Source organism: Rousettus aegyptiacus, unplaced genomic scaffold (genome assembly GCF_014176215.1).
Source record: "Rousettus aegyptiacus isolate mRouAeg1 unplaced genomic scaffold, mRouAeg1.p scaffold_m13_p_2, whole genome shotgun sequence".
In the NCBI taxonomy this organism is placed as follows: domain Eukaryota; kingdom Metazoa; phylum Chordata; class Mammalia; order Chiroptera; family Pteropodidae; genus Rousettus; species Rousettus aegyptiacus.
This window is the reverse complement of record NW_023416295.1, coordinates 169506243-169567190: the sequence shown is the minus strand read 5'-3', so window position 1 is coordinate 169567190 and position 60948 is coordinate 169506243. Positions and strand designations below refer to the sequence as shown.

Sequence of the window (60948 nt, the reverse complement as noted above, 5' to 3'; positions counted from 1 at the left end):
GACTCTCAAAATCATAGAATCCTACGGACTCAGACCCTTCGCCTCTGGTAGCTACACTATTTGTTCTGTTTTTGCCTTTGTTAGTCTGGATGCAGAACACAGAACTTCATCTATTGATCTCAAGATCATCGGCCCCCAGCTTGGCTCCTGATGATACGTCCCTCCTGGAATTCACGCTCTGTGTCATCCGCTCCTGTAGTGAACAGGGCAGACCTGTGCAACCAATCGGAAACTGCAAAAATGAGTGCGTAATTTCTGAGGGTGGGTCGTATAAGACACTGCGGCTTCCTCCTTGTTCTCGCTCTGGGGGAAGCAGCCACCATGCTGTGAGGACATTCAAGCAGTCTCGTGGAGAGGTCCATGCGAAGGGAACTGAGGCCTCCTACCAACGGCCAGCAGCAACTTGCCAGACACGTGAATGAACCACTGTGGAAACAGACCCTCCAGCCCCGGTCCAGCCTTCGGGTGAGTGCAGCCCCCAGCCCAACACCTTGACTCTACGTTAAGAGAGACTTCAAGCCAGAATCACTCATTCCTAAATTCCTAACCACTCGTTGTGAAATAATAATTTTTTTTTCTGATTTAAACCACTGAGTTTTGAGATAATATGTTACACAGCAACAGAGGACCAGCATGATAGGCATGTAGAGTTTTCTGAAGGGATGGGGGAGGGTAGGTGGCAGGGGAGGCTGACGTGGGGGAGGGGCTTACATCGCACACTCCACAGAAAAACTACTTACAAATCTATTTTAGAAATGTGTGTGTCCTCCAAAGTCCATTTACACCCAGGCCTCCTCTGGGGGCTCCTCTCCCTCTCACCTTCCTCTTGACCTGTAGTCCCCTCTCCTGCCTTGCACCCACTTTTCCTCAACCCCAGCCCCATATCCTCTCCTCCTTAAGAGGCCCAGGAATTATTCATTCCCTACCCCCTGCCTTCAATCTTGCATACCCTGACCTGTCAGAGTGCCCAGCAAAACAAAATCCGCCTCGATAAAAGCAGCTCAGTTTCCACATCTTCATATTCTGTATGGGATGGTTCCATGGTGGGCAAAGGGCAGAGGGTTTATTAGGGGGAAATTTTATTTTTTTATTTCTTTTCCTCCTGGATTCTGCATTTTTCATCACTGGTTCCTGTCCCCAGTGATCATAGCCCTCACTTCCGGCATTGGAGAGGCACAGCAGAAAACCTCACTTTTGGTCCAAAACAGGAAGGTGACGACCCACACACGCTCCTGCGTGTGCTCGAGTGTGTTTCTCTAAAAGCACTGCTTAACCTAATTTTCTTAGCGTCAATGAGAAAGGCCACGGAGACCAAGTGAAACCTAAGTTCAAAGGGTAGATCTTGTTATTTACCATAAACAGTGCATGAAAGTTTTTAGCGTTTATGTGTTTATCTCTCTGGCTGCTCTGTTCCCTAAGTGCTACGGAAAGAAGGAGCGCCTGGAAAAGGTCTTCGCGGTGATGTGGACAGGGCGGTGGAGTCATCTGCTTGTGAGCCACGTGCGGTCAACTCAGCTAAAAAGTGCACTTATTGGTCGGCTGTCGGAGGCAGCTTCCAGGCCCCACTGCGAGATCTCAGAGCAGGTGGGGGTCTGCGATTCAGAACAGGGGTCCGGGCAGCTGGAAATACCTGCCTGTCCTCTGGCACCGAGGCTTCTGGGATGGTTCTGCTTCAACCGTTACTCCTGTCCACACACCAACACTCTACCCACGACTCGACGAGCTTAGCTGGGGGCGGGGGAAGCACCTCGATTCACATTCCTCTAATACTGTACATGGCAGTGGGGAGAGAGGAGATTGGGGTGTTGGTGGGAAGGGGGGAAGATGCCGGGTGCCCAGAACAATCCCCCTGATGTCCACTTTGGTGACTTATTAATGAGAATAATGTATGAAAAGGGCCCTGCATAGTGCCTGGCCCCAAGTGAGCGTCCGACACATGGCAGCTATTGTGATAGAGGTGCTAGATAGAGTGAGGAATAAGTTAGAGGAGGACACGTGAGAATGAATAATAACACGATGTGATGTGTGCTATCCTTAAGACCCACATTCTGGGAGACAGTGGAGGGAGAAGTAACTTGGCCAGCTGAGCTTAGGGGTAGTCAGGGGAGGCTTCACCGAGGAGGCGGCCTTTGAGCAGTACCTGATGATGGACTGGAAGTAGACAAGTGGAAAAGGAATAGGAGAGGAGGAGAGGCTTTCGGGCTGAAGGAACAGCAGGATCAAAAGCACACAGGCGTGGAGATTAAGGGGTGAAAGATTCATGGCATGTTCTGGAAAGGGCAGGTATTGGTGTCACTGGAACCCAGAGCATGTGCGAGGTGAGGTGAGATAATGCTGGAGGGTGGGTAAGGGCCCACCCGCAAAGGGGCTTGTTTGGGGAAGATGAGGAGTTTGGAATTTGTTCCCCAGCAGAGAGGGTGTCCTGTTGGCCTCTGTGTCTGCACCTTAGACAGATGTCGTCAGTCGATCATGACACTAGCTTCAGAGGGGCACCAAGGCAGCTGCTGCTGCTCATGCGGCGTCATAAGGAATAAAACATCCCGCATAGCTGCATGGGCTCTTGGGAGCTACCGGAGGGTTTTACTAGGTGGGTGATGAGGGGAGCTGTTGCAGGTGTCCAGGTGAAAGATGGAAAGGCCTAACCTGGGACAGTGACTATGGGGATGGACATGTTGCGGCCTACGTTTGTCTCAACCTTACCTGTCCACGTAGAGATTCCAAGCTATCTCCTCATCACCTCCACACCACACCCCCACCCCTGGGCCTGGTCAGGGTGCTCAGGGCCCTATGCATGCGTGCGTGCGTGTGCGCGCGCGCGCGCGCGCGTGTGTGTGTGTGTGTGTGTGTGTGTGAGCTCTCTCTAGACTCTATTTTATTGAGGAGGTTGCCATCTTTCTGGGCCTGACTATCCAACAGATTTGCCACATGTAGCTCTTTGAATCAAAATTAATGAAATAAAATTTAAAAGTTCAGTTCCTCAGTCCAACTAGCTACAATTTCAAGAACTCCATAGGCTCCTGCAGTTAGCGGCTACTGTATTGGACAGGGCAGATATGCAATGTTTCCACCATTGCAGAAAGTTCTATTGGACAGCACTGGTCTGAAGAAAGCCCAGTTGGGTGTCCAGAGGTGTGGTCCACCATGACCCACCGTTAGCCCAGGCCAACTCCATCTTCTGTCTGGTACTGTCAATGAAGTTAAGCGCTTGATACTCTTGCAAATTTATGTCTGCCTGGTATGGGCAAACTCTCCAAAGGGAGAATCTTAGAATGTCTTAGAGCTCAAAAGCAGCTCAGAGCTAATCAGTCTAGACCTAGGGGACCCAAGGCAGAAGGGAGGGCCCATGTGGTGAGCCCAGCATTGTGCTGGGGTCAGGGCTGCTTTTGCCATTTACATTTCACGAAAGAGGAAACAGGCTCAGAGAAGGGAGTGATTTGCCCTTTGGAAGATGACTGGGAAAGTCATGCAAACAGAACCAGAAGAGAATATTTTGCCCCCCCCCCCCGCCGATGCCTGGTATTTCTTGAGATCATTGCTCAGTTTCTTGGGCCGGAGCAGGGACCTTCTCCAGTGCCCCACCTCTGAAGGGGGTCTGCGTGGAGGAGAGCAACAGTAACGGAGGGTGAACCAAAGAGCTTTCTGCAGTTTCGCGCTAGACCCGCCAGAGGGCGCATGGGCTTTCGTGTCTGCGCCTGAGGTGGGCGGGGCGGTGAGGCAATGCTCTTCCATCAAGGACTTTTGGCTGGGACCCTACTTCATGTCCAGACCTGCGCGGGAGACATGTGTTCCATAGGACCTCTGCCCTTTAGACAGGCTCAGTTTAGAGGACAGAGACGGCATAATGACTTGTTTAGGTCTACAGCGAGGAGCCTTGAAGGGTGGGTAGGGATGTGCCAGGGAGCCTGGAGCTCGAAGGGGGAAGGCCCGCCTGAGGTTGTCTGCCCTCCCAACCTCACCCGGGATCCGTTTTCCGGTTCTCAGTTAACAGGAGGGAGGGATTTCCGAACAGAAGTTCTTTTTGCTCTAGGAATACCCAACTGCGTGGAGTGCCCTGCACACAGACACAAAGCCTTTGCACGCGCTGTTCCGGCAGCCTGGGACATCCTTCTTCACCTTCAGCTGATCTACTCCTACTCATCCGTCAAGATTCAACGAGGGCAGTGGCTTCTTCCCGGAAGTTTCCCCCATTCTTGGCCTGGATAAGATGGTCCCGGCCGGGAGTCCCTGCAACCCTGGCCTAACTACCTGAGGACAGGCGGCGGCTCCTGCGGCTTCATCAAAGTGCCCAAGGCTGCTCCAGGCAGGGCTTCAGCATGTGGGTTTGCTGGTCCCGGAATTCGAGAGAAGGCACCCGTTTCTTCTTATACTGGTGACACAAACCGAGTCCCCTGCTCCCCCACCCCGGTGCTCAGGTGCCCCAGTGCAAGGGTACAGGCCCCAGATGCCAGAACTCCCCCCACCCCGGTGTTTACTCCTTTGCAGGTGGCGCATGTATAGGGGGCGTTGGCCAGGGAGGCGCTAGGGTGAGGCTTTAGGAAGCCGTCTCTGGGCTGCAACAGAGCCGAGAATACTCCTGGGCATACTCCTCCAGGGGTGGGGAAAGGCAGTGAGCGGCAGCCAAGAGCCTTTGCACAGAGTAGAGAGATCCGGAGTCTAACACTGCCTCTGCTTGCTGTGTGACCTTGGGGGAGTCACTCCTTTCACCCAGACTCAGTTGTCTTGCCTGTAAAAATGGGTATGAAGTAGTCGCACTTCTCGGACCGCCAGCAGTTGAGCACGGGACGCGGGCGGCGGGGGATGGGGTCAGGAGGGGGTGTCCAGCCACAGAGGTGGAGCTCAGGGGGCGCGGGCGTCTTCGGGCGGGCGCTGGGGGGCGCTGTGCACCCTGGGCGGCCCGCCCCGCGGCAAGTTTGCCTCCAGCTGTTGAATGCGCTCTAGACAGCAGCGGCGGGACCGGGAACCCGCGGGGTGAGCCGGCCTGGGGGCCGGGGCGGGGCTGAGGGGGGGCGTCGTACGGACGCCTGAGGCTCCGCGGTCTGCGGGGCAGCCACCGCCTCTCCGGGCGCTGCAGCTGCAGCCGCGGAGCCAGGCGCGGCCCCCGCCGCGCGGGTGTGTGGCTGCGAGTGTGCGTGTGTCCGTGGAAGGATCCAGCCGACAGAGGGGGCGGAGGGGTCTCGCAGTGAAAAGGCCTGCGAAGGGAGCTGGCGCCGGGGCAGCGAGGGCCGACGGACAGACGGCCGGCCTCGGCCCTGACGCCCGCCGCGCTCGGCCCCCTCCGGGCGGCGGGCCCCGCCAAGGCAGAGGCGCGGCGGCGGGAGGCGGGGGTGGCGGTGTCTGCGCGCACACGCTCGCTCACAGACACAGACACACACACACACACACACACACACACACACACACGGGCCACGCCACAGACACACGACACGCGCCGAGCCCGCCGGGCACCGCGCACACCCGCACCCGCGCTCACACTCACACTCACGCGCAGGCCCCGCAGCAGGCGCTGCGGGAGGCGGCGCTCGGCCCGGATCCCGGCAGGGGCTGGAGGTAAGTGAATTCCTTCGGATCTGAGCGCCCGCGGCCGGGGGGAGACGGCGAGATGTGGGGGGGACGGGAGGAGTGGGGGCTGAAACCGGAGGACACCCCCTCCGCCAGTGGGGGTGGGGCTTGGAGGGGGGACCCAGCAGGGGGAGAATGAGACCGGGAAAGCCACCCCCACTGCCTCCTGGGTCTGGGGATCCCTGTGAAACCCCTGGGGACCACCCTGTGGTGGTGGGGGGGGAGGGAGGGGTGGCGCTGTGGTGGGCGGAGGTGGGAGGACGCGGAGGACGGTCCGCGAGGCGAGCATTTTTTGAGGGTGGTGCAGAGGCTCTATGGTGGACGGCTGTGCCAACCAGGGCCACACCGCACCTCTCTGCCCCCATCTTTGCGAGCTGGGGGCCCTCGCCCCCCTTTAACACGGAGTGCTGCTGGGGTCAAGGAATTTTTCTTTGCTGGTAAGGGGGATTTGATTGGTGCTGGGTGACAGCTCCAGGAGGAGGGCGGGCGGGGTGGGGCTCACCCCCCTTCCCCGCAGGAGGGCGATGGGTTTTGTAAGAGGACCGGAATTCAGGAGTGGGGCAGACCGCAGGGGTGGGGGACGCTAGCAAAGGCTTCGCCCTTTCTCCTTGGAGCTGGTGTGGGGCAAGCAGGGAGGCGGCTGAGAGAAGCGGCAGAAATCGGCAGAGACTGCAGCTCTGGCAGGGCCAGGGCTATGGCCGGGCTGTGTGTGTGTGTGTGTGTGTGTGTGTGTGTGTGTGCGTGCGTGTGTGTGTGGGCTCCAGTAACTGGAAGTGTAGGGGGCAGGGGGGTGGGCGTGTTGGCTGGCGGGGAGCTGTGTGCACGTGGGGAGGGATGTGTGTGCACACAGGGCTCTGCACACACACACACACACACACACACACACATGCACACACACACACTGTCTGTGGTCTAGCAGAGTCTCCTCAGAGCTGGAATATGTGTGTATGGGTGCTCGGGGAGCTTGTCCAGCACAGAGACAGCCAGGGTGCCGCGTGTCAGGCATGCCCAAGGAGGGAGACGGGATGGGGAGGGTGGCATTGACCCTTCTCACCTAGGGAGGACAGGGTACTCCAGGGCACTTTCTGCAGCTCTAGGGTCCCCTGCTGTGTCCCATCCTCCCTGGCCTCCTCCCACCCCAGCGACTGCCTCTGGAGGGCACTGCTTGGTGCCCTGGCTGAAAGACACAGGTGTTGGGCTGGAGTGTGTGTGTGTCTGGAGGCTGCGGCTGCCGCTGTCAGCAGGCCGGGCTGTGGGAGAGAAGGCGGAGGAGGAGAAGGTGCCGGCAACACCTGGAGGAATGTCATGGAGGCTGCAGGCCCCAGACTGCCTGCTCGAGTGGCCAAGGGACATTTTCATCCGGGAGCTGCATCATGGGAGCTGGAGTACTTGCATGTGTAGACGTGTGTGTGCCTGGCTCACACGCCTGTTCCTGTGGTCTGTAGGCACCTGTGGGACATGCGTCTAGGCCACCGTGAGGACATGTGGGCCTGCACATGCGTGTGAATGTGTGTCCTATGAGGGAATGCACGCACGCTCACACGCACGTAGGTGTTGTCTGCAAATTCCTGTGTGTCCTGGAGCTGGGTACGTGGGTGGGACCTCTGGGCTCTGGCCCCCCTGGGGAGGAAGACAGAGAAGTAATTGAAGGGGGCATCAGGGAAAAGTGTGTGTGTGTGTGTGTGTGTGTGACATCAGCGAGAACCTCTGGTTGTGACATCAGCTCCAGGTTGCCGGTGACGTCACTGGGACAGCAGCGTGCGGGGTCACCCCCACCAGCCAGGATGTGTGATGTCAGTGGGAGTGTGGGAGGCGTCGCTGCGCGAGTGGCTGAGTGGTCCTGTCCCCTGTGTTGTGCAGGGTAGAGGTGGGGAGGGATGGAGCTTTACGGCGAGTGGTCGCTCCCAGGAGGCCCCATTTCCTGAGCGCTGTGGGGCCCCTTTCTTTACGGCCTGCCCCCCTAATAGTGCATCTCCTCTGCCCCTCATGCGAGTCCCCTCTCAGCTCCCCCTGTCCACGCCCCCACTAGGGCCTGTTCTGGGCCCTGTCCCAGCCAGGTTGCACACACCCTTGGGCACATGTGTACTCGTGACTGAGTGTGTGTAAGTTCCTGTGACAGCAGAAAGTGGCCGCGGCCAGGGAGCCAGAGACTTCTGGTTTTGATCCCAGGTCGTCACTCTTGGTGTTTTGTGATTCGGGCATTCCCCGTCACCTCTCTGAGCCTCAGTTTCTCACCTGTTACTTGGGGGGGTGGTTAGAGGGGTGAGGGGGGATTACAGGAGACAGTGGGCCTCTGGGCCGGGTTCCTGGCACACATGGGGGCTCGGTTCATGTGAGCTCCATGCCCTGGCCTCCCATCCCCCAGCCCAGGGCAGCTGCCCTCCCCTCTCCCACAACCCCGCTGTTTTAGTTTAAGTCTGACTTTGTAAAGAACTTTCTTTTCTTTCCTTGGGTCCTCATAGCAGTCCTGGGAGGCTGGCAGGCTGGCTGCTATTATGTGGACATTTGACAGATGAGCAAACTGAGGTCTGGGAGGGTAAAGTAAGCTGTTGTCAGTTCATTCCTTAGTGAGAATTCCATCTCTCTCCAACCCTTGCTCCGGGGGTGCAGGGAGACACATTTGATTGGCAGGTCACTTCCCTAGGACACTCTCATTTTACGAAGGGACAGAGTGCTGTGTGAGGTGGGAGTGGGAGTTGCTAGGGCGAGGGTCCCAAGGGGGAGAGGTCATTGGCTACAAGAGAGGCTGCCCTTGACTCTGAGTCCAGTACTCACTTGTTTTTTCACTTCCCAAGATCCAGAGATAGTCAGGAATGGATAGTGACAGAAATGGGTACATCCAGCTGCCAAGCCTTCTTCGGTGGGGTCGGCGCCTGCTCCCCCATGGGGGCTCCCTTGTCCCATGAGGTCTATAGAGCTAGTTCCAGTGGCACCTCTTCTTCGTCCCACATGTGACTTGGGGGTCATCCTCTCTGACTGTCACAAGGCTACTTGCTTTGCAGGTTTGCCGAGTGAGTGAGTATGAGAATGCCCATCACGGTTACCCTCGCCCATTCCAGCCACAGTGCCCCTGGGCCCAGGTCCTCCTTCCTGCCACTGTTCTTCCCTTCCCCTCAATCGGCTGTGCCAGTTTGCTGTACAGAGCAGGCGGCCAGGAAGCAGGATTGCCTCGAAGCCCAAAGCCCAAGTCTTTTTAATAAGGGGCAGCGTTAATAGTCCAGAAGGTTAACTCAGTCCTCTGCCTCCTGCTGTCCCAGCCCGATCCCCTATTAAATTAACCTTCTTCTGGCTCAATTAGCACCTGGGGCAGAGGCATTGTCATTATTACTGGAGATGTGTCTTGGGGGATAAGAATAATAGACCCCCCCCTCCTACTCCTCCTCAGCTTTGCAGACAGTCCCCAGGGAGACCCCAGAGAGCCACGTGGCACTGGAAGGGCTCTGGCTATATGGTGCTGCTGACAGCAATAATTATAGAGATGATAATAATAATAACGATATTAGCTAATATTCATTGAGTCTGAGAGCCAGACCCAGTGTGCAGCCTTGTATAAGCGGCAGTCCCTGAGCCCCGCCAAGCCATCCACAGTGGAGCTGCTCTTATTTCCCAGACAAGGAACAGGGAGGTTGCAGACCAGCTCAGAGCCACACAGCGGCAGGACAAGGACTGGAAGCTCCACAGAGGACGCTCACATCAGCTCCACTGGTTGTTGAACTTCTTTGCCCTGGGATCTTCCCATCTTGGGTGTGTCCCTTGCTGAGGGACCTCTCTGGGCTGTGCTTTGATTAGCTTTCGATGAGGGCAGCGACTCTGCCAGAGGGAAGCAGTGGCTGTGGCGGGACCCGCAGGGATAGAGAGGAAGAAAGGCTCGAGGGTCTCGGGCCCTCTCCCCATTCCTCCTGAGCCCCTTCCGCCCAAGGACTTGTGACATTCCAGCAGCCTGCTCTTTTATTCTCTCCCATGGCACCTGCACAGTGGGGGTGCGCAGCGGGCTCTCTGTGGGGCTCCCCTGGGGGGTACAGGGGACGCTGCTCCCAGATCACCATCTTCCCCAGGCCCTGAGTCTATCGTGGCCTCAGCTGTAGCCCCCCGGACCACTTTGCCGCATTCTCCCCATCTCACTTATGGAAAGGGCAGGGGCTCAGGGTCCAAATTCTACCTGTTTTCCTCCTTGATGTATCTGTCTTCGGGGTAAGTTCGCTTTCACTTCCACAAGGCCCCATTTCCTCAGTGTAAAGTGGGGATCAGATCGTGGTACCAAACTCCTAACTCCTCCTCTAGGTCGGTTATGTAAGAGAATGTCAAGTGTGTAGCATTGCGTCTGGCACATAGTAGGTGTCAATTTGATGAATTCCCTCCCCCTTCCCATCTGTCTCCTTGATTCATTTCTGGTTCCCCGGAGTGGGTCTTGTGGTGTGAGTGTGTGTTCTCCTCCCCTCCCTGGTCATCCTTCACTCTCACCACCAGAAATGCGCAGAACCTGTTTCCTGGAGCCAGGCGGGGGCCCGAGGGTGTGAGGAGGGCCTGGGAGCTCTCTGCCCCCCGGCTACTGTGTGCAGAGCACTGGGGAGGGGACGGGGCACAGCTTGGTGTGCGTGTGCGTGTCTGTGTGTGTGACTCTTCGTGCATCACCTCCTCTCTCGCGGGGGAGTGGGGAGCAATCCCAAGGGCTGCCTGACCAGTCTGCGTTGGGCCCAGCTCCAAGACTCAGGACTCAGGCCTGACTCAGTTTCCGTCCTCGGCCTGTCTCTATCATCTCTCTCCCCCCACAATTCTCCCTAGACCTCGGGGAGATAGAGGTTGTGGAGCTGGCATGTCTTCCCTCTCCTCTTTACCCTTCTCATTACCTGGGAGGGCACGTGGGCGGGTCAGAGCCCTGCTCATTTATCCATTTCCTGTCTGTCTCTCAACCCCATACTCAAATAGTACTTGTGGAACAACTTCCTTTTATCCGCATGCTACTGAGGATAGACCAATGCATTTTGCCCTTGGTGCACATACACACTCACATACACATCCCGACAAGCACGTCTCACCCAGAGGTAACCGGAGATGAGCTCCTGTCCTGGAGGAGACACAGACACATGGGACATTTGTCAAGTGCTCAGCATGGGGCCTGCACACAGTAGGGCTTGCCTGATAGTGGTTCTCCTTAGTTGGTAACCCCACAAGGGGGGTCCGGGGCTGGTGCTGCAGGCTGGTGAGTGGGCACAGAGGTGAGAACCGCTTCTGCTCAGGGCATTGCAGGACTCCCATGATTGCACACCTGCTATGTGCCAGCCACAGGGTGAAACACTCTATTATCTTGTTTAATTTTGGCTGGAGGATTGCGAAAGAGGTCCAGCCTGCCTGTGGGTGGGGGCAGGCCAGGTGGAGAGAACACAGGATCCAGGTTGGAGGTCAGAAAGCCTGGAGTGGATTTTGGGAAGATGAGTCTGGAACGTAGTTTGGAGATCGGCGCACGAGACCGTAAACTCTGGACTAAAAAATGGAGCATTATCCTTTTTCTCACGGAGTCCCTGAGTCTCTGGGTGGTGGTTAAATTCAGGTTCTTGGGCCCTGCCTGCTGAGATTTTGATTCAGTAGGGTCGATGTGGGCCCAGGAACCTGCATTTTAATGCATTTCCAGATTAATTCACCCATGTTTCGGGGTGGCAGGCAGTAAGGCTGCTACTTGTTCCCAGGGATCTTCTGGACTCCTCCCACACACCTCGGGAGACAGCGAAGCCATCCTCATTTTCCAGAGAAGTCTGGGCTCAGCGAAGTGAGGCTCCTTGTAAGTGAGGTACCTTGCCTCGGGTGACAGGGCAGCAAGATCCAGGCTGATACTCATACTGATGAATAATTTTTCTGGTTCACTGGCAGCCGTTCTAAGCCTGTTCAAAGGGTCCCGCATTCAATCCTCAGAACGACTCTGCATCATTCCTGTTGCACAGAGGAGGAAACAGAGGCAGAGTCTGTGGCCACTGGTTCAAGGCTGCACAGCTGGTAAAGGCATGAAATGTGGCAGAGACAGCGAGCCGGGGGAGGGCCTGCGCCGGCATCTTGGACGGAGCCATGCCCTCTCCTCTCTCCTGATGCGAGGGCGCGGGTAGAGCCGAGCCTGCGGCTGTGCGCGTGAGCAGAGTCCAGAGGCGGGGGTGGAGGTGGGAGTAGAGAAGTCGGAGAAGGGCGGAGAGCCTGGAAGGCGTCCGGGAGGAGGCGAAGCAGCAGAGTCGCTGAAGGTGTAGGCCGGAGCCATTTATCCGTTTATCCAGTGGGCGCTCTGGCCCGAGACAGATGCAGGTCTAGCGGACCGCGGGGTGTGTCGGTCCCCGGTGCGCTTCCCGGGGGGCTGGGCTGGTGCGCTGTAGCCAGGCGGCAGGAGCGGCGGGCGGGCGCGGTGGGCGGGAGCTGCGGGGGCGGTGGGGACCCAGCCCCGGCCACCCGCCCTCTGCCTGCGCTGCGGCCCGCGGCCCCGCGGGGTCCTGGGCCCAGCTGTCCGGAGCTTTGCGATGCTCCCGCCGCGCGCGGCCGGCGGGCGCGTTTCCGCCTTACTTCCCTGTGCTTAGAATTTGCAGCCGCATCCCCTGATTCTCAAGCCAATTTCACAGTCTCTGGGCCGGCGCGGGGCGGGGGCTGGCGGCGGGTCCCCAGCTGCACCTGGGGGAAAGGGGCAGAAAGGATGACAGGGGCGAGGGCCCGCGGAGTGGTCGGCAAGGGCGTGCGTGCAGGGTGGGTGTGGACGCGACGGAGGCACACGGCTGGGAAATGCCCCGAGGAGCCGTGAGGGTGTGCCGGCGTGGTCACGTGTATGGTGGGGGGGGCTGGCACTGGTTCCCCATGTGTGGGGACATGCTTAGGGCATGTGTGTTGTGGCGCGTGAGGCCGTCCGGGCCCCTGTAGCCGTGGGCGGGGTGGTCTGGGCGTGTACAGCGCAACCCGCGCGTGCGTGTCAGGCGGTCCACGGTGCATGGGAGCCAGTGCGTTTCCGTGGGTGTGTTGACCTGTGTCTGTGCAGTGTCCCCAGGCACGTTGGCACCTGCGTGTTGGGGGGGGGGCCCTTACGTCTGGGTTCTGTGGGCCTCTGTGTACAGCCCATCTGGGGCTGTGTGCATAAGTGTGTCTGAGGGAGTGTGAAATTCTGGTGTGTCCTTGCTGTCCTGGTGTCCTCTGGGTGCAGGTGTAGTGTGCAACCTGGGGTGCTGTCCTGTCCCTGCTGGCTGCTGGGCTTAGGGTCCAGTGTGAGCCGGGCAGCTCTGGGCGAGCCTCCCTCCCGCGGCCTGGGCGCCCTTCGGAGGAGCAAGCCCGCTGCTGCCTCGTCCTCTGCCTCTGGGCGCCGAGAGTGGAGCTGGGGCGGCCCGGGGCCCGCGGTGCGTTTCCAGCCTGTGGCTGCTGCTGGCTGCCAGCTCTGGTGGGGCTGCATATGTTTGTGAATGGCAATGTCGAGGGGGCTGAGGTGTGAGCCCCTGCCTGCTGGGGAGGGCCAGGAATACCATCTGGGCTGGTGGGGGGGGGGGCGGTGCAGGGCCAGACAGGGAGAGGGGCCTCCGCAGGAAGGGGATGAGCGTATGCGCCTGCATGTGCGTGCTCAGATGGAGGGAGGGTTCGGCCAGGCCCGTCTGCCTGGGAGTGTGTGCGTCTTTGCAGGTGGAGGTCGGGCAGGTGTACTGGCGGGAAGTGGGGCACAGGCTGTGGGCACGCCGGGGGAGGGGTTTCGGGGTGCTTGTTTCTGCAGCGGAGGGGGTCGGGCCCAGCCGTAGAGGGAGTGGACTGTGTTGGTGTTGGGGTGACCGGCAGAAGGGCGGCATGGTCGGTCACGAGGAAGGAGAGAGCCGTGTGGGGGGCACTGGACGTTAGGTCAGTGTGAGGGTGTGTGTGGCCACCCCACCTGGGTGTGGTGTGTGTGTCCAGGACTGTGAGTGAGGCGTGGGGCTGGACTGTGACTTGGGAGGAACATCCAGGCTGCGGGGCCCAGCAGGGCGTGAGGACATGGGCGGGGTTGGGGGGCAGTGAGGGCCCTTGTGCTCTCAGAACCAGAACCTCTCCCCTTCTGTTGCTCGCTCCTCCTGCCCAGGGGCCACGGAGGGGTTTTGCAAGGCCCCTGGTGCCTCTTCTCCCCGCTGAATCCTGCGCAGTAGGGTCGGGGAGCCCCTAGCCCTCCATCCGGGTCTCGAGGTCGTTTCCCTCCATCTCTCTCGGCCCATCACGCTTCCTGCCCCCCCCATCTCCCTGCCTCTACCTCGCTCCATCTCTGCCTCCATCGGCCTCCATTCCCTCCCTCCATCTCCTCCCTCTCTCGCACACTGATATTCATTTGTGGTATATTCGGTTGCCATGGGAAACCTAAGAAAGAAGTGAGTGTACCCTTCAAGACTTCAGCATTTTCCCCTCCTCCCTCCCTCCCTCCTGCTGTCCCCCTCCCTCTCCTTCTCTCCTCTCCTCTCCCTCCCTCCCCTTTCTCCCCTTCGCCTCCTTGCAGAAGGAGAGGACTTGGGTGAGGAGCTGCTGCTGTCTGAGCTGGGCCAGGACCTGAGACCCCATTGCCACCGCTGCTGCCACCTCTGCTGCCGTGGGGACCTCCCTGAAACCAGGCCAGGGACAGAGCCTTGCTGGCTGGAGGGGTCCCTTTGCCCACAGACATCTGGTAAGGACAGGGTCCTTTTTACTGTGTGTGTGTGTGTGTGTGTGTGTGTGTGCGCGCGCGTGTGTGTATGTGAGCCAGGCTCACATGACCTGGCCTTGCAAACCCGTGACATGGCCCAGCCTCTGCCTCTTGTCTGTCCCTTCCAGCCTTGCTCAGCCCTGCCCCCAGCTGTGGGCACCCTCATTCTTCCCCTCCCCAGCTTCCCTTCTACAGGGCCTGTGAGGCAGCTGGTAGAGTGTCTGGCTGGCCTTTTGGGGGCTGGGACTGGTCCACTGGGGAGGGCGGAGAGGAAGCTGCTGCTGGCTCAGAGACCCTACTCCTGCCCCTTCACCCAGCTGAGAGGCTTAGCCAGGCCCGCTTGCACCCCAGCAGGGCTAGGGGCACCTGCTGGGGGTGGGGGCTGGCTTCCAGGGAATGGCCTGGGAGAACATGGCCTCTTCCCCCTTAGGTGGGGGGTCTTGCTATTGTAGAGAGGAACAGGCTGAGGGGCTGGGAGTGAGTTTGGAGCAAGAGAAACGTGGGGCAGAATCAATACCCGATCCAGCGTCTTGGATTTTGGAGGCAGCAGGGAGAATGAGCCGTCTGACACAGGCCAGAAGGCAGTTCTGTCCTGGCTAGGGCTGGTGGCTGCCCCGGAAAGGAGAGGCTGAGGCTGTCGCTGTCACCTAAGCTCTTGCTGTCACTGAGGCTGTGTTGGTGGTGGCCACGTGGAGGGAGCTGTTGTCCGGGCAGGCGCTGAGTGATTCGGTTGCCGTGGAGAGGGACCGCCTCTGTGGCATTGTGGTCTCTATGGAGAGGAGGAGACAGGGGAGGAGGCTTGCTGTCTGGCCCAGCGTTGGTGGTTGCTAAGGAGAGGGAGATGCATTTCTAAGATGCGGTGGTCCCCACGTGGAGGGGCTGTGGCTGCTGGGGTGTCTAGGTCCCCAGAAGGGCTGGTGGCGGGTGCTGTGGAGGGGGCTTGTGCAGGGGCAGAGTGGTGGTGGCGGGTGCTCAGAGGGGTCGGTGGCGGTGTGGCGGGGGAGGGGCTGCTGCCGTGGACTTGGTGTCGCTGGCACAGGCCGAAGGGGGCAGTGAGACACAGTGGGTGGTCCGAGCCGTGCTCCCCACTTCCATTGCTCATCCGTGTGGCTGGCCTAGAGACCCCATCGGTGTCCCTCCTCCCAAGGTCCCCTCTCGCCTGTCCTTCCCTCCCACTTCTGTGACCAGCCTCTCCTGCCTCTGCCTCCTCAAGCCCTCTCCCTCCTTTGACAGTACAGGTCCCTTGTCTAGACTCGTGTTTCTTCCTTTCCCCCAACTAACTTCATCCTCGTCTTTCATATTTGCTGTGCTTGCCCAAGGTCACACAGTGGGCACGTTCTGGGGGCTGGGATTTAACCCTGGGGAACCTGCCCCCCCAGGTGTCCAACCAGGCCTAATCCTCCCCCAGGAGCCTCTGCTGACACCCCGTTTAGAGTCGTCTGGCTCTGGCACTTGGGGCTGTATGACCCCATGCCTCGGTTTCCCAATCTGTGAGATGAGGATGACGCGCATGCCCCTCGAGGTCGCTGTCGCCTGGAGTAATGTATGTGATGCTGCCGGTGTGGTCCCTGGCACTCAATAGACTCTCAGTCAGTGGTAACCACCACCACTATCATAATTCCTTTTAAAAACTGATTTTAAAATGATTTTCTCACATGCCCGGGGAGGACGGCAGTGCCCTCTCACCAGAGATCTGCCTTATTGTGCCCTTCTCCCTGTGACCCTTGAGTGGTGGACATATTGAGCTGACTCGGAGGTAGCAGGAAGTGGGGCCTGGGGTAGCGAGTGGAACCAGGTGTGACTGGAACCAGGTGTGACTGGACACTGTCCCAGGCCCCCATCCCCCCATGCTGCTTGCTCCAGGGGCCTGGCCGTGCGCTTTAATCAGGTGGGCCTTGTCCCCCCAGCCGTCGCCTGAGCCCCCTTCCTTCTGGCTTCCTTCGTAGTGCCCAGGGTGTCAGGTGAGTGGCTGGTGGTACTCTGGGAGTAACAGATTAGGGGACATCCGTCCTGTCAACCTACTCAGCAGCACCAGGGGACAGGCCAGGCAAGGGACTGAAAACGATGTCAAACGAGAGCTATCCGAGGGGTTAGGGGGATGGCAGACAGGGTGACTGTCTTTCCAGTGACGAAGATCTGCGTTCAGATCCCGAGTGCACCACTGTCGAGGTGGGTGTCCCTAGGCACGTTTTTGCCTTGTTGGGCCTCCATCTCTTCATCCGTACAGTGGGGATGACAAGGATCCCTCCCTCCCCTCCCCGGTGCGAAGCAGGGGGATAGAGTCAGAGCACAGGGCCCGATGCCTCGGAGGTGCTGCCTGGAGCAGCGGCTGTTCTTTCGAACGCATCAATCTTGTTCGCATCTCAGGTCGAGCTGGGGATGAGGGGAGAGGGCTGCCCTGGCTGACCCCAAAGGGCAGAAGTGGGACCGAACAGGCGCAGACCTCCGTTCCTCCCAAGAAGAGATTTTCTAACCATCAGAGTCGTCTTGGGACGGGATGGGGGAGTGGTAGTGAGTGCTCTGTGTGCGGCGAGCCCACGGAAGGCTGGCAGGAGCGTAGGGTTTGGGGTCATAAGATCTGGGCTGCATGCAGGTGTTGCTCGTGGCCGCTTCCCGGGCGTGTCGCACGGCTGCGTCTACTCCTGCTTGTTGTCGGTTCTTCAGGGAGGCCCCCCCGGCCGCTGCGTTCCATGTTCCAGGCCTTCTCTTGCTTTGTTTTCCTACAGCCCCTGACGCAACCAGATGCCGTTTTGTTTATTTGCTTGTCACCGACTGTAGAGTATTAGTTATAAAGGCAGGAGCTTTTTCTGTTTCGTTCCCGGCTCTATCCCAAGTGCTTTGAATGGGGGCCTGGCACATAGTAGATGTTCAATAAATACGTGGTGCATGCGTGAATGGGTGACCCCGCCAGTGCCCTGGGAGGCCAGCCTTGTCATTCCTGTTCACTGCATGAAGAATGTGGGACTTGGGAAGCTTGGTGAATTGCCTGTGGACGCATAGCCGGACGTAGGTGGCAGACCTAGCATTTGACCCCAGGTTGGGCCGACTTCAGGTCAAGTGTTTTTTCTGTTGCACTACACTGCCCTGTTGGGGCACCTGGAATTTCAGGCTAGAGAGTTTGAACTTCACTCTGAACAGAGGCAAAACCACAGAAAGGCTCTTCTGTTGGGGAGGCTCCTGCCATAAGGAAGAGCTTTTGGTAGCAGCCTGAATTGTGAAAAGGGACTAGTTCATCTGTTTAATAGCTGTGTGACCTTAGGCAAATTAGTTAGCCACTCTGGGTCTCAGTTTACTTGTCTTAAAATGGAGATAATGTCTTGGCTGGCTTAATAATCTTGGCTGGCTTCTTGGAGGCAGTGGGCTTTGAGCTTTGATTTGCAGGCTTGGCTCCAAGGCCTCCTCCCCAGATTGGGAAAACCTCCTCATGGCCCATCCCTGAGGGATCTGAGATTTTGACTTCTGAATAGGGGACATTTTAAGTGCTTGGGACAGGCCTTTTTCTGCTCTGTCAGCCTGGCCTGTCTTGTCCCCCAGCTATGCCCCCGACCCCCACAACCAAAAAAAAAAAAAAAAAAAAGAGAAAGGAGAGAGAAGGAAACTGGTTTTAACTGGGAACCAGCTTTGTGCAAGGGACGTTCCTGTCCGGAGCCCTTTTCAGTCGCAGCATTGCATGCAGAGTGGGAGTTACTGTGCTCATTTTACAGATGATGATACTCAGGTTTGAGGAAATTCTCTGTAGAACAGAGAGAGGCTCCTGGCTGTACTGTGTCAGGAGAGGAGAGAGAACACAGAGGTGCCTGGGACGGGGGTGTCCTGGGGGTACCTAGGCAGTGGACTGTTGGTCCCGGCCCCAGGACGAAGCTTAGAGTGGCCCTGGTTTCAGAGGCTGGACCTCGAGGGCGTGCGGAATGGACAGACTGCTCCCCTCAGCCTGGGTGCCCTCCCCGCCACTTCTGGCAGCCATGCTAGCCCAGGGAATAGATCTCGCGTTGTGTGCAGTCGTCCCAATGTCTCTCTCAAGACTCCATTTGTTTGGGGAGGAGAAAGGGGGGTCTGTGGTGACCAACAGAGGTGGGATTCATGGATAAGCTGGGGGCCGGGGGCGGGGTAGCCTGCCTGGTACGAGCCAGGCCTGGAGGGGCACTGGCGGGGGGTGGGGCGGGGTGAGAGGAGGGGGCTGACACATGGCCTGGGGTCCTGCTTGTGCCCTGGGGGCAGAGTCTTGTACTCTGGAGTGGTGACTGTGTGGCCGGAGGTGCGGGAGGTGGGAAGTGGGAGTCCTGTCCACTCTCATGACTTTCTGGAGGGCATGGCGACACTGTCTTTAGGGAACCCCTAGTCTTAGGGGGTTAGGGGGAAACCATGCCATCAGGATCCATGTCTGAGGGGGACACAGCTCTGACTTCAGGGAGTCTCTATCTGAGAAGGGAAAGAACCTCAACTCCCAGGAGCCCTAGTTTGAGGGTGGAGGCATTGTCGGGGTTCCAGGCTCAATCTGCTCCCTGAATGTGAAAGGAGAGGACAGTCCCACTGAGTGGCACCTCCATGAATTGTGGGAAGACTTCCTGGAAGAGGCAGTCCCTGAGGATTGGGAAGGGGTTGGATTCGGGGCAGGGGCTACAGGAGGGAGGGTTGGAGAGAGGAGTACCTGTACACAGCGGGCCCTCCGGGCTGCCAGGGTCTGTCTGCATGGTTGATAATACCTGAGGAGTTCGAGAAGCTTCCGAAAACCCTAGACCCATCCCCTCCCCCACACTGGGTCACAGCTCAGCCATTCCAGCTGCAGTATTCACAGGCACAGGAGGAAGGGTGGGATCTGGCTGAGTCATGGGATGGAGACAAGGGCTATCGGGCTCCTTCCTCCCTCCCAACTTGCTGTGCGACCCTAGCTAGTGCCATGCCCTCTCTGGGCCTTAAGCTGGGACCTAGCTCCTGCCATTCCGAATGCAACCTGAGATCTGTGGGAAGACAGAGCTTTCCCCTGCTACCCAGGGCGGGGCCTCAAGGACAGAGATGGGGGCTCACCAAACACCCCGAGCATCCTGGGAAAAGCTGGGCCCCAGAGAGGAGTCAGTGGAGGAGAGCAGGTGCCCCAGACGATGGTGGCTTTGGGGCCCTCCAGCTAAGCAGAAGCTCTGGAAGCAAGGCCTTTGCTGTGTCTGCCAGACACTCTGGGGTGCTGGCCTGGGGACGCTGGGTCAGACCCGAGAGCCTCCTGGGTCTGTAAGATGTGGTGACACAGTGGTCGAGCACGTGGGCCCAGGCCTGGGCTCAACTCCCGAGTCTACCCATGACAAGTTGTTGCACCCGTGTGTGCCTCAGTGTCCTCATCTGTAGAATGGGCATGAAAGTAGCACCCACCTCCTGGGTCGACCCTATAAAGCACTGATGCTGTGCCTGCCGCACAGCGAGTGCTCAGTAAATGTGGACTCAACTCGATGCTGGGTTTCCTGGTGGTGGGAGCAGGGAGGCGGGGCTTCCGTGGCCATTCCAGCCACCACCTCTCTGGCTATTGGAGGCAGGCTGTGGCCTAGGGTCCCAAGGCCTGGGACGCTGGGTCAGGAAACGTGGGGGTGTCTGCCTCTCGGGCTCTTCCCACTCTGCTCAGCGCCGGCTGCGCACGAGCTGCAACGAGCTGGTGAGCTTTGGAGTAGGAAGCGCGGGTTGCACGCCAGCCCATTCATCCCTCGGACGGCTGCACGGCTCCAGGCAGATCAGCTCCTTCATCTGTAACGTGGGATCGAGGGCCGTGAGGATTAGTGAGACTATGCGGGAAGGCGCCATCCGTCCACCCCTCCTCCGCGGACACACGTCAGTGACTGTCTCCTGAACCTGCCCTACTCTTCCCCTCTCTGCTTGGCGCCGGGGCCGATGGCAGGGGAAAGGCTTTGGGAGGTGGGCGCCTGGCTTGGCTGAGATGGCCGCTGACCGGACGGACGTTCGGTGCTGGATTCAGGGGAAGCTCGAGGATGCGGGAACAGTCTTTAGGGACCATCTGAGCCTGCGGGGCAGCTCCAGATGCTGAGGGGTGTGGGGCGGGGTTGGAGCTGGGCCTCGGCGGGGTGTCAGGACCACTTGCTGCTCTCACGGGCAGGCGATGCCCAGAGAGGCGCTGGCCCAGGGTCACGCCGCAGTAAGTGGCGGGGCTGAGGGTAGAATCCGGGTCCCGCAGCTTTCGGCTTGGGCACTTTCACTTTCCACATCGCCTGGGCCAGCCCAGAGTGGGTGCTTCTGAGCGGGGTCACCCGGGGGTCCGGGCCCAGATTTCTTACCCTGCCTCTGCCTCTCGCTCTGTCTTCATCTCTCTCCATCTCTCTGGCCTGCCCTGTCTGTTTTGGGAAGTCTTCTGGTCCCTCCCTGGGGAAGGGGCCCCATGAGGAAGTGGGTAGGCTAAAGTTGGGTGTGCACGTGTGTCCTGGGTGATTCGTGTGTATTTGTTGTGTGTTAGAGTGCATACACGTAGAAAAAATGTATGGGTGTATATGCCCCTTTCTAAGTAGGAAGCTGACACGTGCTCCCTGTGTGTGTGGGGGGGGGGCGTGAGAGGGACAAGCTGCTGCCCCCTCCCATCACTGGCAGGGCTCTTGCCATGTTTCTGCGCCTCTGCAAGCATGAGCACCCCAGCTGTTTTTAGCCATGTGGGGTTGGCCTCGCTGCCTAAGCCCTTCACCGGGCCCCTGAACCTGTGCCTTCCACGCCCCAAACATCTCCCCTGAGGCACGGTGGGAGCTGCCCCGTCCACCTGGCGTGGGGTCCCATGTCGTGGGCGGCCGGCTTATCCACTTTCAGCAGCAGTGCATGACTTCCAGCCAGGTGGGCTGTGACATGCGCAGGCTCCTTGGTGGGGGTCTGCTTCTGAGGATGCGTGTGGATGTCTGGATTCCTCTCCCAGCTGTTGGCTGAGGGCTTGGGGGGAGAGGTCTGTGGGGGTCCCAGGCCAGGAAGCCCTCGGCTGCCTGGGGCAGAATGCCAGCAGCTGGGTCAGCTGTAGCAGGTGCGAGGAGGCCACTCCATCCCTTCGCCCTTCCTGGTCTGCTGTGTCCCAGGACCACTGGGCCTTGGGCCCTCGGCGCCAAGGGGAGCTATGTCAGCATGTGGCCACAGGAGTGCCTGGGCCTTTTGGAGCTAAGGATGGGGCAGAGTCGTGAGTGCCAGCCTGTCCTTGCGCTCCTGTCCCATGTCATGTCCCCCCGCACCTTCCTCAGCCTCCATAGGGTCTCTCTCTACCCTCTAGGACCCGAGCCTTGGTTAGTCCTGGGACTTCTTCATCTCTTGGCTGAGCTGGAGATACCTTGGGGATGTAGGAAGGGAGCACTAGGCAGGGAGTCTTGGGTCCAGCTTTGAGTCTCAGCTCTTGGCCCTTACCCTCCGTGGCCCCAGTTCTCAGACTGTCCATACGATCAAAGGGAATCGATCGTTTTTCCCTTTTATTTATTAACACCTAAGAAGCACCATGTGCCGGGCTGTGTTCTGAGAACTTTACAGAAATTAAATCCTCACGACAATCCAATAAAATAGCATTACCCCCATTTTACAGATGGGGAAACCGAGGCACAGAGAGGGCCCACGTCACGGGGTGGCTCACACAGTGAGTCAGTGGTGAGACCAGGATTTGAACCTGGGCCGTCGGTTCACAGGCTGTCCGTCTAACCTTCTTGCCGTGTGGAGTGCCCGTGCTAATCCACAGAGAGTGGTACTTGGACAGGGCCTGGGCCAGCCCGGTCCCCTAGTCTGAGCCCAGGGCGTGGTTTTTGGAGTCATCCTGGCACCTGGTAGGTGTGGCGTCCTGGGATCGGGTCAGATTTAAGTCGCTAGCTTACCATTTACAGAGTAAGTCGCTTGGCCCAGCCGAACCTTAGTTTCCCCGTCTGCACCTCAGGGTAACAGTACTTACCTGGCAGGGCTGTTGTGAGAATTTGGGGACGTAGTGGGCATTTCGTGTGTGTATGTGGGGGGGGTATCTCTAATGGCACCGTGACAGGGTGAGAGGGTGGCAGTTTAAGGGGTGCCCTGTGTCAGTGGAGTGAGCGTGTACCCTTGGGAACCCGTGATTCGGAGAGGTTGGCACTGCCGGCCCCTCTCATCACCAGGTGTGTTCATTGCGTAGCTGGATTCAGGGCCTGGAGGTGGTCAGCTGTGTGTGTGTGTGTGTGTGCGCGCGCGCGTGCACGCACATGCCGGCTCACCATAGTCCCTGGTGTCGCACACAGACACATACCCGCGATGGCGAATCAGCTGAGAATCCTTGCTTGTGAGGTCTGGGGAAAACCTTGGAGACCATCGCATCCTATTTTTTCATTGTGCAAATGGGGAAACCGAGGCCCAGAGAGGGGAAGGGATTTGTACTGGGGCCCACAGTGAGTTCAGATCATCGAAGTTTCAGCCCCGTCCCAGCCACCCTGGCCGCATCCTGGAGCATGAGCGCCCCGCACAGCGCCCTTCTCCATCCCGCGCTCTGTTGACCAGTTTACAGGTTGACTCGCTGGCTTGCCCACCAGGGTGGAAGCCAGGAGGACAGGGACCTTGTGCATCTGTTTGCAGCTGAGCCTGTGAGTCCAGCACAGAGCCCGGAGCGCGTGTAGTGGGTGCTCCGTAAGCATTTGCTGAAGAATAAGTGACATCATTCCCACCAACTCTCGCACGGTGAAGTCTGAATTTCAAAGGGCAGGGACTTGTCCTGGGCTGAGCTGGGAATTGACTCTGGGCCTCCTGGTTTCCAGTCCTGAGCTCTCTTGTTTTGTGCACATGTGTACACATGCAACACACACACACACACACACACACACACACACACACACACGCTTACTCACACACAGTAGGTAATGATCCAAAAGCTTCACTCTGATCATGGTTCGATTTTCTAGCCTAAAAGTATTCATCTGTCCATCTTTCTGCCAAAGCTGTGACTTGGACACCTACTGCGGCCCCTGTTCTGAGGCCTTCCCCCAGCCCGGGGCTGCCTCCCAGATGGGGCAGGAGGGGGGCCCTGGGAGGGTGAGGCCAGCCCAAGGGACACCCCTTCAGGCACACTTCCTGCTGTGTGCCCAGTTGATTCTGTGCCCCCGGCTTCTGGCCACATCCACACAGTCCCACCTTGAAATCCCATCTGTCCAGGCCTCCTGGATCCCCTATCCCCCTTGTCCCTGTATTGACTCAGGCTTTGAGGGAAGGGGGTGTCCTTCCCGGGGACCAGCCTCCCCCTCTGCCTCCCCCAGGAAGTCTGCCCTAATGCCCGGGAGGATGGCAATTAGTATGAGGCAGGCTGATTAGCTCAGAAATTAAGTCTTTGTTTCTCTGGCTCCCCAGTTTCCCTAATTGAGCAGATGCAGAGCGGGGGAAGGGGAGAGGCTGGCTGGCTGGTCACGGGGCTGGGCTGGGGCACGTGTGGCTGTGTGGCCGCTGCAGAGGTTGGCAGGGGTGGGTGGGCGGGCGCGGACGGGAACACGGTTGGGGGCCCTGGTAGAGAAACGTGGGGGGCAGGGTACACTTGGGGGTGGCTCTCCAGGCTGAAGCGCCTCTGAGGGTGTGCTCGTGTGGCTCCGGGAGGCATCGCACACAAGACCCCACTGCGAGTGCTTGTCTGCATTCGTTGGTTCCTTCGGGCCTTCCCATCCAATCACCGATTATAACTGCTATCGTTTATTGAGCACCTACCGTGTGCGGTTCCTGAGCTGGACACCTTTTGTGTGTTACCTTGTTCAGTCCTCAGATGATGGTAAGGGATAAGAACCCTCATTTTTTAAAGGAGAAACCTGAGGCTTAGAGAAATGAGGTGACTCGTCCAAGGTCATGCAGCTCGGAGCAGCCAGGGCAAGGTTTAGACCAAGGTAATCTCACATGGCTCTATCCTGTGGGAGAGGGGGGAATTCTATGATCAGTTGGTGGCTGGTCCAGGTCCTGGACACTAGGGCTGATGAGGCCTTTGTCCTTCTCATTTGTCACATGGTGATCGCCACATTCCTTTGCTGGGTTATTATAGGGAGCAGCGGTAACAACGGCTGTACTGGTAACAACAGTGATGATTTCTTAGTGCTTGCTGTGTGCCAGGCAGGTGACCGATGCTTCACGTGTTTACATGTTTTATGCTCACAACAATCCTATGAGCCATGGGTGGGTACCCTCATTATCCCCATTTCACATTCACAGAAGCCAGGGTTGAGGGAGGTGAGGGGCCTTCTCCGGTCCCATGGTTAGTAAGTAAGAGACCAGGGATTCGGCCTGGGCCATCCGACTCAGAGCCTCCTTGATCGCGGCCCTGGATGGTCTTTACCACATGTGAGATGCCTGGTGCAGAGTAGGTGCTCAACAGAGGTTGGTGGCCTGCCCCCCTCCCTGAAGGAGCTGATCCCTGGAGATCCTGCATCTCTGGGGCTGAGCCTAGGGGTTCCAGGGGGACAGCCCTCCTCATAATAACCTCTGGGGGGTAGATATCGCTTTTATTTCCATTTTACACATGGGGAAGTTGAGGCTCAGAGGGGGAATGACTTGCTCAGGATCTCACAGTTGGCGAGGTGTAGCCGCTGGGATTTGAACCCAGATGGTCTGGCTCCGAGTGCTGCCGCGGGGCAGGCTCCTGAGTACCAGTGTTCACTCTCTTCCGACCTGGTCCTCAGCCCCTGCTCTGTGGGCAATGCCTCCCCTCCCCTGCCTCCTCTTCGCAGCCCCGTGCAGGGATGCCCAAGGCTCCATCCTCTGCCGCGTCCTCCCTCTGACTGTTGGGCATTGGGGATAGCCACCTTCTGACTGGACACATCCTCTGGGGTGTTCCTCTGGCCCCTAAAAGTCAATTCACCCGACACTAGACTCTGTCTTTCTGTGCCCCGGCCTGTTTGCTCCTTCCCTGAGGCTCCCTGTCCTAGGATGGCCACTACTATTGCTCAGACTCCCACCTGGATCCTGGGAGTCATCTCTGAACTTCACCTTTGGCCTCCCATCCTCGACCTGTAGGCCATCAAGCCCTGCTCTCAAATCGTCCCATTGCCTGTCCACTCCGCTGCCCTCGCTTGCGTAGAGGGCATCGCTCACCATCATACTCACTGTCACTCTCACCCCTCTGGTTCATTCTGTACCCTTCTGTCATAGGCGTGAGCTCCCCAGCATGTCACTGGCTCCCTTCTGTCCGTGGGCTAAGAGCCAGAATCCTTTGGCTTCTGAGACCTGCTGGGACTTGACTGAGCCTCGGGGGCTCCTGCCTCTCACAGAAGCACCGTGCCATGATCCAGTCCTCCTGGCCTCATTCCAGTTCCTCAAAAGTGCCACCCTCTGGTTACTGTGTGGGCGGTTCCATGACCAGGATCGCCCTCGGCCAAGCCTTCTGCGACCCCAGGACAGGCTGGACTCCTCAGGTGCCCCTGCTCCGGGAACAGCTTTCTGATACTTCTGAGAGCCCTTTGAGTGGAGCAGTGTTGCCCATTTTGCAGTTGGGGAAGCTGAGACTCCCAAAACTGAGCTGGCATCCGAACCCAAGGCTCTCTCACTGTGGAGCCTGTGTACTCCTTGGCGTGTGTGTGTGTGTGTGCGCGCGCACACCGCAGGCACTGCTGTCCGCTCCTTGGGCTGGGATGAGCCGCCTCTTTGGGAGAGGAAGTCTGAAGTGGTCTCTAGTGGCCGAGCCTGTTTCTTCTTGTCAGGTGGGAATGCTACGTGTGAAGGAGGGGGTGTCAGCCCCTTGCCAGCTCCTGGGACCGCAGCCTCCTAGCTCCTCCGCTTCATTCCCCTTCCTTCAAAACAAACACCCGCGAGCCCAAACCGCCCATCCAGCCAAGGCACAGATGGAGCCTGAGTTGGAATTAATTAGTCCTGTTGCCAGAGCAACCAGGACCTGGACGGAAGATCCAGCCTTTTGTCTCAGCCCGCCCCCACCTGCCAGGCCCCACCCCTGCCTCTCATGGCCCCGCCCACCAAGGCCCTGGCTCCACCCTCTCCACCTGCAGCAGCTGGCTGTCCCTGGAGGGAGAGAGGACGGGGATGTCTGAGAATTGGGTTCCGGTCCCCACCCAGCTACTCTTGGCTTGGTGGGAGCTTGGGAAAGTTCTTGAACTGCTGGGAGCCATGCTTTGTTCAGTAGGAAGAATGGACCAATGGCTAGACCTGCCTGGGGCAGGGCATGGAGGGGCGATTTGAGACGCAGGAGAGGAAGGATTAAGTGGCCTGAACTTGAGGTGCACTCAAGGTGGAGGCTATAGAGGGGCCTGAGGAGAATGCACCAGCTCTAACCCTCACTTCCCATCTTTTGCATGGGCTCTGGTGGGGCTTGGCACACGGGAGTGCCACCGTGGCTTGGCGTACTTGTCACTGGGCTGGAGGAAGCCCAGGGCAGGCCCCGACTCGTACTCGGCTCCCACCTGGTCACGGAATGTGCTGGGTGAGCCCCATGGAGGCCGAGCACTGTCTTTCTCCCACTTGGCTAACAGGCCATTCGCTTTTCTGTGTGCCAAGGAGGTGTCTCTCAAGCTGGCCTGATGGCGCAGGGGCTCAGGAGAGAAAACGGGCTGGGACGGGTGGCGGGACTCTGTGGGCTGCCCTTCCGTGAGCCTCAGTTTCCTTATTTGTCAACTGGGCCTAACGACGCATTCCATGAGATCAGCTTTCGAGAGGCATAAACTGGGAGGGTGGCAAACTCAGATACCCACAGAGGCCAGGTCACGTGAAGGTGTGCCTGCGTTTCCAGTAAGGCAATAGGGTATGGTGGGGCCCGCGGTAAATGCCAGGGCTCCGGGTCTGTCTGGTGGCAGCAGACTGGGATTTGTATCAATACTGAGCTGGCCAATGAAACTGTTCCGCAGGCTGCATTTGGAGCTGCCAGCTTGCCCCAGAAGGCACACTCTACAAATGGATTAACTGGGGGGTATTTAACTCTCCTTTACATAATAAGGAGTGGCTAACATTTACTGGGGGCTTGCTCTGTGCCAGGAGGAAGCTAAGCACTTTACTGGGATTATCTTGTTTGATCCTCACACCAACTCTGAGGCAGGGAGAGTGCACTCGCAATTCCCGCTTGGTAGATGAGGCAATTAAACCAGAGAGGTTAAGTCAGAGCCCAGTGCCACACAGCTGTGGGGACGGGAGCAGGGCTCACCCCTGGCCCTTCTGATCCCTTTTCTGGGGGTTTCCCTGTCTGGCTTCATTGGGGCGGGGTGGAGGGAGGGATGGGCAGACCCACTTGGCACAGAAACACCAAAATCTGCAGATTTTCCTCTCTCACAGAGGAGGCCACGGAGGGAGGAGAAACAAAATTAAACAAACGAAGGGTGTTGCGAGGCCGAGGAAGAATAACTTATTTTTTTACGAGCTTGTTAACATTTGTGAAGTTAAGTAAGCAGAAATTTATGCCCTTCATTTGCATGCATTAAAGGGAAGGCTGCCCGGCCCGGCCCGGTGTAGTTTCTGTAGTTTCGGGAAACCTCAGCGCCTCCTCGGGCAGCGGCCTCTCGGCCTCCCGACTCTCATTCAGCAGCTCCCGCCTTGGAGGGCTTCTTCGGGCTGTTGTCAGTGATTCCTTCAGATTCAGCTGCTGCCGTGTTTCCTGATGGCTCAGGGTGTGCTTGGCACACCCTGTAGCTGTGGCTCTTCTTGTGTCTGCGAGTGGCCGACCTGGATGCTATCAGAGCAGCTGGGCCCTTAGTTCAGAGGCCGAAGGTTCTAGAAACTGTTTCCAATCTTCCCAGGGGCCTCAGCAGGTGCAAGAGGCCCAAAGATGACCGGCTTGGCTGCCCAAGAGCTGGAGGATCTGAGGCATGATGGCTTCCGCTCGCTCTCTGGACCTCAATTTTCTCATCTGTAAAATGGGGACAGAGGGTCCTCGTTGGCTTGTGGAGGTAGCAGGCCCCCTTTGCTAGCTGGCGTGGCTCTTTGGGTTCCTGTCGTTTCCCACGGGCCTGAGAACACGATGACCCTTTTTCCGGTGCCTTACTAGACACTCCTCCCCAGCCTAGGCCATTTCGTCCTGCAGCCCTGCTGCTCCCCACGTTCCTCCTGCAGTTACTGGTCTTCTGCACAACCCCCTTTGAGCTGCGAGCTTCCTCGAGGCAGCGCCACGACTGTCCTGATCACCGTGGATGCCCGCGCAGGCCTCAGGGCCTGAGAAGGGGTATTAAATAAATGGGTGAGTGGAAGACTTAACCTCAGCCTCAGTTTTCAACTCCTTTGGTATGAAAAGTCCCCGCCAGGTGTGTAGCGACTTATGGCTGTGAAAGCACTTCCGGGCCGATGCCATCCATCATCCGATCCCCTTTAGAGCCCTCTGCAAAGGAGACGAGGCAAGGAAGGCGATCGACGGTTACAGATGGGAAGACAGACCTAGGCAGAAGCGTGGGATTTGAACCCAGCACTCCCTCACTCATTTGTCTGTTCAAGGAGATTTTTGAACTCCTGCTCTGTGGTAGGCCTGGGGATCTTGGGAGGAGTACGATGGGGATCCTGCCCTCCAGGGGCTGAGAGGCTGCACTTAGCAGGCCCGCATAGTGAGGGTCGGAAGCTGCAAAGTGAAGAAACGAAGTCAGGAAAGGCTGTGTATTTTATTCCCACCCAATGGGACTCAGCAGGCAGGTGAGGGTGGTGGCAGGGAGGAAGGTGACAGCCACTGTAGTAGTTCAGGAGAGCAACTGGAGGCTGGTGGAAGTGGGGAGCAGAGGGTGGATTCCTGCTGGTGGCTGTTGGCTAATGAACTCGTTCCGTTCCCGCTGCCTCCGGGAGCTCAGGGAGCGCGCAGAGGGAAGAAGTCTGTTTATTCGGCAGATAGTTCTAAAGCATCTGGTGTGGGCCAAGCATTATGCAAAGCACCGGGGGGCCTGGGGGTGAATGAGAACAGCCCCTGCTGTCAGGGATCCCACAGCCAAGGGGGAACCAAGGGGGAACGTAGAGAAGGGTGACTGATGGGCTGGAAGGTATCCTATAGGCCAGGGGTCCCCAACCCCCGGGCCACGGACTGTACAGGTTAGGAACCAGGCCACACAGCAGGAAGTGAGTGGCTGGCAAGTGAGCGAAGCTTCACCTGTATCTGCAGCCGCTCCCCAGCACCGGCATCACTGCCTCAGCTCCACCTCAGGTCACCAGGCATTAGATTCTCATAGGAGCACTGGTCCCTGGTGCCAAAAAGGTTGGGGACTGCTCCCTAGGGGGTGGCTTTGAGTCTGGTGTGAGGAGTGGCATTCACAAGGTGGGGTGGGGCAGGAGGGAACACCAGGTCCTGGGACTTTTAAGAGGAAAGGCCAAGAGATAGGGCCTAGGAGTCCAGAAGGAGGACCCAGGAGTCGGGGTGGGGGGCGGGGGGCGGAGAGAAGGGGGAGCCTAGGCCGTGTCTTTCAGCAGCAGCCGGGACTTATGCCGGGCATTTAGAAATGGATGTGGACAATGCGTTTCAGGACTGAGAGCGGAGCGGGAAGAGCTGAGGACATGCGGAATGGAGTTCCTGGAGGTGCTGGTCTGGGCCTGGGCTCCACAAATAAGAAGCCGGCGGTGGGGGTGGGGAGTGTTGAGGGCAGAGCCCAAGTAAGGGAGGCATCTGGGAGGCCAGCACCTAGGTGGAGAGGGGCAGGCATGTGCCCTATGTGGGCAGAGCTCAGTTCTGACGGTGTTCTCGTTATAGGAGGGGGTCGCGGGGCACATTTGCAGAGATGGGGCTCAGCCAGATCCCGAGGGGGTCTTGGATGCTGACCCACAGCCTTCGTGTGCTTGGGGAAGTTCCCTCCGGCAGCTGTGTGGAGGATGGGCAGAGGCAGGGCTGGGGGAGGCGGTTGGTCTCTGGTCCTCTTTTGGAGACTGCTGCACCTTTTGGGGAAACATTACTGGGTGATGGCAAAGTGACAGAGAGGAGGTAGGGTGACAGAGCACAGGGCAAGCTGTGGAAGAGGTGGCTTTTGATCAGGGAGGCGGAGGGCAAGAGGGTTGGGCTCCGTGGAGGGGGCGGAGGGGGGGGACGTGGCAGGTCTCTGGAGTGGAAGTGGGGGAGGCCGGTCTAGTCAGGATGCCCCATGCCTGGCATTCTCTACGCGGCCGTGTGCGCCCAGCTCCACACAGATGGCTGAATGGCTTTGGGTGGGTCCCCTGACCCTGGGGCCTTCCTTTTGTTGTCTGTAAGATGGGGATCCTGTTAAAGCCTGCCTCTTGTGGGGTCGTGGCGAGGGTTAGATGAGGTAGTACACCTACAGCTGGGCCTGGGTGCTGCTCCCTAGTGATTGGTCGTGGTCCTTGAACTACAGTCTCTTTGAACACTCGTGGCAAGCCTGTAGGGCAGCCTCCTGTCCCCAGGGACAGATGAGGAATCTGCTCAGAGAAGCCTTTCAGCCTGCCAGAGGCCACACAGCAGGGAGGGGTCCGATTTCAAGTGGTTTGGGACCCCCGACTTGGTTCTCTGTCCTCCGTGCCGGTGGCCTCCCAGAGCACCTAAAATGCTTGGCCCAGGAAGCTCTGTGAATATCGTCACCTCCTTCTGCTTTGAAAGCCCCTGGATCCAGTGCAAGGAGAGTGGACAGGAGTCCCGATCTGACCCCTAGCTCAGCCCCCACTGGCCGTGAGCCCCCAGCCAGCTGCTTGCCCTCCGAGCCTCAGTCTCCTCATCGGTAAAAGCGTCCATGTGTGCCCAGATAAAGGCTGCTGGCCCAGGCGAGGCTCGTGGCCGGGCTCTTTCCATGTTCCCTCAATATCCCTGCACCCTCCTGACCACAGTGCCCTGAGCGGGCGGAGGCCAGTGTGGGCCCAGGACCCGCGGCACTGGTGTGTGCTCTAATGGTCATGATGATGATAATGACAGGGAGCTAAGAGGCCTGTTGTCACCAGTATCAATAATGAGCCCACTCAGCGTGTGTGGCAGGGTAGGTGGTTGGGGACAGAGGGCCTCGGGGAATTACATGCTTTTTCAATTTCCCACGCCCCAGGCCTCCTGCTGGCACTGGGGGCACGGAAGGGCACCTGGTGCTGTCTTGGCCCTCCGGAAGGGAAATGGTGACCGTATGTGGCGGAGGGGGACACCACTTGATGCTGGCGAATGTGAAGGTGCTGAGGAGTGGTGAAGCCAGATCTAGGGTTCAGGGTGGGCTTCCTGGAGGAGGTGCTGCCCGAGCTGAAGCCGGCGAGGATTCACAGCGTCGGCGGCAAGTAGCAGGGAGAGGGAAGGGTGTGTGTCAGTGCGGGAGTGGGCAGCCTGCTGTGGGCAGGGACCGTGAGGAGGGCAGCGTGCCGGGGCGGGAGGCGAGGAGGGGATGGGCCAGTAAGAAGCTTGGCCTCTGTCCCTGGGCTGCAGGGAGGCCTGGCAAGGTCTTGAACAGGAGAAGCAGCATCAGAGCTGCCCTCTGGGGGACTCCTGGCCGCTGTAGAGGGGCTGGAGGAGGAGGCCACGGTAGGCAGCCGAGCAAATGATGGTGGTGGCCTGTCCCGATGAGTGAGGAGCGAAGAATGAACGTGGGAGGCATTCTGGGGACGGAAATGGAAGACTTCGTGGCTGGTCTAGTCATCATTTTCTGGTGGGAAGGAGAGGAGTTGAGGAAGAAGCTGGGATCTGCGTCCTGAGCAAGCGGGCAGGGTGGTGGTGACCTTGACCAAGAGGAGACGTGTGAGCAGGACTAGGTTTGGATGAGAAGATGACCCACACCTGGGGTATCTTAAGGCCTCTGTGGTGGTGTCCAGCAGGCAAAGGCTGGGATCTGGGTGACCAGCGGCATGAGGCTACCCACACCTAGGTAGGTTGAGTGCAAACCCTGGAGGAGCATCAGGGGCAGGGAGGGGAACCCCGAAAGGAATAGGGTGTGGCCACTAGGCCTTGGGCGAGGCTCTCGCCCTCTCCTGCCTGTTTCTCCATTCAGCGGTCCTCAACCTTTCTGGGACCAGGGACCAGTGCTCCTATGAGAATCTAATGCCCGATGATCTGAGGTGGAGCCGAGGCGTTGATGCCGGTGCTGGGGAGCGGCTGCAGATACAGATGAAGCTTCGCCAGCTCGTCTGCCTGCCACTCAACTCCTGCTGTGTGGCCCGAGTCCTAACAGGCCATGGACTGGTACCAGTCCGCAGCCCGGCAGTTGGAGCCCCCTGTATATGACAGAGGGGCCCCTGGATGTGCTAAGGGAACTAACCGCCAGCTCTGACCTTCTCTAAAATACCCCAGAGGATCTAAAACTGAAGAGTGAGGTGCACCGGAATGGGGGCGGGGTTCCCACATACAGGAGTTTTGATTCCGGGGCACAGGAGTATGCTAAAGAGTTTGCTTGGCTAGAATTTACTGAGTACCTGCTGCGCGCCGGCCCTATGTTGGAGGCTGGGACAGAGTGGGGACTTGGCCGTGGTCCCCACCCTAAGTGCTCACACTGGGTGTGCAGTGAGGAAGCACCCAGAAGGCCAGGTGTGTTGTTTGTCTTTAAGCAACTTTAGTCTGTGATAATTCACACATTTTGAAAGAGAAATTGGAGACTGGTTATTTATTTTACAAAATAATTTCCCTAAGTACCAAGATGCTCCAATGGGGGTGTGCTGAGTTTCCGTCTGCCCGAGTCCCCTGCTGATCTGCGAGTTCCTTGCTCATCTTTTTTTCTTCCACTATGTGCCAGGAATCTTTGGCCAGGCATACAGCAGGCGCTCAGTAGACGTGGAATGTCTGGGTGGCAGGGCGCAGCCCCTCTGGGGATGCCCAGGCCCCTTGGGTGGTGGCAGGTCCCCAGAGGTGCCAGGCCCTCCCAATTAATCACCAGCTTCGGTAGCTGGGGGTTAACCACACCCTCGGCCTCTCTTCTGGCCTCCTGCTGGCTTCACGGTGCTTTCCGTGATAGCAGGCGGGGACTGGCACCTGCTTGCACCTGAACCCCGAATGTGCTCCCTGCCCCTTTTCACCCTGGGTCTCCCCCTCCTTGCCGGTCCCCTGCAGGCCAGAGACCAGCTTTGCCAGCCCAGGGCCTGGTGTATAGTAGACCCACAGGTGGGCAAATAATGTGCCACCGCTGAAGGGACCCCAGGGGTGTCTCGTCCACTCCCTTACGGATGGAAGCCAGAGCCCCGAAAGGAAGAGGCTCGGTTCAAGTCCTTGCGGCCGTGGAGCTGGCATGGTGAGGGGAGGGGCCAGCACGGTGACGCCTGTCACCCAGCGCTCCCCCGGCAGCGGAGGGCCCGGGAGAGAGATGCGAGCATGCCGGAGGGCAGAACGGCCCCACGGCTCCGTCTCGCTGTGTCTTAGGCTCCTCCACCTCCCAGCTGTGTTCCGTGGGGCAAGTGGCTTCACTGCTCTGGGCCTCGGTTTCCTCGCCTCTCAAATGGGTGTAATAATAGTGCCCATCTCAGGGCTGTGGAGAGGGTTGAATGAGTTAATTATGTGAAACGCTTATTGGGGTCTGGTGTGCAGCGAGCACTGGGTCCCCGGGCTTGAGTCTCAGCCCCACAACTTACCAGCGGTGACAGGGAGGCCACTTTGTTTTTCTGAGCCTTGGTTTCTTCATTTGAGAGATGCGTCTGGTGACCTTTTACGCTGTCAAGTAGGGGGCTGTGTCTGCTTGCAGATGAAGGTTGGCAAGGCCTTCATTATGGTCCACCAGGTTCCTGGCGGCATTGACCATGGCCCTGTGGATTTATGGTCTTGAAAGGATTGCTGTGCCGATTGTGCTGGGGGCCAGAGCTGCCGTGGGGAACACGCTGTGCTTGGTGGGCGGCCCCGATGATGTGGGAGTACAAACATCCATCACGGGGTCAGACAAGAATGGGGAGAGTCACTGTGAGGGAAGGGGGAGCCGCCCCGGGGAGAGAGCAGGGGGGAGGGTCTGGAGTGGGCGGCTGGGCCAGGACTCGTGGGGCCTTGACCTTCAAGAAGACATCTGGCTTTGGCCTCGGAGCCATGAAAGCTTTGGAAGGGCTTTAAGAGAGGGGCCTTCAATGGGTCCTTCAGATAGATGGTATTTGAGAGGCTGTCTGGCAGCTGAGCAGAGGAGAGGAGAGGAACCCAGGAGATGCTGGGAGGTGCTGGTTGCCATAAGGACAAGAGGCATCGGTGGCTCGGACACACATGGGGTGTGGCCTGGACGGGTATTGAGATGGATTGGAGATGGCGGCGCTGAGGCACAGAGAGGTTTGGTAAGGGGCCCATAGTCACACAGCCATTGGGTCGGGGAATGAAGCCTCAGGCCCGGCATTTGGTGGCTTGGCCTGCTGCTATTGGCGGCCCTGCAGCCTGGTGAGTGGCCCCGCACAGAAGCATCGTGAAGTGGAGGTGGAAGGCAGGCCAGAGCCAGCAGGGCGATGCCAGCGGTGACACCTTCATGCGGGATTCGTAGGCTCTGCTCTACGAATGGAGATCGATCAGGGCGTCAGCCAGGGATTGGGGATCTGTTCTGTGTTGGCCACAGCTTCCTTAGGCAGGGATCAGCACATAGAGGAACCGTTAGGGAAGGATGGAGCCACAGCAAGATGGTGGCCGAGGGTCCCGCCCCCAGCTGGCATGTGTGACGGTGAAGAGGACCCCAAGTGAGAGAGACCTGTTTCACAGCTGGTGCCAGCATTTCCTGAGGAGGTGGCCTGGACCCCGCCGGCCTCCGTTTTCCCATTTTTAAAGTGGAGGTAGTTTTAAGAAGGATGCAAAAGGACAGGACTTAGCCCAGGCCTGGGGCATGGTACCTGCTCAGGAAATGCTGGTGCTATTATTATTGTTGTTGTCATGTTGCAGCTGGAGTCCATCTTCGTTGGATGTGGGGTTGGTGGCCTCTCTGATTTTGGACATGTCACTGTCTTCCAAGCCAGCTTAGCTTGGGGGCAGATGATGTCCTCGAGGTGATGGGCCCATTGCCAGGGCCTAAGGCCCACTGGCTGCCAAGCCCAGGCCCAGGTATGAGTGGAGGCCACGGGTCGGGGAGGATCAGGAAAGCTAGAGAGGCTTCTGTTTCATGGAGAACAGAGGTTATATGAGTCTAAGAAAGACACATAGTACAGGAAAGGGGCTCAAGAGTTGGCAGAAGGAGGGGACAAGGCTGACTTTGATGAGCCTGGGTGCTTAGAGACTATCCTTTGCCTGATTTTACCAGGTAAATGTGCAGGAGGCCCAGAGAGGGTGAAGGCCTGGTTCAGGGTCACACAGCAGCTGGCGCTGGGAGCAGACCTTCCAGCTTGGGGGCCTAGGTTCCCCCCCTCTGTGAAGGAGGGACATGATCATTTATCAAGGGAGTTTAATAATGAATGAAGTCGAATGTCTTTAATGCAGGCAGCAAGCCCGAAGTAATAAGGGGCTCTGTATTAATTCGGAAGTTAATGAATATGCAGGTGTGTCTGAATGATTAATGGGGCTCCCGAAGCCCTTGGAAAGGAGTGTGTGAGCTGCTGCTGATGGAAATATGAATATTGCATACATCTGAGAAGCCGGATACACTGGGGAGCAGGTGGGCATTAATGAACCAGACGACTTAAGCACCATAGACGCTCAGGGGCACGTATCCAGTGTCATGGCTAAGTGCTCTCGTCTCTTGCCATGTGATCTTGAACAAGTCACTTAACCTCCGTGAGCCTCAATTTCCTTATCTGCAGAATGGGTGTAAGAATAGTACCTAACGCCTAGGATTCTGAGGATGAAATGTGTGACAAGCCCTTAGCACAGGGGCAGGCACATGCAAGCATCTGACGACTGTCGTAGCCTTTCTAGAAAGGAGGGCAGACAAGTGGCTGAGGAAGGCCAAGGAAAGTATAACAGTAACCATTGAATTCCCTTCAATATTGACAGCACTTTACAGTTTGTAAGGGGGAGGAGTCTCTTATCCATCTTCCCCTTTGTTCCTCGCAGGACCTGCGTGGGGTCCGGCAGAGAAGCTGGAGCTCAGAGAGGTCTGGGCACTACTCGGCCAGCAGGGGCAGAGTCGGGCCTGGCCCAGGTCTGCACGCCTGGCTCCGGAATCCCAGAGGGGCTGGAGGTGGAACCTGCCGGCTCAGCAGGAGGGTCCCTCCGTGCATGTACCGCCTTCCGAGTATTTGTTGGGCCGGGAATTGGGGGAATCCCACATCACTTCTTGGAGCCTCAGTTTCTCTGCTTTTTGAGTGAGGGTCTGTCTGCCACTCAGGGCTTGTGTGAGGCTTTGATGAGAGGGTGGGACACTGACCCCTCACCTGCGCCCGGCCTTCGGGGGGGTACCAGACCCGGCAAATGTGGTCCCTGCGAAGCTTAGAGCACCTGTACCAGGAGTTTGTATACACCAGCCCTGGCCTGTTTCTGGGGCGCTACGGGTGCTGGGTCACTTTGCAGCTTTGGGTCCTTTTGGGCACATTCCTTAGCCTCTCTCGGCCTCAGCTTTTTCATCCTTCATGTCTGTTGTGTATTAAGTGTGTGGACCTGGCACACAGTTGGTGCTGGGCGGGGCGAGGTACCTCCCCCGCCCCGCCCCTCACATCACAGCCCTGTGCACAGGCTCCCTCTTTTATGCCTTCATGGTGCCTCATTCATCCTTTCAGCCCATGAACATTTATGGGGCACCTCCTGGGTGCCGTGTGGGGCCCTGGGTTTACAGGGCGAGTGGGCGAGGGAGGCTGCCCTCCCTGTCCAGGTAGAAGGCAGGTCCCGTGATGCAAGCTGGGACAGGCCGCGGGAGCCAGAGGACAGCCCTACCTGGACGCGGGCAGGGTCGGGGGAGACGCGTTTCTCATGCCGTCTTCCCCACTAGAGCTCCCACCGGAGGCTGTGTCTTTTGGCTGTAAGTCCTCTGCTCTCAGCAGGAGATGCTCAAAAAATAGCTGTTGGAATGAATGGAAGAGTGAATGGCTGGCGTCTAGGCCCCTTTCCCTGCCTCTCCCAGGCTCCAGGCCAGCGAGCAGAGGCACAGCAAAGCTCCTCCCTTAGCTGTCCCGGGGGGATCCAGTACGAGCCTGCCTCGTCTCCTTCTCCTTTCCTCCCCGGGTCTCTGGCTGGGACCCCCAGGGCCTCCGCTGTATCGGCCTGTCTGGGTCATGGATCTGTAGGTTGTTGGGTAAAGCACCTGCGCTGTTATGGTCGTGGTGTATCCTGCTGCTGGTAGACGAGGAAACCGACGCCCAAGCGGGGAGGGCCGTGGGGCAGGGCTGGGGTTGTAGTCCCCACCGGGCTGCCCTTCGGATGTGGCCCTGTTGTGTCCGGCCTAGCTGTGTATTTATAGGCTCTGCTGATCTATATTAACACTGGGGCCAGCCCAGGACTTTGCAGCCTGTGGATCTCAGGATGGCTTTGAACCCTCTGGGGGCTGTGGAATCAGAGCTCACCCCTATGAGGAAAGGAGGTCGTGGCTTCTCACCTTTCCCTTCACAGCCTTGGGACTCATGCCGGGCCCTTTGCCTGGGCCTGGCCTGGGCCACCCTTTGGAGGGCTCGAAGACTTTGTCCGGGGTTTGTCGTTATGCCTCACTTCCCTCCAGCGCTGCAGGGAGACTGTACACAGCATGGCGTCTAGTGCATGGGTGTGGGGCCTCGGACTAGCTGCCCGCCTCTTCGAGCCTCAGTTTCCTTATCCGTAGAACTGGGTGTAATTCCCACCCAACTTTGTGTGTCAGGCTCTGAGCACTCAATGCTTGTGAGCTGGAGTCGCTGTTTAGACTCCTGCCATCTCTTCTGGTCCTCGTCACAAGCAGTGCTCAGAGCCCCTAGGGACTGGAGTGTCACCTCCACTGGGCTGGTGAGGCCACTGAGGCCCTGGGGCGGCGTGACTTGCAAGGGCCATGCCGCCTGTTGGGACAGAGTTTGGACTCATCTAAGTCCAAATGTTCCAGCTTCCCAGACCCCATCTCCTTCCCAGGGCCCGCGGGGTCCTTGGGGAGGCTGACTCCTCACCCCGCCAGCTTGGTTCCCACCCCCCGTCGCCACGGGAACAGCTCCACTAACTCTATGCTTCTCTTACAGAGCAGAGACGACTGGCCGTCCTGAGCGCAATTCAATTCAACAGACATTTACTGAGTGCCTACTATGCGCCAGGCCTTAGGCTAGGCACTGGGGTGTGGGGAGCAGAGAGGAAGATGGAGGTCCCGTCCTCAGGTAGCTCTGGGCTGGGGGCACGGAGAAGACAGGCAAGGGCTGAACAACAGCTCGGAAGCTGCCTGCGGGGCTGGAGGCAGCCGAGATACCTGGGTTCAAGTGCATCCCTGGAGAGCTGCTGTCCCTCATCTGTGCCTCAGTTTGCCATTCTGTAAAACAGGGGGAGGAAAAGGGGGGGGGGTGAGACAATCCTTAGGATCCTTCCAGGATTCTATGGGGATGGAATCGGGATGGGGGCAGAGCAGGGAGGCTGTCACTTTCCCTGCAGAGAAGAAATCTCTGAAGGCTTCTTGGAGGAGGAGGAGGCATGAGGTCTAGGCTGCAGGGGGGTGGGGAAGGGTGAGAATGGCACCCAAAGCTCAGGAACAGCATGAGCAAAGGCCCATAGGACATGCAGATGGGCAGCCCTGCAGCTCCATAGGTTGTGAAGGGAAATCGTGGGGTACGAGCTCAGAGAGGGAGGGAGGAGCCCACGTGGAGGGGCCCAAGGGCTCCACTTTGGGGTGTAAGCTCTATTCATCAGACTGTGGAGGACGGAGAGTCAGAAACAGATGCTTTGCCCTGCCCCCTTATCCCCCGCCCACTCTTCAGGATCACGTTCTGGCAGTGCCTGCATCGCACTAGGCACTCGGCACATGAGTCCCAATCGCAACCCTAATACATGAGCATTAATGGGGCTGCTTCACAGATGAGGACCTCAGGGCTGAGAGAGGGAAGCTTTTTGTCCGAGGTCATGATCCTACCCACAAGCTGCCCATGCTTCTCCCCCTAGGGTTCACTGAGGGGGGTGGTCTCTGTCCTGAGTGACATTTCCCATCCTAGGAAGGAAACCCCTAAGCTCTGAGGAGGGCCTGCCAGGGAGGGCCACCGCAGCTGGGTTTGGAGAATGAGCGGGGAAAACTCTCAGATGTCGTTTGCAGGACGGGCTCTCTCCGAGACCTGAGTTTCTGCCCTACAGCAGCCCTCTGAGATGGGGAGTGAGGCGGGGCTCCTTCCCACTTTACAGATGAGTAGACTGAGGCCCTGGGAGTCAGGTGTCTAGTCCAAGGACGAGGCCGTGACAGCCTGGGTAGGGAGCCCCATCTCCTTATCAATTCTTATCTCAGGTTCAAGTCCCCTGAGATCCGTGCAGAAGCTGAGCCCCACAGCCCTCCCCAGGGAGTGGAAAAGACTGGCATTGGAATCACAGACCTGGGTTCAAATCCTGATTTTGTCTAGCACAAATGGTGTGATCTTGAGCAAGTCATTAAATACTCTGAGCCTTGGTTTCCTTATCTATAAAGGGAGAGATCAGGCCTCTTTCAGTCATTAGCAGATCTGGTACCTGGTGCTGGGCTCTAATGGGGAGTCCAGGCCCTTCCTTGAGAACTAAGTCCAGGGGTGAAAGCAGCAGTTATGATGCCAGCTGCGATGGAGGAAGCCCAGGAGGCTGGGGGAACCCATAGGAGGGACCCCAACCAGACTATTTGAATTGGTGGAAGGAGGCACCAGGCCAGGAGAGGAGAGCATGGACCAGCTCAGCAGGACCCCATGGGCTGGCCTTGGGGATGTCTGTTGTTGGAGTTTCTCCAGAATCAGTAGGAAGCCAACCATGCCCAGTGTTACGTTTCAGAATTTGCTGAGTAGAGGATGGATTGCAGGGGTGGTGAGACTGGAGGTAGAGAGACCAGTGAGGAAGCTGACTGAGAAATTCGTTTTGGGCAGGGGAGGAGGCTGGGGGCAGAGCAGGAGCAGTGGGAGGGTTCGCCTGAAGACGGCCAGGTGCTGGGAGCTGGCGAGCTGGGGACACCTCTCGCTGGTCAGGGGACAGGGACAGAAGCAGTGGTGGGGAGTGGGCCGGCAGTGGGAGGTGAGTCCAGTCGAGGATGTGGATGAGTTGAGTTTCAGGTGCCAGGGAAGAAGAGGCAGCTGGGATACGGTGGCTTTGGTATGGTCAGCACGTAGAAGTTGATAAAAGAAGCCTTGGGAAGGGCCGAGATGCGCAGGGTGGGGAAGGGGCCGGGACCAGGACCTTAGGGAAGGCAAAGAGCCGGGGCAGGAGCAGCCTGGGAGGTAAGAGGAAGGCCAAAGTCTAGGTCCCAGCAAGAAGGTGTCAGGACTCAGGTCAGTGGGAGGTGACAGAAGTCACACGGGTCAGGCACTTGGCCTAGGGCCAGACGCACAGGAGGGACCCAGGAGGGTCAGTTCCTGCCTTTCTCTTTACTGGAAAGCAGACCCTAGTCTGTCTCCTTGCCATCGGAGGAGGAAGGTGTTTGGGAAGGAGGGAAAGGGGAAAAAGCATTTGCATGCATAACAAGTCTGGAGTGAGGGAGAGAGAAAGAGGGAGCAGGAGATGAAAAGAAATTACCATACGCCAGGATCTTGTTATTCAACCCAATTTTCAAAGGACCACAGCTGTCGCACTGAGATAATCCATTAATTATAACAGCCATTGTGCTCAGCAATGGGAGAGAAACCGAGGCTGGGGAGCAGGCTGAAGGTGGGGGTGGGAACAGGCCTTTGGGGGGCTGGACCTGTGAGAGGCGGCAGGGACAGGAGAAGAGCTGTGTGCGCCCTCAAGTCCAGAAGGAAGACACTGTCAGGGGCCAGGCCTCACCCCTGTTCCACTGCCAGTGGACATTAGTGGGCGAGGGGGACCCAGCCCGTGACAACCACACCAGCGGCAGCTGACTTTATTGAGCACTTACTACATGCCAGCCCCTGCTCTGTAGCGATTCGCTCTCCCACTCTCGTAGGTAATGCCTTTCTGGTCCCATTTTACAGAAGAGGAGACTGAGACTCAGAGGAAAGAGGGAGCTTGCCAGGGCCACGCCGTTGGTTTCGTGGCAGAGCCGGGATTTGAGCGGAATGTGGCCCGCCCTTCCAGGAGAGCATTATGGAGGGGTGGTCTCCATGGGACTGGCCACGCTGACCTGGTGGCCATGCCTCCCGAGCCATGGCTCCTCTGCAGCCAGCAGTCATGGGGCAGCCCTCCCCCCTGGGCATTTCCGGGGCTCCTCCGCAGGGACAGAGAGCTTCCTTGTTCTCCGAGGCCACAGCTGCAGGCCTCCATGAACTCCCCCACCAGCTCCCGAAGAACTAGTCTCAGTGCCAGGAGAGGGACCCCATGTGACTGCCCGGTTTGGGGTTGTGATGAGCCGTGGCCCTGGGAGGGGTTCTCAGCAGGGCCCTGGCGGTCTCTGGGCCCCAGGTGCTGGGGCCTGGGGAAGCAGTGGGGAGGACAGGCAGGAGTCCCCCGTGGAAGGAGCCGTCTCAGAATCCCCAGGGCTCTTGCTGAGAGCACCGCTCTGGGGTGGGGCTTCGGCAGCCGAGGCCTTAGACCTCCTGTCGTCGACAACGGCCTTGACAGGAATCTCAGCTCAGCCTGGCCGGCAGGGTTTGATGAAGTGGGGATCTAACCCTCTAACCCCAACAGGAGCCCCAAACTTGACACAGCAGTCCAAGCAGCATTGTTAGAGAGCCAGGGGCCCCACAGGGTGACAGGTCTGGGGTGCTATCTGGGTGCTCCCCTAGTTTGGGGTTCCCGCCCCAGTGGGCCTGCTTGGAGCCAAGTAGATGGGGGTCGTGGGTGAATCAGGGCAGCTTAAAGTTCTGTAGAATTGGCGACCACAGAGGCCAAGACAGTAGCTGTTTAGGACCAAGGAGTTGTAGTTATATCGTAGAACTCTTGAGTCCTAGAATCATAATCAGATACTCCCCCCATGCCCCCCAAAAAAGACCCAGAGCCACTGAACCAGGGGGTCAGGGATGGTGGCATCCTTGGGTCCCGGCCATAGAGGCTCATGGGATCCCTCACTCAGGCTGGAATCCTAATTGTCCCCACCCTGGCGTCCCTTCTGTTGCTGGCCTTGAAAATGCGAGTGCCGAGAGGTCAGTGGGAACCTCAGCCAGAGAGGCAAGGAGGAGGGGTGAGCCCGCCCTGGCCTGTGCTACCTGCCGTGCTCCTAACGGGGTGCAGACTGGGCAGCCCCATCTTCCGGGGTTGTCAGGGGATTCCAGAAATGGGGATCTTAAAAATACAATCTCCCAAGTTTTCAACTTGGCAACTAATTAAAATAATTAAAAAGAAAAAAAAAACCTGCCCAAATGAAACAGGATTCGACAGCATCTCTTGACCCAGAGCCGCGTGCCACAGAGGGTCAAAGCCATTGAGTAGCAGCTGGGAGACCTCAGTTTCCACCTCTGTAAAGTGGGAATAATAATAGTGCCAACTCATAAGGTCGTGCCAAGGATTAAAAGAACTAACGTGCGGCATGTGTAAGCCCAGCCCACGTGAGGCCAGGACTCTGTCTTCGCTTTGGCCCGGCCTGTGCGTCCCTCTCCCGCCAGGCTGCCTCTGAGCGGGCCGCACTCTCGGGCCCCCAGAGCCTCCACTTCTCCTGGGGGGCCCCCGATACACCCCTCTGCCTTGGGACAGCACGCAGGACGTGGGAAGGCAGGGAAATGTTCACCCCGCGGGGCCCTGGAGGAGGAGCAGGTGGAGGCAGAGCCGGGGGCGGGGTGGGCCTAGCTGGCGCCTAGTACATAGTAGGTGCTCCATAAATGTTTATTGAATGAATGAATGGAGGCCACGCAGGCAGAGGCAGCCGCGTGTGCGCAGGCACTGGTGAAAGAGCGGGTCCAGTGGAGACTGGTGAGTAGTGCCCGGGGCTACAGCTGAGCGGGGCCTGGGGTTTGCTGGCGCCAAGGCCGAGAGGCCGATAGAGACCAGGCGGGGGAGGCAGGGGCCAGGTGGGGTGGCAGGGGCCAGGCGGGTGAGGCAGGGGCTGGGTGGGGGGGAGTCAGGGGCCAGGTGGGGGAGGCAGGGACCAGGTGGGGTAGCTGGGGCCAGGTGGGGGTCAGGGGTTAGATGGGCGAGGCAGGAACCAGGTGGGATGGCAGGACCAGGTGGGAGAGGCAGATACCAGGTGGGGAGGCAGTCATCCGAACAGCCTGGAGGATTCTGGGAAAGCCAGAGATAAACCCCTGGGATGGGGCTAGGAGATGGAATTTTACTGCAGGTCATCCTTGGCTTTGGGCAGGAGGATCACATGCTCCACCAGGTGCCTGGCGGTGGGTAGGTCGGGTGCTAGGCTGCTCGGGGCTGGGGAGCGGGTGCCCGGGAGTGGTCCGTGTGAGCTGGGCCATCTGTGAAGAGCTGCCCACAGAACCAGTGTTGCGGCCTCTCGGGCTGCTGGGCGCTTCTCCAGGGCTTGGCCTTTTGGTCAAAACCCTTGTGTCCTCCTATCTACCTCCTTCCACCGAGGCCTAGACACGGCAAAGGGCTGATGACAGATGGGACACCCCTGGGAGCAGGGGAGGCCCAGGGACCAGTCGAGTTCGTGGGAGATGACACTGTAGGCTGTTTACAGAGGGCCTTGGCGTGAGCCCAGTAAACCAGAGACGCAGGTACACAGCTCTTCTCCCCAAACAGATGAGGAAACCGAGACTCAGAGCGGTAGGGCACTGACCTGCCCAAGGTCACACGATGAGCCAGCCACCGATGTGTCATAGCTGCCTGTTAGACTGCGCCCGAGCCCAGCCCCCTTCTCGGGCCAAGGTTGCTGGGCTTGCAGCTGAGTCCCCAGTCCAGCGAGGCCTTGCAAACCCGATTACATCCCCCATCTCTGTCAGCTGTTGCTGCTGTTGGGGTGGTGATGTCCTTCTTATGAAGCCCTTTTAGATAAATTGGAGCGCGGTGAAGGCAGGGTGTATCTGTCTGCTACAGTGCCGGGCACGTAGCAGGTATGCAGTAAATACACGCGGCTGTGTGAGGAACGTGTGCGAGTGGGTAGCTGGTGGAATAGCATGCTCCACCTGCCCCGGGGCCGAGCTGTGAGCCCGGTACCCGTTTCCCTGTGACATGAATACAGAGGCAGCCGTGGTCCAGAGCAGGATGGCAGCGAGCCGGGAGCGGGTGCCGGGCACCGAGGGGCAGAAGCCGACTCCCCCGAGATGTGGAGCAGCTGGCATGAAGGGCTGAGACTAACAAGACATGATTGAATGGGGGTGGACGGAAACCCAGCACCTCGGGCGCAGCCCGAACAGAGGACGCTCTGAGGGCACGGGAGCTGCTTGGCAGTATGTGTGAAGGGGATTCGGTTGACATCGGGGACAAGGTGAGGACATAACGCTGGTGTACGCGCTCACACCGCTCCGATGAGCATGGTGCCAAGAATCAAGGGAGGCATAGGGCCCCTGGCGCCCATCGCTGCCCAGACCACGTTGGCGACGATGCTTGGCTCCAGGTGACACATTCGAGGAGGGGCCTTGACGGCAAGCATGACCCTGGGCAGCTGGACCCAAGGGCGGGAGACTTGACACCGAGGCGTCGGAAGAGCGGTGGAGGATGGGAGGCTGTGTAGCCCGGATAAGCAGATTGCAGGGGCGCGAGATAGCAGATTAGCAAATATCAGAAGGGCTCTCGAGGCGGGCTGTTGGCTGTGTTCTCAGTGGCTCCAATAAACAAGAGGTATAAACAGCCAGATTTGGCTCTGTAATATAAGAAGAAATTCCTACCCATCGGAGCTGTTAACAAGGAAATAAGGAGCCTCAGATTAGTGCCGAGATCCCTGTCACTGGGGGTAGGCAGGTTGGGGGGAAATCACCTCCGCGGGGGTTCTGGAAAGTCTGGTGGTTCTAAATGCTCGAGCTGCTCCGGGTTCCTGGCTGTGCGGTCTTGGGCAGGTCACTGTACCTCTCTGAGCCTGTTTCCTCACCTGTAAAGTGGGAAAATACAAGGTGGGTCATGAGGCTAGAAGGGCCCCATGGGTAGTGGGGCCCTTCCCTCTCACATTTGACACCCCACTCCTAGCTCTGAGCCCTTGTTCTGCACATCATGTCCTGAGCACCTGGCACGCGCCCGGCCCTGTTCTAGGCGTGGAGGTTGCAGCGGTGAACGAGGATCAAAGCCGGCTTCGATTTCATGGCGGGGGTGCGGAAGGTGTGATAGTAGAGAACGAAGTGATGTCCGGCAGCATCGCGTGCTCCAAAGGGACCATGCGCAGGGTCGAGTGACTGGCGGGTTGTTGGGCATCAGGTGAGGTGGGGTCGGGGGAGAGCCGTTGAGCGGAGACCTGAATGAGGTCGTGGGTTGTGCAGACACTGGGGAGGAGCATTCTAGGTGGTGGGAACAGCTCGTGCAAAGGCCCCGAGGCGGGAGTGGGCCTGGGGGTGTGAGGGGCGTAGCTGGCCCGGAACGGGCGCTTCCTCGTTGACGGAGAAGCTGAAGTCTGTCTCGGCTCGTGTGCGGTCCTCGCTCACACGCTTTCCCGATAGAGAGGCAGATGCTGATCCAAGGGCCAGGAAGGCCACCCAGGCGGCCCACGCACGGCAGCCCCTGCCACGGGCCCAGCTATCTGGAGGAAGGTGGGGAAGAAGCGAGCCTCAGTTTCCTCATCTGTAAAATGAGGCCAACAGCACCAGCCATGCAGGGTGATGTAAGATTTAAGGAACGTGGATGCCAGACACAAATGAGCCACTGCTTAAGGGGTTGCCATGCCCGTCTTATGGGTGAGGAGACTGAAGCTCAGAGAGGTTGGTTAAGGCGCCTTATTTCCCACAGCTCAGCATTCAGTCCCAGGACCCTTTGCCTCCAACATCCGCGCTTCTTTCTCTCTGCCCTGCAGTTGGGGCTCATTGTACCTGCAACCCAAATGGTAGTTCCGCGGCGAAGCCATGGTTGTCCCATTTTACAGACGAGGAACCAAGCCCCAGAGCAGCCTGCGCAAGGAACCCTGATGAGCTGGAGACAGTGACAAGGCCCAGTGTCCAGCCCCAGGGGCTGGCAGGCTTTGTCCCAGAGGGCAGAGAGTGTTAGTAGCCGGTCTCTGGGACACCTGGCTCGCTGCTGTGCTTCCCGCAGCGAGAGGAGGTGAGGCGGCTGCCTGCCTGGGGTTCTGGCTGGGCCCCAGGAGTCCTTGGTCTTCCTAGTCCTGGGTAATGGCCCTGACGTGGACAGTGACAATGGCACCTCCAGGAGCCTTGGCCAGCCTGTCCCTAGGGAGGAGCCTGTGCCAGGACTTATCAGCTGGTGCAAATGAGATTTCCCGGGCTAAGCCTCATGTCCCTGCTCCTGGGAGGCTGGGACACAGCCTGCCACCCCACCTGATTCCCGGACCCCTCCAACGTCCCTGCGGGAGTGTGGCTGTGTGAGCAGGAGCTCACGGCGGTGCATTTGCTGGGCCTCCTGCTCTGTACACAGCACGTCCACTTCTACCACATCCTGGGGTTTCGTTGGAGCTGTGAGAGATGGGTGGCCCTCACCTTGCCATGCAGGTGAGGAAACTGAGGTTCAGAGAGGACCTGCGACTCTCCGGAGGTCTCCGAGCTGGCCGGCCCTGTGTCTTCCCTGCTGATCCCTGCTCCCCGATCCCTCACTCCATCCCTCCTCAGCCAGGGGACACTTAGGAAGACCACACCCTGGCTGTCCTTCCTCTCGGCCAAGGATGCTGAGCCCAGGGGAGCCCTGGGAGCCGGCTGCGCACATTAGCACATTGCAGCCTGGGGAGGTAGAAACTATTCATCCCACTTCGTGGGCAAAGAAACAGGCTCCTGCCCTGTGTCCCAGGTTAGCTGATGGGGAGACCGTGTTGGGGCAGGAAGCTCCCGGAGGGGATTCGAGGTTGGCAGGTTAGGGTCTCTCTGCCTGTTACACTGCCACCCTGGGTTCTGAACCCGACTACCCGCTGGACATGTCCCTTCCCTGGTCATGGACTCAGTCACCCCTCTGAGAAGGGCTGGGGCTGGGCTGAGCGAGGCTGCCCTCTCTCCTTCCAGCTCTGAAGCACTAGGATTCTGAGTCTACAGAGGGGCCGTGAACCTTGTTCAGCCAGAGAAGGGCACAGAAACCCACTGGCTCGACCACCGACTCAGGCTTGGGGGGCGGCACTGAAGCCCAGAGAGGGGGAGCCATTTGCCCAGAGCGACTCATTCTGCGGCTGAGACCCCACCTCAGCTCTGCCCCATCCCCTGGCAGGCCTCGCTGACTCATCTCTCTGCTATCTAAGGGTGTCCCCATGAGAAGGGACATCATACAGCGTGTAGCCAGCTCGGCTGGGGCCCACCCCAAGATCCCTGCCCCCCAACTTTGCCACATTTCCTCTGTCTGTGATGGAGGGGCAGTTGGGCTTGCTTCCTGCTCTGGCCAGAGGTCACTCACTGCTGCCACACCTGCGTGTAGGGGCGGACATCGTTGGGGGCGGGGGGAGGCAGGGGAGGGGAGGGGTCTCTGCAGGCCACGTCAGCCAGGAGCACCGGTCCACGTTGCGCTGTGGGCCACACCCTGCCAGGCTTGGCACCACCAGGCCTTGGGCAGAAAAGGCCTCTGCTCCCAGCGGCCGCTTCATGCCCCTTCTCCCGCTCCCCCTGAGCTGGTCACAGGCCGCGTTCCGGTGGCTAGTCCGTCTCCCCGGTCCCCGGATGGGTGGGCGGGTGGGCAGCAGGGGCTGTGTCCGCCCACCCCCCGTCTATCGTTCCGCCGTGCCGCTCTGCCGACCTTTGCCTCCTCCACCTCAGATGCTGTCCCGCGTCCCCCCCTGCTTGGCTCTCTCCATGTTTTCGCTTTTCCATCCTTCCCTGTCCTCTCCTCCTGTCTGCGCCTACCTCGCCTCCTTCCTTCCTTCCTCGCTCACCCCCAGGTGTGTGGGGGGGCAGGGCCCTGCTCCTCCCACTAGTGTGTGTGCGCTAGGGGGTCACCCTCACAGGAGCAGGGGGAGGGCGTGACCTCTGAGACCCCCAGCCCCAGGCCTGAGAGCACCACAGCCCCCTTCCCCCGCACCTTGAGTGGGTATGCAGCCGGCTGGGGGCCAAGTGCCGCGGTCAGCACCTTGCGATGCCTGCTCCCTGGCTGCGTCGGGTCTCGACGGGTGGTGGGCAGGCAGCCCAGGGACAGGGACATGGTGGCTGACGCACACGGGATGAGGTGACGGGGAGCTTGTTCCCTCCCTCCTCCGCCTGAGTCACGGGGGAGAGCGAGGGGTGGGGGGAGCTGGCCCTTGGCCCATGCCATCCTGGAGACCAGGAGGAGCTGGAGAGAGGCCCACAGGTGTGGTCACCTTGCGGGCTCACGGGCATAGAGCTCAGAGTGGCTAGGGTGCGGTGTGGGGGGCCTCTGCCGGACGCTGGACTGTTTGAGAAGGGAAGAGATGGGCCAGGAGTAGCCCCCACCCTCAAGCCTGAGCCCCTTCTCCTACCTTGGTCTCTTCGTGTGTCCCCGGCATGGCCTGGGCTGTCCCAAGTCTCTGGCCACCTCCGCTTTGCTGGACAGCCCTTGGGTCTGGCTGAGACGGTGCTGGTTTGAGCAATTCGAACCTGAGGATAGGGGGCGAGGGTAGGGCAGCTTTGTGGGGCTAAAGTTGCACACGTGCACACGTGTACACGCATGTAACATAATGTGTGTGCTTAGCATGTCGACATGTAGGCAGGTGTTTGCCGGTATTCCCCTGAGAAGTCCCTCAGGCATCTGTTCCCACCCCTCCACGTGCAAGCATGCCCACGTTCGCTCTGAGTACCCCTGTAAGTGGCTACAAGTGCACACATCCTGTGCACGTGGGCCATACGTGTGCACACGCTTGCCCGCACATCCGTCCGCTTGTGCATTTCAGCACACCCCTGACAGGGGCTCTGAGCCAGCGCACACCTGCACGTGCACCTGCATACAAATGCGGTCCCCAGACGTTTCCAGCCAGAGGAGGTGCAGACAGGGTTCTGTGGCAGGGCGAGCTTGGGGACTCAGCTTCCTCTCCTCCAACATCCTCGCCTGTGTGTGGGGGGAGAGGGGCGGGAACTGGAGCCTCAGCAGGGGCGGAACTGGCCCGGGGTCCCCTAGGAGCCAGCGGCTGCGCTGGGTGGGAGCCCGGGTCTCCGACTCCCGCCCTGAGAATTTTTGTGGCACAGCCAAGGACAGAAACGCCGTCCCTTCGTGCTGACTGCCTTGTCTGGCCCCTCAGCCCGAGCTGTTCCTGTAGGGGACTGGGAGGTACGAGGTCACCTCTCCTGGAGGTCCCGATTATTACAGCCTCTGACTCAGAGTCAGCCTTTAATCTGAGGGGTCATCTGGCTGCCCTGGTCACCTGCCAGCAGCCTTGACACTCCTTCAAGCATTTCCCCCTCCACGCTTCCTGTTCCTCTGTCCCCGCAGCCCTCTGGGGCTCAGGGCTGTAAATTGGTTTTGCTTTAAAGGAAAAGGTTTAGCATTTTTTTCTCAAAGTGCTTTCCTTCCTGGAGGTTCCCAGGAGGAGCAGCAGGAAGCAGAGGTGGCTCTTGTGAACGGTCTTTGGCTTTCTTTGTCCAAACATGGATTTCTCTTGCCTAATCTTCACATCCCTGGCCACCGGCCAGGGCAGACGGAGGGAGCACCCGGCCCTTCCCGCAGTTGAGAGAGCATTGGGTGGGAGCTGGAGCCCCGTCTGGCTGAGGGGCTCCGTCTGCCTTGCCAGGCCACCCAAACGAGCCTCCCCGGGACTGGTGCTGTTTCTCCCCTTGGAAAATGAGAGTCTATAGGCTCTGAGCCCCGCACTGCCTCCCCTTCCCCTCTGTGACTTGGGTGGTGGTGGCCCCGCTCACCTTCTATCTTCCCCCACCAAATGGCCAGGCGGGACCTGGTGCCCGCTTTATCAGTGTGGAAGGAGACTCAGGTGGTGCGCCTGACCCACCTAAGCGGGCCCGGTGGACAGGGCTCCAGGTATCCTCGGGAGTCTCGGTCCTGGGACTTGTGCAAGTCCCGGCCCCTCTCTGGGCTTCTGACTCTCCAGCCATGGAGGGGATGCGGGGCTTTCATCATTCCGGAAGCCCCTGGCTTTTTTGCCCGCCTGAGCCCTCGCCTGAGCCCTCCCCCTAGCCAGCTCTCTGCTGGCAAGGACTTTGAGGAGGTGGGATGGAGGGCATGTCGCTTCCCACTTCCCTCGTGGGCCCTCTCTTTCTCTTGCTCCTCTGCTCCTGCCTGTAGGACGGACTCTTGCCTGCATCCCAACCTCCCTGCCCCCATTGTGGGAGACCCCAGCCTCTGCATCCCCCTACTGGGGGGGGGGCAGAGCCACGCTTTTCTGGTCCCCCTCCCCCATGGAAGGCGAGACAAGGGAATTATTTTTGGAACAAGAGCGGTTACACAACAAATGAATTATTTATCTCTGGGCACGGAGGAGAGGAGGCATTTTGCTGGGCTTCTTAATTCTTTACCTAGATTGGAGGGTGCCAGCCTAGGTACGTGGCCATGTGCGTATGGCCCATTTGTCCTACACAGGGCTAGGTGTTCGTGTGTGTGTGTGTGTGTGTGTGTGTGTGTGTGTGTGCATGCTGGGGTGTCTGGATCATGCAGGGCGTTGGGTCTTTGTGCAGGCAGATGGATGAGTATGGACGCGGGTGTGCTGGGGTGTGTGCGTGAATGCCTGTGAATGGGTCAGCGCGCCTGACCCGTTAACTTGCCAGCCTCCCTTCTGTGCCCAGTGTCCATAGACTCTGCCCCTCCTCCCTCCTTCCAGGCCCCCAGCTCCTCCCTCTCTTGCCACCCACCGCCCTCCCTCGTTTCATGTAACAGGGACCCCAGAGTGCTGCTGGCACAGAGGCCCCCTGCGGGGAGGGGGTGGGGAAGGGACTGGGGCCTGTGCTGGACTTCGGGGGGAGGGGCTGCTCTGAGCCTTCACACTGATCTGTCACCCCCTCTCGGTGCTGCCTTCCAGGAACCAGGTGACAGATGGGTCTCTTCCTTCCTGCCCCTGTCTCACTTGCTCCCCCCTCAGAGCTCCGCTCTCCAGCCTTCCGTGGGGATCGTCTGAAGTTCTGAGCCCAGAACCCAAGGAGGAAGGAGAGGAGGAGGAGGAGGACGAGGGAGAGGAAGTCAAGCGCCGAGAGCCTGCGCACCTTCCCAGCGGGAGAAGAGCGACGTGGGGAGCAGGCTGCGGGGCCCGACGTCCCCCTGGCCCCAGCTCGGCCCCGGTGCCCAGCCGGAAGGCCCCCAGCCGTGGGCACTGGCCGTGCCTGTATCACCTGGGGCCCCTGTGCTGGGGGTCGCCCCCAAGATGGTGGCGGCCCCAGGAAGGACTGTGCTGCCCGCCGCAGCCTCTGCCCACTAGGCGCCCTCCACCACGCACCCCGAGCCCGGCCTGCGAGGGGGCTGTGGCCGGCGCCATGCTGCGCCTGGGGCTGTGCGCGGCCGCGCTGCTGTGCGTGTGCCGGCCGGGCGCCGTGCGCGCCGACTGCTGGCTGATCGAGGGCGACAAGGGGTACGTGTGGCTGGCCATCTGCAGCCAGAACCAGCCGCCCTACGAGACCATCCCGCAGCACATCAACAGCACGGTGCACGACCTGCGGCTCAACGAGAACAAGCTCAAGGCCGTGCTCTACTCCTCGCTCAACCGCTTCGGGAACCTCACCGACCTCAACCTCACCAAGAACGAGATCTCCTACATCGAGGACGGCGCCTTCCTGGGCCAGTCGAGCCTGCAGGTGCTGCAGCTGGGCTACAACAAGCTCAGCAACCTGACGGAGGGCATGCTGCGTGGCATGGGCCGCCTGCAGTTCCTCTTCGTGCAGCACAACCTCATCGAGGTGGTGACGCCCGCCGCCTTCTCCGAGTGCCCGAGCCTCATCAGCATCGACCTGTCCTCCAACCGCCTCAGCCGCTTGGACGGCGCCACCTTCGCCAGCCTGGCCAGCCTCATGGTGTGCGAGCTGGCCGGCAACCCCTTCAACTGTGAGTGCGACCTCTACGGCTTCCTCACCTGGCTCGTGGTCTTCAACAACGTCACCAAGAACTACGACCGCCTGCAGTGCGAGTCGCCGCGCGAGTTCGCCGGCTACCCGCTGCTGGTGCCCCGGCCCTACCACAGCCTCAACGCCATCACCGTGCTCCAGGCCAAGTGCCGAAACGGCTCGCTGCCCGCCCGGCCCGCGAGCCACCCCACGACGCCCTACTCCACCTACGCCCAGCGGGAGCCCGACGAGAACTCGGGCTTCAACCCCGACGACATCCTCTCGGTGGAGCCGCCGGCCTCGTCCACCACGGATGCGTCCGCGGGGCCCGCCATCAAGCTGCATCACGTGACCTTCACCTCGGCCACCCTGGTGGTCATCATCCCCCACCCCTACAGCAAGATGTACGTCCTGGTCCAGTACAACAACAGCTACTTCTCCGACGTCATGACGCTCAAGAACAAGAAGGAGATCGTCACGCTCGACAAGCTGCGGGCGCACACCGAGTACACCTTCTGCGTGACCTCGCTGCGTAACAGCCGCCGCTTCAACCACACCTGCCTGGCCTTCACCACGCGGGACCCCGTCCCGGGCGACCTGGCGCCCAGCACCTCCACCACCACCCACTACATCATGACCATCCTGGGTTGCCTCTTCGGCATGGTCATCGTGCTGGGCGCCGTCTACTACTGCCTGCGCAGGCGACGCATGCAGGAGGAGAAGCAGAAGTCCGTCAAGGTCAAGAAGACCATCCTGGAGATGCGCTACGGTGCCGACGTGGACGCCGGCGCCGTGGTCCACGCCGCCCAGAAGCTAGGCGAGCCGCCCGTGCTGCCCGTGGCCCGCATGTCCTCCATCCCCTCCATGATCGGGGAGAAGCTGCCCACTTCCAAGGCGCTGGAGGCCGGGCTGGACACGCCCAAGGTGGCCACCAAGGGCAACTACATCGAGGTGCGCACGGGCACGGGCGGGGATGGCATGGCCCGGCCCGAGGATGACCTCCCGGACCTGGAGAATGGCCAGGGCTCGGCTGCCGAAATCTCCACCATTGCCAAGGAGGTGGACAAGGTCAACCAGATCATTAACAACTGCATCGATGCCCTCAAGCTGGACTCGGCCTCTTTCCTGGGAGGTAGCGGCGGTGGCGGGGACTCCGAGCTGGCCTTCGAGTGCCAGTCCCTCCCTGCGGCCACCACCACGTCCTCAGCCACCGCCCCTGGGGCTCTGGAGAGGCCCAGCTTCCTCTCGCCCCCCTACAAGGAGAGCTCTCACCACCCGCTACAGCGCCAGCTGAGTGCCGATGCCGCCGTGGCCCGCAAGACCTGCAGCGTGTCGTCCAGCGGCTCCATCAAAAGCGCCAAGGTCTTCAGCCTGGATGTGCCTGACCACCCGGCTTCCGCAGGGCTGGCCAAGGGCGACTCCAAGTACATCGAGAAGGGCAGCCCTCTCAACAGCCCCCTGGACCGGCTCCCGCTGGTGCCCGCAGGCAGCGGTGGGGGCGGCGGGGGCGGCGTGCACCACTTGGAGGTGAAGCCCGCCTACCACTGCAGCGAGCACCGGCACAGCTTCCCGGCCCTGTACTACGAGGAGGGCGCCGACAGCCTGAGCCAGCGCGTGTCCTTCCTCAAGCCGCTGACCCGCTCCAAGCGAGACTCCACCTACTCGCAGCTCTCCCCAAGACACTACTACTCAGGGTACTCCTCCAGCCCTGAGTACTCCTCGGAGAGCACGCACAAGATCTGGGAGCGCTTCCGGCCCTACAAGAAGCACCACCGGGAGGAGGTGTACATGGCCGCCGGCCACGCCCTGCGCAAGAAGGTCCAGTTCGCCAAGGACGAGGACCTGCACGACATCCTCGATTACTGGAAGGGGGTCTCGGCCCAGCAGAAGCTGTGACCCTCTCTCTCCTCCCCGGTGAGGTTGGAGGGGGAAGGCGGGGGGCACGTGGGGAAAGGGCCCAGGAGGCCGGGCAGGGGCCCGCGGGGGCCGAGGCCGAGGAGCGGACGCACACGCACACCCGCACGCACGCACCCACGCACACACCTGACCACCACCTGACTGTGAACAACCACCACCCGACAATAACGGACAGGAAAACAAAGACACGTTCTCCTTAAAGTTTACACACTGATACCGAAACCAGGCGTCTTTACTGTGCTGCCCAGGGACTCTGCGGGGGCGTGCGGGGCTGGGTGCTCTGGGAGGCAGGCCAGGTAGCCGGACGAGGGTGGGGCCTGGGGCTCTGGGACTAGGGGCAGGTTTGGGAGCAAAGGAGCCTGGGGCAGAGATGGACTGCAGCCACTGTGGGGCAGGGAGAGGTCCCCTGTTGACGGACAGGCCACCCGGAGATTTAGCACCAGGTGGACATTGGGCGTTGTTTCCTTCCTTGATCGATGGGGAACCTGAGGCCCAGGGAAAGGAAGTGATAACCCCAGGGGCATGAGGCAGGTTAGAGTCAGTCTCCCAACTCCCAGCCCAGTGCTATGCCCGACCCCTAGTGGCTTCCCTGGGCCCCGACCCTCCCTCTTCCCACCACCCCCTTCCAGCTGTGGTCTCTTGGGGCGGAGGAACTTGAGAATCAGGCAGGTACTTTTCCTTTCTGGCAAGCCCCACGGAGCTGTGATTCATCGTGCTGGGGGCCCTTGGTCCCCATGCCAGCACCCAGGAGAGGCGGGAGGTCCTGCTGACGGGAAAGGAGCAGAGGCAGGGGGACATTCCACCAGCCCCTTCAAGTGTCTTCCAAGCAGCCTGGCAGCTGCCCGTGGGGTCTGAGGAGCGGTAGGGGGCCAGTTCCCATCACCTCTCAGATGTAGGCCCCCCAGGCCTCTGGGCCTCCAAGACTCCTCCTCACCCCAGCAGGGCAGCAGTGAACTGTGATGCCTGGGGGCTGCATGGAGGTGGGGTGTCATGGGGCCTTCCTGCCTGTGCCCTCACATCCTGGCCTCTTACCTGCCTAACCCCACCATGGGATCTCCGGGCAGCGTCTCAGCCTGCCCAGAGGAAGGAGGGCTGTCCCAGGCTTTCTCACCCAGCCCTTCTTGGCTGCCCTTCCCCGCCCCACCCCAGGCCCAAGGGGCTCCCATATTTCCGTGGAAATATGGAAATGTCCACTTCCCTCTTGCTGACCCCCACCCAACATCGAACAAAGCACAAACAGTGAGCACCCCCGCCCCCGCTTGGGGGGGAACAGGCTGGGTTCATGGGGCCCCTCCCTGTCCCTGGCCAGCCTCTGTCACCATGGCAACCCAGAGCCTGGCAGTTAGGACCGTTGGGCTCCTGGGGGTTCTCCCAGTGTGAGCGGCAGAGGGAGGGCAGAGACAGGGGGCAGCCGCCTCGCTCACAAACTAGGGGCTCCTCGAGGCCAGCTCTGGGGGCAGGTCTGGGGTCCTGAGACTGTGGGGTCTTGAACACTGTCCAGGTGCTGAGGGGCCGGAGTTAGTTGTCCCTTCACCTTTGTCTGGGAGGTGGGCCAGTGGGGGGTGGGGACAACTCTAGCTTTGCCCACTTGCCAATGTGCCCCTTGGCTCTGCATGCACCTCAGGATGGGGAGCAGCCCACTCAGCCTCCCCGCACCCCTGCCAGAGAACCCCGACCTCTGTCCGGTCACCCAGTTAGGTTTCTTAAGATTTGGGGATTGTGACTGTGGGCTGAGGGTGGATGCTGGGGTGGGACCAAGGCCTGTACTCTGTGTAGGGATCTGACCGGGAAAGCTGGCTCACCCCCTGGGTGTGGGGTTCAGTGATCTTCCTGCCGGGGCGGAGCATTTGAGGAAGGACAGTGGAGGGCCAGGGGGCCTCAGGGCTCAGCTGAGCGCCTCTCTCATACCCACTTGGGGGACTGACCGAACTTGGGGCTCACTTTGGGGGTGACATTTGCAAAGAAAGGACTGTTCTCCTGGGGAGTGGAGGGGAGGGGGCTAGCATAGATATGCAGAGCAGACCTCCCCCAATTCCCCAAACCTGCCCCAACCCCTCCTCACACCGGATTGGCAAAACCGAGGAAGCAAGCAGGCGGAGAAGCCAGCGGTGTGAGAAAGCAGATTCCCTGTTATATTTGCATGACAATTTTCCTGTATTTTTCTGAGCAAACATCTGTCGTGTATGTGCCGGTTTGTCCAGACACCCCTGCCCCGCCTCCACCGCCCCCCTGTTCCCACATTCCCTCTGTCGTGATCTGACAAGCAGCTCTTGACACCCGGGGAGGGGCCAGCTCTGCAAAAGACCCAAAACAGGTGCCACCAAACACAGCCCCTGTCCCATACCCGCATCCTGTCTTTCTGGACTTTGGGCCCCCAAGTGCCGCCCACCCTCCTTCCTCTGTCCCTCACGTCCCCAGTTCCTTCCCGTCTGTCCTCATCCTCACCCCTTCCTACCTGCCAGGGAAGGGCAGCCCCGGGAGAAGGAAGGGCTTCTCCCTTGTCTCACTTGCTCCCATTTTGCAGATGAAGAAGTTGGGGCTCCCCAAGAGGAAGGGGCCTGATGATTTGGCTACTGAGTAGGGTCATGGGGAGGGTCAGTCACACTGCTGAGTACAGGAGGCCAAGAGCTTGGGGCTTCAAAGGCAGCTCTGTAGGGAGGCTTGGGGCCCTGAGGGAGAAGCCCCTGGGAGGAACAGGGGCCTGAGGCTGGCCTGGCCTCACTGGAGTTGGAGCTGCCCACAGGGAAGGTTCTAGCAGCAGGAGTGGGAGTCCCACCTTGCCATTCTCCCATCATTCCTGGTTGAAGATGACCTATACAAACCTCGGACCGGCTTTAAGGATAGGTCCCCATCGTAACAGTGATGGTCTTGCCACTCCAGGGTGTGAACCAACCTCATGACCCAGGTCACACTGGTCTTCGGGGCAGAATTGTTTCTGAACCTCTGGCCCCTGAAACTCCAAGCCAGGCCCAGCACCTCGCTCTGGGCAAGGGACTGCTGCGTCGTAGCCCGGTCTGGGGGGGGGGGGCTTTCCTGCACCTGTGTCCTGTGTCCTGTGTCCTGTTCGGGATAATTCTTCACCAGGGGAAAACAGAATATTCACAAAAGATAAATGAGCATTTATGTCTAGGAGTCAGGCTGGCCAGGGGCTCATGTTTGTAATGGTGATGGACACAGTGGAGTTGGGCCGTGGCCTGGGCAGGACCGGAGGGCAGGCAGCTGGGGGAGAAGGGACTGGCGGAGTTGGGGGACAAGCTGGCTGGAGATGTGTGCCGCGCCCTGTCCACAGGCCTCCCAGCTTCGGGTCATGCCTGGGCTTGCTGTTCCTGTCGGAAAATCTCCAGAGGAAATTCCTGGGTCCCCCTCCCTGGGAGGTGGCACCAATGGGTCCACTGTCTTCTAGAGGGCATGGCAGGTGTTGCCGACCCTCTGTTGGAGCTAATGACCTTCCAGAAGCAAAAAAGCGGTGGTCTGGTGGGAAGAAAGCTTCGTCTGGTGCAGACGCTTCCTCGTGGGTCCCGGGTTTGCTTCTCCCTTCGGCAGGAGGGGCCTCTCTCTCTGCCTGCAGAGGGCCCCTTGCCTCGGCACCCCTCCTAGGGGACAGCCCATGGGAAGGGCTGCCCATGTCCAGGCCGAGGAAGCAGCTGTCTGCGGGTGGTGGGGGCAGAAAGAGCCACTTGGGAAGAGTAGGCCTGCATGGCCCTGGAGAGGCAGACGAGAGCCTGGGCCCTGCCAAGAGTCTCCAGTGTTCCCAACTGGAAGTCACTTGCCTGTCCCCTCTCCTGGGAATTTAAGGAGGAACAGAAAACGGAGGGAAGGGAAAGAAGGAAATTTTCTAGGGTTTCCAAATCAGTTAAGGACAGATTGAGGCCAGGAAAGGGGCCAGGTAAGGGGGACAAGACAGGTCCCAGCTTATAAGGGGCTTACATGCAGTGAAGGGACAGCCACCAAAAGGTCCCCAGTGATGGTCACTGTGCAGAGAATTAAAATAGGGTGCTGGAGGAGGGAGGAGCTGGGGTGCCTCTCGGGAGAGGAGGTGACCTGAATGACCTGAGCCAGAGGACTAGCCCCCTGGCCATGTGAGGAAGAGAGCGGAGGGAGAGTGGGGTTGCGGTGGCCGGATGTCCAGAAGTACCTCCTCGGTCACCCCCGCCACTCTGCCCCAACCCTCCGAGGGGACCTACCATTTAGCAGCATCACACCCCATTTGTGGCAAAGCAGAACCCTCTTTCCTGGGTGGTGGATGGGTGGGCAAGGCGTAGGGAAGCCCTGGGGGTGTCTGACGCTCACGCAGGCGTAAGGAGCAGGGCCGAAGTTGCCCACGAGGCCAGTGTGAAGGTTGGGGCTTGCCCCATCCCAATGCTATTTTCCTCTCTGCTCCACGGCCACCTCAGTCCCAGAAGCTGCCATGCTTCTCGTCCATCTCGACCCTATAGCCTCCCACCTTTAAGAAAGAACCAGTATTTACACTCGTTAGACTCTCAGGCCTGCCTCGAAGTCCCCCGTGACAGGCCCCTCACCGACGTGAGCAGGAAGGAGTGGGGAGGATGTGGAATGAGGTGTGGTGGGGAGGTCTGGGTCTCCTCTTCCTTCTCCTGCCCCTCGCCAAACAGGCGCAGGGCTGGCCAGGGGCGAGGAGTCCATTTTCACGCCCCTGCTCCCTCCCTCCCTCCACGAGGAGCCGCCAGCCTCTCCGCACTGGCCCTGTGTCTTGGCACCTGGTTTGGGTCCTGCAGAGTTGGGCCCCCAGCCCTGGGCTATGAACCTGTGACCCCTAGCTGTGTGTGGACCTTTCCTCCCCTGGGGGGCCCGAACCCTCTCCTTTTCTTCTTTTAGGGGGGTAATTTCGTTTATTTTCTCTTCCCTATATCTGCCTCTTCTTCCTCCCTAATTCCTCTTTTAAACTGAATGGCACGAAATTGTTTTCCTCAACTCGAAGATTCCTGTATGGAGAGAATCAATTTCTATATTTGCAATAAATTTCTTATTTAAAACAACAGGGACAAGCTGTGTGTTGAATGTCAATGCCTTCCGGAAGTTGGAGGCTCAGCACCTCTGGTTTCTGGTGCTCGGCGTCCCATGTCCCCTTCTCTCAGAGTTAAGGCATGGGGTGCATTGAGTGGGCAGTCACCACCCATGGTCAAGGAAAAAGGAAGTGTGCCTGCCACCCAGAGGGTGGGCCGGCGGGAGACTAGAGGGTCACTGGCCACAGCCCCGAGCCTGGCAGGGATCTGTCCTCCTGAAAACCTGGAAAGCCCTCTGCCAGTGGCCCCTGCTGCCCTTCCTGGGGGCCTGGCCTCTTGTCATTCCTGTGTTCAGACCTCTGAGATGGAGGGGCATTAGGGCATCGCTGCCTCGCTGATTCCGGGGGATGCTTTTGGAGGGTTGGGGTGAAGTGAGACCCGGCGGGTCTCCGGCCATGGCCGGGCCAACTTCCAGCTTCCCAACCTGTCTGCTGCCTTTTTCTCCACAGCTATGAACCCCTGCTTCTCAGGGATCAAAGATACAAGTTGGCCAGGCATGGCAGGCGTGGAGCTCAGTCTCCATCCAGTGACCTCAGGCTGAACTGCCAAACTTTCGCCCAGGTGGGGCCTGGAGCCCCCTCCAGCCCCCAGCCTCCTCGCCCCACGATAGGCAGAGCCCTCCCCACCCTTCCTCAGACCCCTGCTCTCCAGCTTCCATCAGTGTTCTCAGGGAAGTGCCTGGCTGTAAGGGTTCTCAGCGTGAGCTCCCTGGCACCGAGCGAGTCCCCTGTGAGTGATGTCCCAGGGTGGCATTCGGCAGCTCCGACCCTGGGTCGGAGTCCCTGTACCCTGGTGGCTCTCAGCCCATGGGACTTTTCTGATCCCTTTCACCTTCCTGGGAGTTTGTGTGGGCTAAGGGGAACCTTCTGGAAAAGCCCAAGGCTGGAGCCCCAGCTGGCCTCTTGTCCCCTCCACGCCGCCCTTAAGCACCCTCGGTGCTGCTGTCCCGAGGTCCCCTGCTGTTCCCTGGCTCTTCCCCAGGGGCCCATGTCCTGCTTCCTGAGGGAACGTTCCTGGGAACTGGCACCATGGCCAGAGGAGGACACGGGGCAGGTGCATGTGGGTGGGCACAGATGAGCAGGTACTGGAATCTCACAAGCTCTTGTCCTCTCAGGCCTGCAGCTGGGGCTGCCAGGGTCCCCCAGCCTGGCTCAGGCTCCAGGGGGCCTCTGTGACGTTTCATCAGTACGGGCCTTTCTTCTTGGGGGTTCCCATTACTCCTCAGGAAACAAAGATGTTTCCCAAAGGTCACCATGAGCCTGGGGGGTCTGGGCCAGTCCATCTTTCCTGCCTGCCTGCCTCCAGCCCTTCAACAGTCCCCCATCCCCCCCCCCCGCCCCCGCTGCCACAGTAACCGGCAGTTACTGGGAACGTGGAAGTGTCCTCCAAGACAGCTTGGCTTTTGTGTACAGGAAGACTCCTTCTGTTACTACTCAGGTTTCAAAATGAACTTTATTCACTAAAGTTACAAATTCAGAGGCCCGTACCTTTTTTTTTTTTTTTTTAATTTCAACACAAAACCATTGTTCTATTTATAAATCTAGTAAATTTTAGCATTCACAATGGAGGGGACTTCTGGTTGATTTAGGTCTTGTTTACGAATGTCATTAGTTCAATGTTCTTAACTACCCCAAACTTTGTCCGGAAGTTTAATATATCTTGACTTCCTTCTTAAGTGCCTTATTTATCTGAAGAACAAACAAAACCTTGTGTCCTGATAACTTTCTCGGAGTTTAGGCTAACTGTGGCTTGTCGCGCCATAACCTTTTTATCGCATGAGTGGTATCTCAAGGTAAATTGGAATTATGAATTAATCCCTTATTCGCAAATAATCGATTTGAATTTCAAGGACACTAGTGCTTTGAAGAGCAAACATCACACGTACCTAAACACACACGTCCAGATATCTTAACACAAACGCTGATTACACAAACCTGACAGGTGTGCTTTATACCGCCTCCTAATTCTCTGGGGTGAGGATATGTATTTATCAGCAATAAAACAAATGTCACTCATTGGGCTGTCCCTGTGGGAAGTTTGGGATAAGACCTTCTTGCTGGCTGTGGCTCCCACAGATCAGGGGTTTCGTCTGGGACAGGGGACTGGGCCCAGTACAGGGGAGACCCCAATACTTACGCGTTCTGTGTCATGCCATCTAAATGCTTGCAGACCAGTGCCCACGGGGCCGAGCTG

General features: G+C 59.2%; 1 protein-coding gene across 14 annotated transcripts; it reads left to right on the top strand.

Moving 5' to 3' along the window:
- The first annotated feature begins 4898 nt into the window (after nucleotides 1–4898).
- On the top strand, nucleotides 4899–58730 carry ELFN2 (extracellular leucine rich repeat and fibronectin type III domain containing 2). 14 transcript variants are annotated; one of them, XR_001599072.2, is made up of 4 exons: nucleotides 4980–5547; nucleotides 14021–14185; nucleotides 38015–42779; nucleotides 50803–50915. XR_001599072.2 is itself a non-coding variant. In XM_036237459.1 (2 exons), exons 1-2 carry the CDS (start codon nucleotides 4928–4930, stop codon nucleotides 53708–53710), a joined length of 2949 nt encoding a protein of 982 aa, XP_036093352.1. In that variant the 5' UTR covers nucleotides 4923–4927; the 3' UTR covers nucleotides 53711–58730. The 14 variants fall into 14 exon arrangements, 9 of the variants coding, with proteins under 9 accessions (XP_036093352.1, XP_036093354.1, XP_036093353.1 ...); XR_004955855.1 differs by lacking the exons at nucleotides 4980–5547; nucleotides 38015–42779 and adding an exon at nucleotides 4899–4968 and having other exon boundaries at nucleotides 50803–50930; XR_001599074.2 differs by lacking the exon at nucleotides 38015–42779 and having other exon boundaries at nucleotides 50803–50930.
- Nucleotides 58731–60948: the final 2218 nt, after the last annotated feature.

What these genes read in the sequence shown, in the direction of transcription:
- ELFN2 (XM_036237458.1), top strand. Translation starts at nt 49,711, where the DNA reads ATGGCCAGGCGGGACCTGGTGCCCGCTTTATCAGTGTGGAAGGAGACT. An exon ending in CCCGGTGGACAGGGCTCCAG is followed by an intron (nt 49,809 to 50,802) that starts GTATCCTCGGGA and finishes GCTGCCTTCCAG; the next exon opens with GAACCAGGTGACAGATGGGT.